Raw genomic sequence first — 72,089 nt, 5'->3', positions numbered from 1 at the left:
TAAATACGTCCGTCCCGTCCTGGTCGTAGACTCGTAGCTAGCTAGCCACCAAAAAATTCAGAGACGAAACGGAAGAGGACAAACGCTACACAGCTTTGCTTCGACAGGAAGGAGCTGGCTGGCTGGCGCCTCCACTTTTGAATTTTGAGTTTGAACCTGTCTTTCAGAGACCTCCAAATATCGGAGCTCATCGTGCATTTCCGCGTTTCCCTCCTCAGCGATTTGAATTCTTTTTTTTTTTTTTTTTTTTTTTTGAACATGGAAATATATTAACATTGCAAACCAGGTTACAGTATTACATGACGACTGAGCGCCAAGCAGAGAATACTAGTGCCTAGAAGCACAAAATAACATAAGGATGATCTAAACACAAGTAGATGACACTGAAGACTGCCTATGAAGCCAAACAGCGATCGTTTATCCGTCGACAACACAGACTCGATATTGCTGCATATGCAATCTCCGAAGGCCTCTTTTATGCTCCATACCAGTTGATGCCCCGCGGGTGGCTCTCCCGACGGTCTATCTGGCGTATGCATTCGAGGTTTAAGTGAACTGAGCTGTAGATTTTTAAGAACCATCACCGAGCTCAGTCTCGAGGGGCCCCTGCTGCTGAATCTGGGGATCAACGACAGAGGAGTTGTCGTGCACCTCTGGTGAAAGAACCCGAACAGAGGGGCCGTGCCTTCTACAGGGTGATCATCAGCCATGAAGAACTTTGTGCATCCAGAACTGAACATGTAATCTTGCTCATGCTTAGAGGCATTACCCATCTCCAGATTTGCTTTTGCACACCGATCAATATGAAGCAGCAGCCTTGTATGAGCAGCAGGATTGAACTTGTCACTCACCTCATATTTGTGATAGGTTTGAGCAATCGGGAGATCACCATATCTGACTTTCATAGGAGAAGGCTGAGTAATAATCTTGCAATTCATCTTCTTGAAATAAATCTTCAGTAAAATCAGATCCATGATGGTGCGCTGCTTCTCATTCCAAACTACCATGTACCAGGCTTGCAGCAACAAAAAAATGGGGCTACCAATTGCTGCAATCCTAAATCTGAACTGATTACTTGTGAAAGGAGAAACAACAGCATACCATGCAGTGTCGCAGATAGAAGTCCAATCCTTGGTGAGGAGATAGAGATTGCACGACCTGGAAGCGCTCATACAGTTGCAACCCACCAGAATCTGGAGAAAATTTTCACGTGTCTCATGGGAATCACTGGAGGCGTCGGTCTCGGGAGGAGGATTTGGTGCTATATGACAAGTCGACCACCACCAGTGCTTTTCATTTGGCATTGACCGAGGGGAGAGGATGCAACGCGGAAGAAGCCCCGCAGAATACCCACTGGCAGGAGAGCCAGCGGCCAGATGAGGAACTGCATCTTGGCTTATCCCAAACCATTGCTCAAGAATCCCAGCCCTGGCCACAACTTCGAGGACACCAGCTCCCTCTTGACCCGATCCGCCGCCGAGGAGCATCAGGGAAGCAGGGGTACCGTGGACCTCACCAGTCACACCCAAAACGGCAGATCTGCCGTCCTGGACATCTCCCAACTCTTCAATTCCGGCCACCATGGACGAAAACCAGAGGAGAAGAAGGCATCCAAACCGGAGATCTAGCTTATTAGAGAAGCTAAAACTACCAGAAAACCTACCTAGAGTACACCGGACCTCCCTCCCCCTCACCGCCGGCCACCGTGGCCGCCGGAGATGGGGAGGAGAGAGGCCGGATCTAGAGGAGAAGGGGACGCTCAAGGAAGGTACGACCACGAAGGGTCAGACGCCACAGGGGCAGCTCTCGAAAAGTCCAGCCACACGGATCACGGATCGATTTGAATTCGAATTAATATACTGTAGCTAGCTTCTCCCCAAGTTGTTTTTTTTGGAAACGCGATGGAGTTGTTGTAGTACCAGCGTGTGCGATCATTAATGCAAGGTCTTCATTTTTGACAAGATAGAAGCTGACTGATGATGATGATGTGGAGTTGGACAACCCAAAGAATACAGGGGCACGTAACGTACGTAGCGCGTTCCGCGTTCGTACTTTTCGCTTGCATCCATACGGCAATGATCTTGTCGTACTGAGAAGAATTACGCTCTAAATATTTGTTTTTCAATCTGAAGTTCTTTTTTTCGATAAAGGGAATATATTAATATCAAGAAGATATCAATTACACCCAGCCTCTGCAACAACGCACCACCCTAATGGCACTACGGATGCACACAGCCAAAAACAAGAAAAGAAAACTAAGAAATAAAAGTCCCGCTACGAGATCTCTACTAACAACAAGCAATACATCCACCGCCAAGACAACACCTGAATTACGGACTAGTCCCCGCTCTCAAAACAAATGCCTCCACCAAGGACATTGCCAGCACAACCAATTAAGGCTGCATCTGGTTTTCACCCTGAAAGGTAGGACTCTGCACTTCACCTGTGTTATCGCCCCCACTTTCATACCGCTGCTGTGAAGCCCGAAACACCAAGCAAGTCCCTCAACATCGCAAAGACTTGAACCTCCCTTAGCTAGTCCTCCCCTCTGGCCTTCATGAAATTCTCTTCTTCCGACTTTCATCATGGATCCATAGTCACTTGATGTCAATCAAAGAAAAAGAACTTCACGCCGCTCCCTCCAGAACCAATCGGTCGGAATAAAAACATGGGTGCGCACGACCGAATACCTCCGATCCAACAAACTCCAGGCAAAAGCACTGTTACATTCATCGGCGGAGCCTTCCGGAACTCAACACTCCGGCCAGATCACAAGTCCAGGCCTCCGACAGGTCCTCCTCTTCACGCAAGAGAGGCCCTAGGACCGCCGCCTTTATTCAGGTCGGACCCCCACGTCGGCGACCATCCCGGGCTGGCCACTCCAACCCACCACCGGCGACACCAACGCCGGCTTCCAAGCTCCTCCATCACGCCGCCAGAATGCGGTGATAGATCGATAGATCCACCACCACCCACCGCAGGCCGACCCTCTCCGACGAAGAAGATGGCCACCTCCACCGTCGTACCCAAGGCTGCTGCCCCGGGCGACCTCGTGACGCGAGAGAAACCCGAGATCGCCTCCACACACGGCCGAGAGGCGGGGGGAAAGTGGCGCAGATCATGGCCTGGCCGCTGCCCGCCACCAGCCCCTCCAGCGTGCTGCGGTGAAGATCCGGCGGAAGGCAAGGGGCTGCCGCTTTTGGCCGTCGCGCAGAGGTCTGGCCACCGCCGCGCCCATCACCAATTCCGACCGGCCGCAGCGAGCATCGAGGGATCCCGGTCGCCGTCCCAGCGCGGCAACAAGGAGAGGCCGCCGCCGCCGCCACGCCCCGCGGCCTTTGCCCGGTGGCGCTACCGGCGGCGGCGGATGTTCGCATGGAACTACTGCATGTGGGGGTTGGGGAGTAGGAGGGAGGCGTGGAGAGGAGGCCTTTAACTAGACGTATGTAACCGTGCTCTAGAAAGAACTTTCGACATATCTTTCAACTTCCTTGTTGGGTGTTAACTAAATCAAAATTTATGTTTAGTTTCAAGATTTTTTTAATGCATTTCAAAATTTATGTAGAATAGAGCATCTCCACGCTATGCCGGCTATGGGTCACGCTAGCGGTTGCTCCCTCCACTTAGGGAGGACTGCCCCACATTGGCGCCAAACCGGAACCCCCAATAGGTTTTTTTTAACCAAAAAAAAATATTAAATCTAGCAAATAGAGATAGAATTTCGAATAAAGTTTTGCAACTAGCAATTCAAATGTTGGCCAACATCTGGCCACCAACTCCCCTTCATCTCATAGTCCGTCTACCCAAAAAAAACAACTTGGGTCGTTTCATGACCAAATGGATCAAAGGTACAACGTGAGAGGCGGGGCAACCTCCATGACATCCGGCTCGGTGTCGATAACCGGCTCGGGCTGGTTCACCTGGCCGGCATGGCGAAGTGTCTTTCGGTCCACTGTCACAATGGCACACCGACGACTCTCCACAACCCACTCCTTATCCAGCATGAGCGCTGGCTTCTCCACGTAACCTCGTGTGGCTTCACGAGCCCCTTCGCAGTCACCTTATTCTTTGGAGGCATGCCGGAAACGGCGACGATGTAGCATGCGCTCGCTGGAGAAGAGGGCAGGAGCTGGAGTGGCGGGCGGGATCTAGATAGGAGGGCGGCGGGGGGGGGGGGGGGTGGGGTTGAGGAGTAGAAGTAGGATTTTCAGGCTACTGGCTGACAAGCGGGGCCGAGGGACAAAATCCTACGTGGAGCGAGGCGCCGGCGCGCCTGGCACATAGGGGGCCAGACCCCACACGCGGGGTCACATGCATTGAGACAGAGGGAGTACATAGCATAAATATGTGGATGTTTAGTTTCGAAATATGCAGAAAAGAGTGTACTTCTCTTTTTCAATGCACTTTAAAATAGGAATTTATTTTTCTCTCATCACACGGGAATCAAACCCAATAACATTCAACACATTGTCTCCTTATTTTTTACACGCACTTATCTTATTAAAGGTGGAGAAATTAAATAGGAGAGAGATGATGGATTACACCTTCTCAATACTACAATTCTCCCTTGTCTGGATTTATAGGTCCGAGGCATTTCCTAGATCATCACTTTCAACATAACAAGATATATATTATAAAAGATATATTAGTAGAAACTTGAGATTTCATATTTTCTAATGTTTAACTTTTATGTTATATATTTTATAGTAATATATTAGTAAAATTAACGATCTAGAAATACATGCAGGACCCATAAATCCAAAGGGAGAAAGTACATTCCATAACCTATTCTAAAATTGCTACATGTCTACTTATTTGTAGACGGATGGAGTAGTCAGTTGCTTCCCAAGCTACCTAGGTTAGTCTTACCTGGGCAAGCTGAAAGTAAAGTAGCAAAATCAGATTAGAACTATTTCTAAATGCAGTATAAACACATGGCTAGTTTACCTCATCACTGCAGACGGGATGAATCTACATCAGGGGTACTTACACACTGAAACACAGATCGACCAGCGGGTTAGTTTTTTAATTTTATTTAAATTATGTTATTCATTGTTAGACTTTGTGTGAGTAAAAGCACACGAGGGTTGTACAAAAACCAGATCTTTCGTTATCGTTCCACACTGTTAGTCTTGATCATATATTCAGTTAGCGCCAACACGAAATGACCACATGCTAATTAAACTTTATGTCAGCTAAGAAGCACAATCTCGACATGGCCACACACACAGAACCATTACGCATGGATGTCATTCAGATATGAATGAGACGACGAAGCCGGCAGCCTGCTTTCTTGCTGATGAAAGGCTTTTATTTTCTCGCTGATACGGGGAAGCTTGGTGGAAGCCAAGGGCTGTTCCGCTCGATAAGCAATGCCATTTTATTTTATTTTATTTTAGAATAGCAAAATGCCATTCTTGGCAACAGGTGCATCGGAACTCCACAGCAAAATGCCATTCTTGGCAACAAGTACGTCGAAACTCCACAGCAAAACAGGGATCGATAAGGCTGCCACATCGGGCCAGATCAGTAGTAACACGCATATCATACTAATAGTACATCCATACCGTGGATGAATTTTGACTGAAAAACTTGGGTAATAATGCTAATTTATACCAACAATTGTTATACATTTGGAGTAATTCCCGATCAAACAAAAACATGGAAAACGAGGATGCATTATTCATTGGAATGGAGGAAGTAGTATATGATACTAGATCTATATATAATGTGTGGTATTATGTACTACTAGTATCATAGTCTTCTTATATATATTGGTTTGTAAAAATCTCAATGCAAAATTATGTATAAGATTTATTAGATTTTTTTTAATTCTACATGCTATGATACAAATAATGACGCATCAACTTTTTGTATGCATGAAATGCATGATACTACCTATGGAACCTATTGTAAATAGTCTAAACAATGATTAATTTTTTCGATAAACTTTGTTACTTAAAATGTTTAAGCACTCGGCCTCTGCATAACTGAGATACACACAACCGTTTCAATCCATAATACAGAAAGTAAAAAAACATAAAGTTCAAGACAAGCCACTGCCGATTAAAGATAGTGACATCCATGTAGGGAAAAAGTACCCATCTCAGCATCCTTTAACCATATAGACACCTCCATAAATAGGTATCGATGCTTCACAAGTTGTGGAGACAACCATAAACAAAACGTAGTTGTACACGGTAGATGGCCTCATCAGTAACATACACTTCTCACCTAACAACATCCGACCAACCATGCAGAACCGTGCATGCAAATGGTGGGAAACCGGAGGGTCTGCAGATGGGTTTGATCTTTGATGTGAATGAAATTAATTGCAGCTGAAGTTGTAGGAAAACTATGTCATTTACGACTTCTTTTCGAAATAGAGGATAGCCTATTGGGCTTTGCATCGAAGAGATTCATACTCCCTTCTTTATTAATTATTCAACAAACGACTAGTAAACAACATATATTACAAAACCCAAAGCGAATCGAACTCTAGAGTGAATGATTGGACCCACTAGTTCCTTGCACACGACAATGGGTGAAGATCATCTCAACATGGCTTTATGTACTGAAAATAACGAAATCCCTCCACCAGCTTGGAACCGAGAACATAGACGTCTTATAGGGAGACTAGACCCCCTTAGCTAGAACTTGTTCCAAAACGATGACCCCAAGAGGGAGAATGACACCAAAAGTGTTGTGATCGTCCGATCCTCGAGACCAAGGGAATCCCTAGAACATATGTGCGGGAAGAAGAGTCGCAACAACGTCTCCTTAAAAAAGGTAACGATGTCCATAGGTGTCGCCATTATCCGCCCCGACCGAACAGAGCATGCATCCCAAATCCGCCGCGGGCATCAGAAAGACGCGTAGAAGGCACGCTGATACGTCTCCAACGTATCGATAATTTCTTATGTTCCATGCTACTTTATTGATGATATACACATATTTTATACATACTTTATATCATATTTATGCATTTTCCGGCACTAACCTATTAACAAGATGCCGAAGAGCCAGTTGTTGTTTTCTGCTGTTTTTGGTTTCAGAAATCCTAGTAAGGAAATATTCTCGGAATTGGACGAAATCAACGCCCAGGGTCTTATTTTTTCACGAAGCTTCCAGAAGTCCGAAAGGGAAACGAAGTGGGGCGACGAGGCGCCGACACAACAGGGCGGCGCGGCCCTGGAGTGTGGGGCCCTCGCGTCGCCCCCTGACCTACCCTTCCGCCTACATATAGCCTTCGTCGTGAATACCCCAGTACCGAGAGCCACGATACGGAAAACCTTCCAGAGACGCCGCCGCTGCCAATCCCATCTCGGGGGATTCAGGAGATCGCCTCCGGCACCCTGCCGGAGAGGGGAATCATCTCCCGGAGGACTCTTCATCGCCATGATCGCCTCTGGAGTGATGTGTGAGTAGTTCACCCCTGGACTATGGGTCCATAGCAGTAGCTAGATGGTTGTCTTCTCCTCATTGTGCTATCATTGTCGGATCTTGTGAGCTGCCTATCATGATCAAGATCATCTATTTGTGATGCTACATGTTGCGTTTGTTGGGATCCGATGAATATGGAATACTATGTTATGTTGATTATCAATCTATCATCTATGTGTTGTTTATGATCTTGCATGCTCTCCGTTATTAGTAGAGGCTCTGGCCAAGTCGTTACTTGTAACTCCAAGAGGGAGTATTTATGCTCGATAGTGGGTTCATGCCTCCATTAAATGCAGGACAAAGTGATGAAAGTTCTAAGGTTGTGGATGTGCTGTTGCCACTAGGGATAAAACATCAATGCTATGTCTAAGGATATTTGTGTTGATTACATTACGCACCATACTTAATGCAATTGTCTGTTGTTTGCAACTTAATACTAGAAGGGGTGCGGATGCTAACCCGAAGGTGGACTTTTTAGGCATAGATGCATGCTGGATAGCGGTCTATGTACTTTGTCGTAATGCCCAATTGAATTTCACACTACTCATCATAACATGTATGTGCATTGTCATGCCATCTTTATTTGTCAATTGCCCAACTGTATTTGTTCACCCAACATGCTATATCTTATTGGAGAGACACCACTAGTGAACTGTGGACCCCGCTCCATTCTTTACATCGAATACAATCTACTGCAATACTTGTTCTTACTGTTCTCTGCAAACATCATCATCCACACTATACATCTAATCCTTTGTTACAGCAAGCCGGTGTGATTGACAACCTCACTGTCACGTTGGGGCAAAGTATTTTGGTTGTGTTGTGCAGGTTCCACGTTGGCACCGGAATCCCTGGTGTTGCGCCGCACTACACTTCGCCGCCATCAACCTTCAACGTGCTTCTTGGCTCCTACTGGTTCGATAAACCTTGGTTTCTTACTGAGGGAAACTTGCCGTTGTACGCATCACACCTTCCTCTTGGGGTTCCCAACGGACGCGTGCTGTACGCGTATCAAGGCTAAATTTCTGGCGCCGTTGCCGGTGAGATCAAGACACGATGCAAGGGGAGTCTCCAGCTCCAATCTCTTTACTTTGGTTTTGTCTTGCTTTATTTTTATTTACTACTTTGTTTGCTGCACTATATCAAAAATACAAAAAAAAATTAGTTACTCGCTTTACTTTATTTACTATCTTGTTTGCGTTCTCCATATTAAAAACACAAAAAAATTAGTTACTTGCATTTACTTTACTTATTTCATCATGTTTCCTCCTAAGTTTACTCTAAAAGATATACATGTAGGAGAAGGGTCTATCATTGGAAGAGATAATATAGAAGCATTTTTCACCCATGTTAGCATGGATGAAGATTTTGAAGATATACCATTATTAAAAGCTGCTCCTACTTATGAAAGTGCTTCTGCCTGTTTAGTACACATGTTGAAAACTAGATTTATTAATCTCCATCCCATAATACAACATATGTTTCTTACACTTTCTGATATGGAGATGGGAGAAAAGAGAGATTCTGTTTTAAAAGTCCTTGTTAGAGAATTTGAAGATATAGCTAAAGAAGCTAGAAAAGTTTTTATTAAGCATAAGAGGCTTGGTTTGTTCACTGATTTTAAAAGAACACTTGAAAAGATGGATATGGATAGAATAAGGTACACTAATAATGTTAATGATGGTGGGGAGATTAAAGCACCAATACCTAGTAAGCTCCTAGGAATGCATGAAGCTCTAGAAAATAACTACGCTTGGCTTGTTCCTGAAAATTTGTTTGATGAGAATAGCAAGCCTAAGACTAATGAAAAGGGAGTCTCTGAAACTTACATATACAAGATACAATGCATAGTTGAGAAAACTCCAAACCCCGTTGTTGATGCATCATCTCTTGATAATACTTGATACACACTTTCTACGCCTAGCTGAAAGGCGTTAAAGAAAAGCGCTTATGGGAGACAACCCATGATTTTACTTCTGCACTTTTATTTTATATTTGAGTCTTGGAAGTTGTTACTACTGTAGCAACCTCTCCTTATCTTTATTTTATTGCATTGTTGTGCCAAGTAAAGTCTTTGATAGTAAGGTTCATACTAGATTTGGATTACCGCGCAGAAACAGATTTCTTGCTGTCACGAATTTGAGTAGTATTCTCTGTAGGTAACTCAGAAAAATCTGCCAATTTACGTGATTAATCCTCAGATATGTACGCAACTTTCATTCAATTTGAGAATTTTCATTTGAGCAAGTCTGGTGCACCTAAAAAATTCGTCTTTACGGACTGTTCTGTTTTGACAGATTCTGCCTTTTATTTCGCGTTGCTTGTTTTGCTATGTTTGATGGATTTCTTTATTCCATTAACTTTCAGTAGCTTTGTGCAATGTCCAGAAGTGTTAAGAATGATTATGTCACCTCTGAACATGTGAATTTTGATTATGCACTAACCCTCTAATGAGTTGTTTTGAGTTTGGTGTGGAGGAAGTTTTCAAGGATCAAGAGAGGAGGATGATACAATATGATCAAGGAGAGTGAAAGCTCTAAGCTTGGGGATGCCCCCGTGGTTCATCCCTGCATATTTCAAGAAGACTCAAGCATCTAAGCTTGGGGATGCCCAAGGCATCCCCTTCTTCATCGACAACATTATCAGGTTCCTCTAGTGAAACTATATTTTTATTCCGTCACATCTTATGTGCTTTACTTGGAGCGTCTGTATGTTTTTGTTTTGTTTTGTTTGAATAAAATTGGATCCTAGCATCATTGTGTGGGAGAGAGACACGCTCCGCTGTTGCATATGAACATATATGTTCTTAGCTTTATTCTTAATGTTCATGGCGAAGGTTGAAACTGCTTCGTTAATTGTTATATGGTTGGAAACAGAAAATGCTACATGTGCTAAATGGTATAATGTCTTGAATAACTTGATACTTGGCAATTTGTGTGCTCATATAGATCATGTTTAAGCTCTTGCATCATGTACTTTGCACCTATTAATGAAGAACTACATAGAGCATGTTAAAATTTGGTTTGCATGATTGGTCTCTCTAAGGTCTAGATATTTTCTGGTAAAAGTGTTTGAGCAACAAGGAAGACAGTGTAGAGTCTTATAATGCTTGCAATATGTTCTTATGTAAGTTTTGCTGTACCGGTTCATACTTGTGTTTGCTTCAAACAACCTTGCTAGCCTAAGCCTTGTATTGAGAGGGATTACTTCTCATGCATCCAAATCCTTGAGCCAAAAACTATGCCATTTGTGTCCACCATACCTACCTACTACATGGTATTTCTCTGCCATTCCAAGTAAATTGCTTGAGTGCCACCTTTAAAATTCCATCCTTTGTCTTTGCAATATATAGCTCATGGGAAAAATAGCCTAAAAACTATTGTGGTATTGAATATGTACTTATGTATCTTATTTCTTATTAAGTTGCTTGTTGAGCGATAACCATGTTCCTGGGGACGCCATCAACTATCTTTGTTGAATATCATGTGAGTTGCTATGCATGTTCGTCTTGTCTGAAGTAAGGGTGATTTATCATGAGTTGAATGGTTTGAGTATGCATATTGTTAGAGAAGAACATTGGGCCGCTAACTAAAGCCATGAACCATGGTGGAAGTTTCAGTTTTGGACAACAATACTCAATCTCTTACGAGAATATTATCTGTTGTTGAATGCTTATGCATTAAAGAGGAGTCCATTATCGGTTGTCTATATTGTCCCGGTATGGATGTCTAAGTTGAGAATAATCAAAAGCGAGAAATCCAATGCGAGCTTTCTCTTTAGACCTTTGTACATGCGGCATAGACGTACCCCTTTGTGATACTTGGTTAAAACATATGTTATGCGATGATAATCCATGTAAATCCGAGCTAATTAGGACAAGGTGCGGGCACTATTGGTAATCTATGCATGAGGCTTGCAACTTATAGGATATCTTATACATAACACATATGCTTTATTACTACCGTTGACATAATTGTTTCTATGTTTTCAAAATAAAAGCTCTAGCACAAATATAGCAATCCATGCTTCCCTCTGCGAAGGGCCATTCTTCTACTTTTATGTTGAGTCAGTTTACCTATTCCTTCTATCTCAGAAGCAAACACTTGTGTTAACTGTGCATTGATTCTTACATACTTGCATATTTGCATTCATCATATTACTTTGCATTGACAATTATCCATGAGATATACATGTTACAAGTTGAAAGCAACCGCTGAAACTTAAATCTTCCTTTGTGTTGCTTCAATGCCTTTACTATGAATTTATTGCTTTATGAGTTAACTCTTATGCAAGACTTATTGATGCTTGTCTTGAAAGTACTATTCATGAAAAGTCTTTGCTATATGATTCAGTTGTTTAACCATTGTCTTTACCATTGCTTCGAATCGCTACATTCATCTCATGTGCTTTACAATAGTATTGATCAAGATTATGATAGCATGTCACTTCAGAAATTATCTTTGTTATCGTTTACCTACTCGGGGACGAGTAGGAACTAAGCTTGGGGATGCTGATACGTCTCCAATGTATCGATAATTTCTTATGTTCCATGATACTTTATTGATGATATACACATGTTTATACATACTTTATGTCATATTTATGCATTTTCCGCACTAACCTATTAACAAGATGCCGAAGAGCCAGTTGTTGTTTTCTGCTGTTTTTGGTTTCAGAAATCCTAGTAAGGAAATATTCTCGGAATTGTACGAAATCAACGCCCAGGGTCTTATTTTTCTACGAAGCTTCCAGATATCCGAAAGGGAAACGAAGTGGGGCGACGAGGCGCCGACACAACAGGGCGGCGCGGCCCCAGGCCTGGCTGCGCGGCCCTGCGTGTGGGGCCCTCGCGTCGCCCCCTGACCTACCCTTCTGCCTACATATAGCCTTTGTCGCGAATACCCCAGTACCGAGAGCCACGATACGGAAAACCTTCCAGAGACGCCGCCGCCGCCAATCTCATCTCGGGGGATTCAGGAGATCGCCTCCGGCACCCTGCCGGAGAGGGGAATCATCTCCCGGAAAACTCTTCATCGCCATGATCGCCTCCGGAGTGATGTGTGAGTAGTTCACCCCTGGACTATGGGTCCATAGCAGTAGCTAGATGGTTGTCTTCTCCTCACCGTGCTATCATTGTCGGATCTTGTGAGCTGCCTATCATGATCAAGATCATCTATTTGTAATGCTACATGTTGCGTTTGTTGGGATCTGATGAATATGGAATACTATGTTATGTTGATTATCAATCTATCATCTATGTGTTGTTTATGATCTTGCATGCTCTCCGTTATTAGTAGAGGCTCTGGCCAAGTCGTTACTTGTAACTCCAAGAGGGAGTATTTATGCTCGATAGTGGGTTCATGCCTCCATTAAATGCAGGACGCGTGACAGAAAGTTCTAAGGTTGTGGATGTGCTGTTGCCACTAGGGATAAAACATCAATGCTATGTCTAAGGATATTTGTGTTGATTACATTACGCACCATACTTAATGCAATTGTCTGTTGTTTGCAACTTAATACTGGAAGGGGTGCGGATGCTAACCCGAAGGTGGACTTTTTAGGCATAGATGCATGCTGGATAGCGGTCTATGTACTTTGTCGTAATGCCCAATTGAATTTCACACTACTCATCATAACATGTATGTGAATTGTCATGCCATCTTTATTTGTCAATTGCCCAACTGTAATTTGTTCACCCAACATGCTATATCTTATTGGAGAGACACCACTAGTGAACTGTGGACCCCGCTCCATTCTTTACATCGAATACAATCTACTGCAATACTTGTTCTTACTGTTCTCTGCAAACATCATCATCCACACTATACATCTAATCCTTTGTTACAGCAAGCCGGTGTGATTGACAACCTCACTGTCACGTTGGGGCAAAGTATTTTGGTTGTGTTGCGCAGGTTCCACGTTGGCGCCGGAATCACTGGTGTTGCGCCGCACTACACTTCGCCGCCATCAACCTTCAACGTGCTTCTTGGCTCCTACTGGTTCGATAAACCTTGGTTTCTTACTGAGGGAAACTTGCCGTTGTACGCATCACACCTTCCTCTTGGGGTTCCCAACGGACGCGTGCTGTACGCGTATCAAGGCTAAATTTCTGGCGCCGTTGCCGGTGAGATCAAGACACGATGCAAGGGGAGTCTCCAGCTCCAATCTCTTTACTTTGGTTTTGTCTTGCTTTATTTTTATTTACTACTTTGTTTGCTGCACTATATCAAAAATACAAAAAAAAATAGTTACTCGCTTTACTTTATTTACTATCTTGTTTGCGTTCTCCATATTAAAAACACAAAAAAATTAGTTACTTGCATTTACTTTACTTATTTCATCATGTTTCCTCCTAAGTTTACTCTAAAAGATATACATGTAGGAGAAGGGTCTATCATTGGAAGAGATAATATAGAAGCATTTTTCACCCATGTTAGCATGGATGAAGATTTTGAAGATATACCATTATTAAAAGTTGCTTCTACTTATGAAAGTGCTTCTGCCTGTTTAGTACACATGTTGGAAACTAGATTTATTAATCTCCATCCCATAATACAACATATGTTTCTTACACTTTCTGATATGGAGATGGGAGAAAAGAGAGATTTTGTTTTAAAAGTCCTTGTTAGAGAATTTGAAGATATAGCTAAAGAAGCTAGAAAAGTTTTTATTAAGCATAAGAGGCTTGGTTTGTTCACTGATTTTTAAAAAAAAATTGAAAAGATGGATATGGATAGAATAAGGTACACTAATAATGTTAATGATGGTGGGGAGATTAAAGCACCAATACCTAGTAAGCTCCTAGAAATGCATGAAGCTCTAGAAAATAACTACGCTTGGTTTGTTCCTGAAAATTTGTTTGATGAGAATAGAAAGCCTAAGACTAATGAAAAGGGAGCCTCTGAAACTTACATATACAAGATACAATGCATAGTTGAGAAAACTCCAAACCCCGTTGTTGATGCATCATCTCTTGATAATACTTGATACACACTTTCTGCGCCTAGCTGAAAGACGTTAAAGAAAAGCGCTTATGGGAGACAACCCATGATTTTACTTCTGCACTTTTATTTTATATTTGAGTCTTGGAAGTTGTTACTACTGTAGCAACCTCTCCTTATCTTTATTTTATTGCATTGTTTTGCCAAGTAAAGTCTTTGATAGTAAGGTTCATACTAGATTTGGATTACCGCGCAGAAACAGATTTCTTGCTGTCACGAATTTGAGTAGTATTCTCTGTAGGTAACTCAGAAAAATCTGCCAATTTACGTGAGTAATCCTCAGATATGTACGCAACTTTCATTCAATTTGAGCATTTTCATTTGAGCAAGTCTGGTGCACCTAAAAAATTCGTCTTTACGGACTGTTCTGTTTTGACAGATTTTGCCTTTTATTTCGCATTGCCTGTTTTGCTATGTTTGATGGATTTCTTTATTCCATTAACTTTCAGTAGCTTTGTGCAATGTCCAGAAGTGTTAAGAATGATTATGTCACCTCTGAACATGTGAATTTTGATTATGCACTAACCCTCTAATGAGTTGTTTTGAGTTTGGTGTGGAGGAAGTTTTCAAGGATCAAGAGAGGAGGATGATACAATATGATCAAGGAGAGTGAAAGCTTGGGGATGCCCCCGTGGTTCATCCCTGCATATTTCAAGAAGACTCAAGCATCTAAGCTTGGGGATGCCCAAGGCATCCCCTTCTTCATCGACAACATTATCAGGTTCCTCTAGTGAAACTATATTTTTATTCCGTCACATCTTATGTGCTTTACTTGGAGCGTCTGTATGTTTTTGTTTTGTTTTGTTTCAATAAAATTGGATCCTAGCATCATTGTGTGGGAGAGAGACACGCTCCGCTGTTGCATATGAACATATATGTTCTTAGCTTTATTCTTAATGTTCATGGCGAAGGTTGAAACTGCTTCGTTAATTGTTATATGGTTGAAAACAGAAAATTTTACATGTGCTAAATGGTATAATGTCTTGAATAACTTGATACTTGGCAATTGTTGTGCTCATATAGATCATGTTTAAGCTCTTGCATCATGTACTTTGCACCTATTAATGAAGAACTACATAGAGCTTGTTAAAATTTGGTTTGCATGATTGGTCTCTCTAAGGTCTAGATATTTTCTGGTAAAAGTGTTTGAGCAACAAGGAAGACAGTGTAGAGTCTTATAATGCTTGCAATATGTTCTTATGTAAGTTTTGCTGTACCGGTTCATACTTGTGTTTGCTTCAAACAACCTTGCTAGCCTAAGCCTTGTATTGAGAGAGATTACTTCTCATGCATCCAAATCCTTGAGCCAAAAACTATGCCATTTGTGTCCACCATACCTACCTACTACATGGTATTTCTCTGCCATTCCAAGTAAATTGCTTGAGTGCCACCTTTAAAATTCCATTCTTTGTCTTTGCAATATATAGCTCATGGGAAAAATAGCCTAAAAACTATTGTGGTATTGAATATGTACTTATGTATCTTATTTCTTATTAAGTTGCTTGTTGAGCGATAACCATGTTCCTGGGGACGCCATCAACTATCTTTGTTGAATATCATGTGAGTTGCTATGCATGTTCGTCTTGTCTGAAGTAAGGGTGATTTATCATGAGTTGAATGGTTTGAGTATGCATATTGTTAGAGAAGAACATTGGGCCGCTAACTAAAGCCATGAACCATGGTGGAAGTTTCAGTTTTGGACAACAATCCTCAATCTCTTACGAGAATATTATCTGTTGTTGAATGCTTATGCATTAAAGAGGAGTCCATTATCGGTTGTCTATGTTGTCCCGGTAGGGATGTCTAAGTTGAGAATAATCAAAAGCGAGAAATCCAATGCGAGCTTTCTCTTTAGACCTTTGTACATGCGGCATAGAGGTACCCCTTTGTGATACTTGGTTAAAACATATGTTATGCGATGATAATCCATGTAAATCCGAACTAATTAGGACAAGGTGCGGGCACTATTGGTAATCTATGCATGAGGCTTGCAACTTATAGGATATCTTATACATAACACATATGCTTTATTACTACCGTTGACATAATTGTTTCTATGTTTTCAAAATAAAAGCTCTAGCACAAATATAGCAATCCATGCTTCCCTCTGCGAAGGGTCATTCTTCTACTTTTATGTTGAGTCAGTTTACCTATTCCTTCTATCTCAGAAGCAAACACTTGTGTTAACTGTGCATTGATTCTTACATACTTGCATATTTGCATTCATCATATTACTTTGCATTGACAATTATCCATGAGATATACATGTTACAAGTTGAAAGCAACCGCTGAAACTTAAATCTTCCTTTGTGTTGCTTCAATGCCTTTACTATGAATTTATTGCTTTATGAGTTAACTCTTATGCAAGACTTATTGATGCTTGTCTTGAAAGTACTATTCATGAAAAGTCTTTGCTATATGATTCAGTTGTTTAACCATTGTCTTTACCATTGCTTCGAATCGCTACATTCATCTCATGTGCTTTACAATAGTATTGATCAAGATTATGATAGCATGTCACTTCAGAAATTATCTTTGTTATCGTTTACCTACTCGGGGACGAGTAGGAACTATGCTTGGGGATGCTGATATGTCTCCAACGTATCGATAATTTCTTATGTTCCATGATACTTTATTGATGATATACACATGTTTTATACATACTTTATGTCATATTTATGCATTTTCTGGCACTAACCTATTAACAAGATGCCGAAGAGCCAGTTGTTGTTTTCTGCTGTTTTTGGTTTCAGAAATCCTAGTAAGGAAATATTCCCGGAATTGGACGAAATCAACGCCCAGGGTCTTATTTTTCCACGAAGCTTCCAGAAGTCCGAAAGGGAAACGAAGTGGGGCGACGAGGCGCCGACACAACAGGGCGGCGCGGCCCCAGGCCTGGCCGCGCGGCCCTGCGTGTGGGGCCCTCGCGTCGCCCCCTAACCTACCCTTCCGCCTACATATAGCCTTCGTCGCGAATACCCCAGTACCGAGAGCCACGATACGGAAAACCTTCCAGAGACGCCGCCGCCACCAATCCCATCTCGGGGGATTCAGGAGATCGCCTCCAGCACCCTGCCGGAGAGGGGAATCATCTCCCGGAGGACTCTTCATCGCCATGATCGCCTCCGGAGTGATGTGTGAGTAGTTCACCCCTGGACTATGGGTCCATATCAGTAGCTAGATGGTTGTCTTCTCCTCATTGTGCTATCATTGTCGGATCTTGTGAGTTGCCTATCATGATCAAGATCATCTATTTGTAATGCTACATGTTGCGTTTGTTGGGATCCGATGAATATGGAATACTATGTTATGTTGATTATCAATCTATCATCTATGTGTTGTTTATGATCTTGCATGCTCTCCGTTATTAGTAGAGGCTCTGGCCAAGTCGTTACTTGTAACTCCAAGAGGGAGTATTTATGCTCGATAGTGGGTTCATGCCTCCATTAAATCTGGGACAGTGACAGAAAGTTCTAAGGTTGTGGATGTGCTGTTGCCACTAGGGATAAAACATCAATGCTATGTCTAAGGATATTTGTGTTGATTACAATACGCACCATACTTAATGCAATTGTCTGTTGTTTGCAACTTAATACTGGAAGGGGTGCGGATGCTAACCCGAAGGTGGACTTTTTAGGCATAGATGCATGCTGGATAGCGGTCTATGTACTTTGTCGTAATGCCCAATTGAATTTCACACTACTCATCATAACATGTATGTGCATTGTCATGCCATCTTTATTTGTCAATTGCCCAACTGTAATTTGTTCACCCAACATGCTATATCTTATTGGAGAGACACCACTAGTGAACTGTGGACCCCGGTCCATTCTTTACATCGAATACAATCTACTGTAATACTTTGTTCTTACTGTTCTCTGCAAACATCATCATCCACACTATACATCTAATCCTTTGTTACAGCAAGCCGGTGAGATTGACAACCTCACTGTCACGTTGGGGCAAAGTATTTTGGTTGTGTTGTGCAGGTTCCACGTTGGCGCCGGAATCCCTGGTGTTGCGCCGCACTACACTCCGCCGCCATCAACCTTCAACGTGCTTCTTGGCTCCTACTGGTTCGATAAACCTTGGTTTCTTACTGAGGGATACTTGCCGCTGTACGCATCACACCTTCCTCTTGGGGTTCCCAACGGACGCGTGCTGTACGCGCATCACACGCCACCATAGACCAGGCCGTGTCACACGACGGGTAAATCTAAGCTATTCATCGAAATCCACCGATCGTAGACGAGAGGCCAAACCACCGCAAGGGAGGGAGTTGCATCCATTCCTTGACATAGCTCTGCCTTGAGGAGGTCGATCACATGAGTCCAGCCGCCACCACGAGCTTGAAGAGCCTCGATGGACGGCATCCCTGTGAAACTGAGTACATCTTGCGGACCGCGTTGTTCCCTCTTTTGGGTTGTGCCTCCTCGACGACAGCCCACTCCGCCCGCAGGACACCTACGGGGTCCACCCGCTCTCAACCTCTGTCTTCGCCAGCTGGGCATGTCAGCCATCCACGGCGCCGACAACGGCCCTAGGAGGAGATCCGCGGGTTTTTTGCTAGCTTAGGTGGGAGCCTCCGGAGATGGATGACAAAAATAAGTCTAAGGGCATCTCCAGCGGCGCGACGCAAACGGACGCTGAGCGACCGTTTGCGTCCGCGTGGACCGGAAATGCGTCTGGCACCGTCTCCAGCGGCGCGACGCAAAGTGACCGGGCCGTCCGCGGAGACGTAAATCTGCCGCAAATATGCGCCAGGTTTGCGTCTCTGCGGACGCTCGGCGGACGCGCAAAGTGTCCGCTCGCTTCCCCACCGGGCCCGCCTGGCAGCGAGTCTGCATCGAGGGCATCGCTTCGGCGGTCAGCGCTTCCGTGTCTGCGCCGCAGCCTTCGCCATCAATGGCGCGGCTGCCTGTTCTGCACGCGCACTGGCGGGCGGTGGCTGGGCTTCTGCGCCACCTTCAATGACATCGTATCCCGCGCGCGGCCGCGCTTAAAAGACCATAGGCCGCGTCCCTCCTTTCCCCACACCTCCACTCGCACCACCACCGCCGCAGCGCCATGGGGAAGAAGAACGACTTCGAGGCCTCCGGCAGCGGCGGCAAGAGGGTGCCGCTCCCCGTCACGTTGGGGAGGCTCATGCACGACAAATGGATACCGTGCGAGGGCTGGTCCAGCGTGCAACTGCCTGGCGGCTCAGCTGCCGCCGGGTGCCCATCCCTCCCGTCCCTGCGCGCGAGCCTGATCGGACCGCGGAGATCCGGCGAAGGAGGCGGTACCTGCCGCCAGACCTCCGCGCCGATGCGGCGTACGCCATCGAATCCGACAGCTAACGTACGTATCTGTCGACCGAGACGGATAAGAGAAGAAGGGCGGGCTTCATGGGCGACAAGGATTTTCCCTTCGGGTCTGCACCGCCGACTCATCCACGAAGACAGGAGGCGCCGAGGCGTCGTCAGCAGGCGCCAACGCGCGCACAGCACAACGACGACGACCGCGACGACCAGGACGACGACGACTACACCGCCTACGACGATGAGGACGACTACATCGAGGCGCTCGCGTACCATAACGAGGAGGTGAAGGACGACAGCGACGACTACGTCGCAGCCGTCTTCCACGAATGGCAGCAGGCCATGCGGAGGGCCGTGTTTTCGAGTTCCCGGAGAACATGACGGACGACGAGATGGCAAAGCTCGGTATCCCCGTCTCCGAGAACGACACGCCTGTGCAGCAGCCGCAGCCCCGGTACGCCACCGGCGTCATGCCGCCGGGCCTGTCGGAGGATGAAGCCCTTCGACTGGCACTACAAGACTCGGCGGCGCCACAACCGCAGCCCTGGGCACCGCCGCCACAGCCGCAGCTCTGGGAGCCTCCGCCGCCGCCACAGCCGCAGCCCTGGGAGCCTCCTCCACCGCCGCCACAACCATACCCCTGGCGCCTCCACCGCCGCCACAGCCGCAGCTCTGGGCGCCTCCACCGCCGCAGCCCTGGGCGCCTCCTCCACCTCCAGCACCGCAGGCGCGCCCGGTGTACGCTCCCCCGGATGGCAACTGGACGTGGGTGATACCGGAGCTCATCGTGCTCGACAGCGACGAGGAGCAGCAGTAGGCGTTAGGTTTGTTTTTCATGTTTTAACTATGTAAATTATGTTTCATGTATTAAAAAAATAATTCGGCCAAAAAAAACGTCATGCCGCTGGAGCCACCCCCGACGCAAACGGACGCGCGGTCGATTTCGACCATTTCGACCGACGCAAACGGACGCGCGCGGACGCTAAAATACGTCGCGCCGCTGGAGATGCCCTAAGTGTATCTATACAGCAATTGTAGTGCATCTCGGGGTGAGTATGTGACATTAATATTTCGATATTTATGAAATCCAACTCGGTAGAACTATTAAATATTTTCCTAAATAGCAAGATGAGTAAATAAATAAATAAATAAATAGATATAAACCAGCCTTTTTCCCCCTTTGCATATAATAAAAACCCAACCTGAGAGGCAGAAAGGAAAATGAGAAGGGGAAAAGAGAGGAGAGGCAGAATTAGCCAAGGCGCGTCCACGGCAACCCATCCACCTATCACCATCAAAGCCCTGCAGCGCGAGGCGCAGCCGGCGAGGGCGAAGATGGCTCTGGCCCCGGCGCCGGTGCCCAAGATCAAGGGGGCGCTGGCGGCCGAGGCCTTCACGGCGTGTGAGCTCGAGGTGGCGGAGCAGCTCATCCAACTCAGCGAGAGCAGCGCGTCCTCGGGCACCCCGGGCGGCGCCCAGCGGGCCCCCGTGGGCTCCGGCGGCTCCTACTCCTCGCGCTCTGTGGATGCCCCGCCGGCGCCGGCCCCGGCCCCGGCCGTAGCCCTGGGCGGTTGCGTCGACTGGGAGGAGGATGAAGAGCACGAGGTTGCCGGGAGGCAGCGCAGGGTGAGGCGCTACCGGCTGATCGTGGAGATCTATGCCGTGACGGAGGAAACTGGAGGGCGCACCGGCCGGAAGAACAAGAAGAAGTAGACGACGAGATATATAGAGGGAGGAACCTCCTTGTAATTATCGTAATTGCTGGGGGGTAGCTTGTAGTTCGAGCTCGCAGTCCTCCCTCCTTCCTCCTGGCCGTGGAGGACTAGAGGAGTCACCATCGATCTCGCTTGTAAAAGGTTCATCTTCTCAATAAGACTTGCTTTGGTTGGAGCTCTGTCCCTGTTCATCCATGGCGGGTTCTGAATTCTGAACTGATTTTAGTTCCAGTCTGGTACCGTGTATGTACCTGGACAGGCGCCTGTGCTGGATCTGACCCGAATTCTCGGTCGGTCGCCTCTGCATATCTACGATCTCCTCCGTGATCAAATCAGCTCCGGCCCTGGATTTGGTGGGGTAGCTCGCCTGCTCTGTGCGGCGCGCCGCGAGGCCAATTCTCGATTGCGCCGCGCGTGCATGCAGTCCTTGCAATTAACTATTTAGAGCCGCACGTGAGTGCGATTCGATCATTCAATCTAGTGAATTTTGGGCTGTGATTGTTTGATTTGGGATTTGGTCGGGCAGCGGCAAGACCCACAGACTGCTGTGGAGGTACAGTTCTCAGCGTGCAGCTGATCAGAATTGTTTACATTGGACTGCAGATCGGCAGAAACGGTGCCAGAGCCGGAGCTGCCGGCCGGCTCCGGCGATCATAGCTTGCTCCGATGCAAGCCGTGTTATTTTAAATCGATCTATCTAGGCGAGTTCAGTTCCAACTTCCAAGACGAGATGCGGAGCATCTGCAGTAGAGCCAGAGACAATGGTGGGGGCGAATGGAATGGTTAATTTCCCAACACAACCAGATCGTCATTTGATCAATGGGGTGGTGCGCATGTGAGCCACAGAGTGAGCGACGATGAGCTCTCGGTTTCATCATAGTCTAGTTAGATCATTCAGTAAGATCGATCATCTGGAAGTTCGTAGGGAGGCAAGCGGGCATTGCACATTAATTTGCACCTCAAAGCAGTTCATTGCGTCTGCAAGATCTAGCATGGACGATGCATGCATGATAATTCTCAGCGCTACCTAGACTGTGTGATCGATCGGTGTAGGGACGATGGCTCCTTGGAACCGGCTATATGGTAAGTGTGCTATGGTGGTGTGTTAGTTACAACATACAAATACCTTATAATTTGATAACTTGTGCTTCGAAAACGCAGGTTCTAGCTATAGCGGGGAGAAAAATAAATAAAGAAACGGAGTAGCTTTCTACCTATAACTATATATGTTCTTGGTGACATGGCCCAGATTGGCAGCTGACACACCATCATAGCACAATCTGGCGGTTAGTTTGCTAGAAAAACAATGTTGCCTATGGAGAACTAAGGAGTTCAATCAATTTTTACTGGATTGCTAGTATTTTGTTTTTCAAGTTTGATTAAGCAAATAGATATATTTTAGATTATGTTACATTGGCTAGAACGAAAATAATTCTATTACAAATATACATCTTCCTAAGGGCCAAATGTTATTCTCTAAGATGTACTATATATACATAGATGGAAGATTGGTAATGATAATGGTGGAAATTGTGGGAAGATGTCTGGCTTGGTGATTCATGCATTTTTTTAATTCATTATTGTGATTTTTTTAGGTTTCAGGAAACAACTTTGCTTCACTGCCAAATTGTTTATTTTTATTTTGGTGCTCTAAATTATTTTTTTGGATATAAGAAATATATCTCTATTATTAATTTCAGAAGAAAAAGTGGAGTACAACGTACGTGTTTTGGGCGGTTGTGGCGTGTGTATTCTACAATGACGACGCTTGCTTTCCCGGCACTCAACATTTACGATGTAGAGATTGTATTGGGAGATTAATGCAGATAAGATCCAAATGTTAGGTTGGTCGCTAACACAAAATTACACGTGGAATGGCAGATAGCGACCCAGAAAAATGTCATGGGGATGATGGACACCGCTCTAGCACGGTGTTCTCTCCTCCGTTGATTCATAGCAGAAAAGTGAAATCTTTTGTTTTCTACAGAACATGTAACGGATGGGATCAACAGAAAACTTTGTAACTTATGTTTTTGGGTTGAGAATTCTGCAAACATGGATGAAGCTCGATGGACAATCTAACAAATGTTTAGCTTTCCAACACTTTGCTTCTAAACTTCCAGAACGTATGCGCCAACACAACTTTCCAAATGTGTGTGAGCCTCTCATCCGAGCCGCTTACTCGCAGGGGTAAAGCATGTACACGAATACACACCATTTGGGTTGAGATTCATCAAACCTTCATAGGTTATTCTTTATGATTGATCATTAGTAAAATATTAGACCACGAAATATAGAGTTAACCTAATGGTCTTCTCATCTTGCTCCGCTTCTACTTGTCAGGTAGCCACCTCTAAGCTCCAAGCGCTTTAAGAGCCATGACGCAGGAATTATAGGGCCATGTTCAACTCTCCAGAATAATAGATTGGAACTATGGAAAATATACTTTTTTCTCTACAATTATGTTAGGAAAATTTTAAATAACAATATGGCACAAGCCTTCACATGAAATAGCCTAGCCCTCCTCTCATGCTTTAAAAAAATGATCATGTGGGTGATATTGCACCATCCCTTCTATTTGACAAGGGTCTTGTCATATACCCCACTCCAAACTTATGGATTTCAAATGAAACAACGATTAGTTTATTTTTCATCATCATTTGGATTGGAAGAGATAAATGTAAGTACATAAATGATTTGTGACAGTCATGTCATTCTTTGTTTGAAGGAATTGTATATAATTTTCGAAAAATTGTGTCCCTTAATTTTTATTACAAGACCTATTTTGTTTTGTAGGAATTATTTCCGTTGTCCATAGTGTATGCAATTTCAACGCATACTTTTGTTGAGCCGAATCTCCTATAAGTTTTTTTTGTTTCTATGACAACCATGACATATAGATGGTTTTTTAGAAAAGTGTCCACATTTTATTTTGCAGTGCAATTAGGTAAGTTATGTTACACATTCTTGCATTTTCAGTTTACAGTATGATTTATCATGCTACATGAAATTGGAATTCCTATGTTACTTTACTTCTTTGCCTGGAGTAGAATGTTTTGAACTACAGAAACAAAAAAGCTCACACTTGGTAAGAAGTGTTGCGCGAGGCCGAAAATACTAAACTGGTCTTAGGGCCCCTGGACTCAAAATTTGGGCCACCAGCCCAACATTCTTTGGATATGCAGCCAACAAGGCTTGTGTGCACACATTTTCTAAATACTATCAACAAACATATTTGTAAGTTTTGTAAAATGTTGGGGGGATAATAGGCACATTAATCTTGAGCTTAAACTTACGTTTTTTTCTAAAGCAATACGGTTAGTTGCTAAGTTTTTCGGAAATGAGAAAATATATTAGCTTCTCTATGAGTAAGTCAGGAAAGATGATTTCTACTGATCCTGAGATCTTACGGGAAAAAATATGAAACTCGAACATAGAAAGGTGCACAATCAAAACAAACAAAAAAAGTATGATGATCGTAACCATTTGAGTCTGAGGTACGCTTAACCGGAAACGTTCTTTGGATTAAAATCCTAGTAATTTAATAACAACATGTTTGAATCCAAATTTCCCTATTTGTGCATATGCAAGACCATAATCTCATACTGTTTCTTATTTTCGAGAGAGAGAAAAAAAGCAAGCTTAATTAAGCCATGCAGGTTGGCAAGTGAAATTAGCGATAACGACCAAGCCAGCGTTGCAACTTGCAGCTATCCCGGGATGCAAAAGCAACCTATAAAACATGCCCAAAAAGTCCAAAGTCGCCGTCCCCTATCTAGCTAGTCCCAGCGAATCATGCCGCCACCGCCATCCTACTGCTTCTCCTTGCCGCCGCGTCTCCACGCTCGACGGCGGCGCGACAAAGTACACGGTGGGCGCATCCGATGGGTGGACCATCGGCCCCAACTACGACGCATTGTCGCAGCAGTACAACTTCACCGCCGGCGACACGCTCGGTACGTTCGTACGCCGCTGCAACTCTCTGTGTCTAGCTAGAGTCGATCTCCATCCAGCACGAGATGACAACGTGTAACTCATCGACATATCTACTGGTCGTTGCAGCGTTCAACTACGTGCCGGTGCTGCACGACGTTTACCAGGTGACCCAGAACGCATTCCGGACGTGCCAGCCGGCGGCGGGGCAGACGGTGCGCATGTGGGCGTCGGGGAGCGACGTCGTCGACCTCGCAGCGCCGGGGGACTACCTACTTCCTGTGCAACGCCCCCGGACACTGCTTCGGCGGCATGAAGTTCTCCGTTTCCGTTGCCGTTTCCGTGGCCACGCCGCCCCCGCCTCCTCCGTCGCCGTCACCCCCGCCTCCCATGCCGACGTTGCAGCCGCCCACGCTGCCGCCGCCGCCGAGAGCCCTGTCGCCGTGGCCGCGCCGCTCCCGCCTTCGCCTCTTCCCCCGACAGCGTTGCCAACGCCCACGCCTCTACCGCCGAGCTCCGGCAGTCCGGCGCGTCGTTGCACGGACGGCTCGACGTGGCGGGTATTTCATGTCTCGCTGTGACCGGGCCCGGTTGTGGATTAGCTTTCCGTCCTGGAGTTGATGGAATAGGTCCGAGCGTTTACTTTGCATCGTATCTTATTCTGAGTTTGGTGTTGCGTTTTTGGTTGGTTAAGAAAAAACGGATTTCCTAATTTCCGGTCGCCTGAGAATAAATCTCAGTCGATGGTACAGCCATCTGATATGGGCGCTTGTGTTTTGAAGTTTGGTTTTCTCTTTTTTTTAGGTTGCTTGAAGTCACAGCCACAGGGCACGCGGCCCGTACGCAACGGCTTGTGACTGTTGTTCTCCATGGGCTTTTTCTTTGCTGCGTGGGTTGAGTTCCTGCAGGGCTTCTTACAGGATGGCCCTTTTCCCTCGTCCTGTTGTGTTATTTTGTCTTCTCGGTCTGCTAGGCAAACGAATGGGGAGAGGAGGCTAAAAGGAGTGACGATACTTTTTTTTTTTGAGAGTACGCGAACGCGTACCTTACTTTTATACATATATACAAGAGAGGCATGCTATGACAACCAAAGCAAACCAAACACCTCCCAAACACACGCACGTAACTACTCTCTAACCATTATCGAACACTCCCTCCCCTATCCTGTGAGCCTGCCTAATCAACCGAAATTCCTCCAAGATTCGAGCAACCAAGATAGGAGCCGTGTACTGTCTCTGGACGTTGTGAAAGCAGTACGCATTCCTGTTCTTCCAAACACCATGGGAGACGGTACAAACCAACCCATCGAACCATTTCCTGTCCTTGTTACTGAACCTCGCCCTCTCCCCAGACCACCAGCTCTGAATCGTGCTTTCCGGCGTAGGAGTCTCGAAATTTAGCCGGAGTGCCTGGCGGCAGAGATACCAGACCTCCCTAGTGAACACACACTGCACTAGGATGTGCTCGGCGGTGTCTTCCTCTTGGAGGCACAGAAAGCATGGGGACGATTGTGCTTGCAAGCCATGCCTCAGCCTCCGGTCCGAGGTCCAGATCCTATGCTGAGCCGCCAACCAAACAAAAAGCTTGCTCTTGGGCGTACCCTTGCTTTGCCAAATGATTTTCCCCAACTCCCACGTGATGCTCCCCTCCATCATCATGTTATAGGCCGAGCTCGCTGAGTATTCTCCACCAATCGTCCATTGCCATCTGAATCGATCAGGACTATCCACCTCCCTCTCCACCGAAGAAACAGCTAGCCATAGGTTCGCTTGCACCCAGGGACGCAACATTGCCCTGTATGTCCAGCACCCAACGATTGTTCTGCAGTGCTTGCTGGACAGTCCTCGCATTTTTAGCTCTCGTGGAGATGTGCTGCGTAATCCCCGGCGCGTACTCGCTGGCTGACCGACCGTATCCAACGATCTCTCCAAAACAGCACCTCGCTACCACTACCAACCTGAATATGCACAAGACTGTCAAACGCCTCTCTCGCCTGCGCGTCTTTGATCATCGGTAAACCCTGTCAGGGCCTAGCAGGGTCGGTCCTCCTCAGCCATTCCCATCTGATGCGCATTGCCAGGCCTTGCATTCTCAGGTTCCTGATCCCAAGACCTCCAAAATCCTTTGGTTTGCAGATGCGGTCCCAGGCAACTAGACATTGTCCACCATTAGCTCTGTCCTTGGCAGCCCAGAGAAAACCCCTGAAACTCTTGTCCAGCTCCTCAAGCACCCAAACTGGCGCATCCGTTATGAGCAGATGATGAATTGGTCTCGCTATCATCACAGCCTGAACAAGAACCAGCCTCCCTTGCTTGGACATCAGCCCACGCTGCCAAGCCGGTGTGATCTTGATGGCTGCATCGATCATAGGTTGCCACTGCGCTTTGGTGAGTGGCTTGAGAGCTAGCTGAAGTCCTAAGTATTTGATCGGGAATTTTGTCATCTGACAGCGCAGCATAGCAGCAACCAGGTCCTGTTCATGCCCATCTCCTCTGATGACAGTTGCCGTTGTCTTCCTGTAATTGACCCGGAGTCCTGTCGCCTCTCCAAAAACCTCAAGCAGCTCTCTGGTTGTTACTAGGTCCGTGATCGTCGGCTTGACAAAAAGGACCACGTCGTCAGCAAAGATTGAAAGCCTCTGTATTTGTGAGCAGTTCCCGACTGACGCAAGTAGCCCCTGATCAGTGGCCCGACAGAACAACATCGTGGCAACCTCCATAGATAGGACAAACAATTGCGGCGAGAGAGGGTCTCCTTGCCGTACCCCTCGCGCATGCATGATTTTTCTTCCAGGCGATCCGTTTACCACAATTCTTGTACTAGCAGTCCTCAAAGAAATGAGTATCCAACGTATCCAAGCTGCCGGGAACCCCAATCTCTGTAAAACCTCCAGCAAAAAGGACCACGATAATGAATCAAAAGCTCGTGATGTATCCAATTTGAGGAGCACGCCAACTTCCCTCCTCCTGTTGATTTTTCTCGCAAGCTGTCGCACCAGGATAAAGTTGTCATGCAGGTTCCTTCCTTTTATGAACGCAGACTGGTTAGGACTCACCAGTTCCTCCATCTTTGGTCTCAGGCGATTAGCCAAGATTTCCGAGAATAGTTTTGCGAAACTGTGGATTAAGATTATCGGCCTATAGTCGCCCACCTCATGCGCATCCGTTTTCTTTGGGATCAAGGTGATCAGAGCACGATTGAGCTGCCCAAAGCCCCTTCCATCGCCAACATATAATTTCAGGATCGCCGCCATAATTTCCGTCTTGATAATAGCCCACGCTTTGTGGTAGAACGCACCCACAAAGCCGTCTTGTCTTGGTGCTCTATCGACAGGTATTTCCTGATAACTTTCCAAACTCCCTCCTCCGAAAAGATATCGCCCAAATCCTCCAGAATATCTCCCCTGCTCGGCAATCCAAGAGCCTGAAGATCTAGGCTGAACTCCTTATTATTGATCTGCCCAAGCAGCCCACTGTAAGCATCAAAGAAGATCTCCTCCTTTCTACTCTGATCAGTGATCACCTCTCCATTATGCTTGATAGAAGGAATGAAGTTTCTTCTCCTTCTGCCATTAGCCACATCGTGGAACAGCTTTGAATTGGCGTCTCCATCCTTGATCCATCTCATCCTCGACCTCTGTCTAGCCATAGTCCTTTCCAAGGAAGATAAACCCAACACCAAATGCTTGAGCGATCTCCTCAACCACCACTCCTGAGCAGTGAGAATTCTCCTATCTTGCGCCGCATCCAGTCTATGAATCACCAGATTTGCCATTGCAATCTGGAGCTTGATGTTTCCCACTTTAGCAGCACTCCAAGCCTGCAGGTGTGTTGCCAGGTTCTTGTAGCATTCATCCAATCTGCTAAATGGGTCTGTGAACCTTGCATCACATCGCCAGCCCTCCTGAACTGCCTCCTGGAACCCCTCAAGATTGAGCCAAAAAAGTTCAAACCTGAACCTCTTCTTGGATTGATGACCAGCATTCATCGATAGGTGTAGAGGAGCATGGTCAGAAACTGCTGAGGAGATGGCTTGCAGCAGTGAGTTTGGGTAGTTGAGGTCCCAATCAACATATACTAGGGCTCTGTCAATCTTGGACAGCGTTGGCACCCTGCGCTCGTTGCTCCATGTGAAGGTTCTACCATGCATATAAACCTCCTTCAGTTCCTCCGTATTGACAAAGTTCCTGAACGCAGCCATGGTCCTTCGATCCAGATTCTCATTGTTCTTCTCACAAGCATGCAAAATCATGTTGAAGTCTCCTATGATCATCCATGGCCCTGGACACAGAGATCTCCTAACCGATAGCTCATCAAGGAACGCTCGCTTATCATGGGTATCCCGCGGCCCATAGACCACCGTTAAACACCATCTCCCATCCTCCCTAGTGTGTACTTCCCCAGTAATGGAGTAGGAATCATGCGAGATATGCGTAACTTGCAGCACCTCCGAGTTCCAGGCTACCAGGATACCACCACGGGTTTCCTCCGCCGGCAGGTAATCGAACCCATCAAATGACGGGCCTAGGCATTGATTAACAATAAATCGGTCAATTACAGCCATCTTAGTCTCCTGTAGACACACCAAGCTAACTCTAAGCGAATCTACCACCTCCCTCACTGAATCCCTCTTGGCAGAGTCATTTAAGCCACGAGGATTCCAACATAACACTTCAGGGTTTACTTCCATGGAAACAGAAGGAAACGCTCTCTCCCAGATGCACGCCTATGCGCACAACCTGATCTCCACAGCGCCTTGGCGCTCCATCTCCTGGAGAGTCAGCATTGTCTTGCCAAATACTGAAGCCAGGACCTTGATGTGTTGTTCTCTCACAGGTGAATCAAAGAAGTGCTTGAATTCCTGGAGCGTAGCTTCATCCACAGTTAGGTCCACCGGCGTGATGCCAAGTGCCTTGAGAAGCACAGTCTCCGCCGCCGTGGCTTTACGAGGTGGCTTGCCAATTGGTGTCGCAGGGGTGTATGGCTCGTTCTTCCACTCCGGCGCGGTGTGTATGGTTCTGCCTCTGGGCGTAGCACTGAAGCGGCCTGAACCTCACGCAGTAATGGCAGCGCGAGGGTCTTCAGAATCTTAGCGCAGAACGCTTTCATACGCCCCAGTGCTACCACTTCCGCCTCCTTCATTGTTGCAGCAGCAGGCGCCTCTTCCACAAGAATCATCTGCATGTCGCTACCATGCTCCAATGGGGAAGGCCCACGTAGCTCTCCAAGCTCATCTTCCCGCACAAACTGTGAAGCGAGGCCTCCATCCTTACTGGGCTGTGTTTGCACCATCGGCCCAGCCCCAGTCTCAAGGTCCAAAAATTGATTTCCCGCGCTATCTCCACTTGAAACAGCGCAGACTCCATCCTCCTTGTCGCAACTCGCACCCTCTTCCCCTGGGTCCGCTCCCATGGGGGCGAATATGCCATCGGGATCCTCGGATCCTTGGACCGCTGTCCCCTTCTCTTGCAGCTTTTCTGCCAGCTCGTTGTCGCAAGGTGCAACAACGTTCTCCTGCTCCACTTGCTGCCCATGGTGGTCTTGCTCCACCTCGGGATCCTCAGCTCCAGCAAGAGGAGCCTTTGTCAAAAGCTGGATTGTCGGCTCTGCAGCCACTGCCTCCATCTGCACGTTACTAGCTGGACTCCTTTGAATGACATCCACCACTCTGCGATCGCCACGCGCCTCCATTGGCGGAAGCCTCCAACTCGCCGATGGGGCCGCCGCCACTTGGCAGTACGTTCTTTGTTGACCGGCCCCACCACTTGTTGACCGACTTCCACCTCTCTGATCCTGGACTCCCGACCGCCATGGCAGCTGCCTCACCGTCCGGCCAGCCGCTCCGCCGCCGTATCCACCAGGGGGACTAGGCATACCCTGATCACTGATTGGCGACGCCGGCCACATGTGCATCTCTGGTCCGGATCCTCCTCCACCGTGTCGATATGGATGAGCACCTTGTACTTGAGCATCAATCTCTTCCCCTCGTCGGAGAAAGCACCCTCTGGTTTCGGCACCGCCAACATCCGAGCTGGCGGTATTCTGTCGAGATCGTTCGTCCATGCCGATGCCTTGAACACCGACAAGTTGGCCCGCGATGCCGTCTCCGGCGCCACCTCGACAATGGCACGAGACGTGCCCAGCAGATTCTGCACGACCTCCTTCTCCCACGCATGCGGCGGCACCCCTTCAATGGCCAGCTGGACCTTAGTCCTCCAGAACGTCGATGAAGCCTGCGCCTGACGCGTCCATTGCCTGAGCAGTAGCCTGAAACCACGGTGAAGCACCTCCGTCCTCGATGAGGCTCTATTCCTGAACTCCGCAGATACAAACACCACAAGGAAATCCTCCGGTTGGAAGGCATGGACCGAGAATCCCCCCACCGGAATACCCAGCTGCTCCACCAACGCCTCCGTAACCATTGCCGGCGAAACCGGCGGTCTGTCTCCGCCCACACACGCAACCATGGCAAACTGAAGCCTTCGCTCAAGATCCTGCATCCCTGCGGTGCGGCGCACCACACAGAGAGCGGGTTCTTCCTCCCTCGCCAACGGACCCCGAGAGCCAGATCCCTGGGGCGCGGCGCACCACACCGCCGTCAACGGATCCAACAGATTCCTCTCCGGCTCCCGACGGGCCAGCTTAGCCAAAGCTTGCCTCCAGAGCGCACCTTCTTCTTCCCCCGGGCTGCACGGCCTCTTACAGTCCGCCGCATGATGTCCTTCCTCCGAGCAGCGCAAGCAGAGCTGCTGAAATGTGCAGTCTTTCTTCTTGTGTCCCGGTCTTCCACAGTTGAAGCAGCGCCCCCACCCCGGCGAGGACTCCGGTGAGACCGACCGTCTACCAGCCGCGGCAGCCGCCCGCTGTTCAGCCTTGCGACGTCTCCACTTCGTCTTCCTCGAAGGCCCTTGTACCTGCCATTCAAGCCTGTCCTGGACTGGGCAGCGAGCGGTGGTGACCACTCCCGCCGCAACCAGATCCCGCGCCGGGTGCTCCAGTGTGACCGAGCGCGACGACTCCGTCGAGAGCCCCAGCCCTGAAACGATCGGACGCTCACCACTGCTGGCCGATGAGGCCGATCCAGGACTCACCGGCTGCCAGCGACGACCTCTGCCGTCGCTAGCATGCCCGGTACCTGAACCAGCGGAAGAGGAGCCAGCCATGGATCTTAGTAAAGGCAGGAGATTTAAAGTACTTGGTGGTGGTTGCATCAGGCAGTGACGATACTTATAACTGCTATCTCTATTTTCTATGAACCTCTGTCTCTACATGCAAGATACTTAAGAAGGTACTTAGAAAAGTAGGCCTCTGTAGCACTAGTCCTTCTAAGCATTTCTCTAACTTTCTTGAAATAGAGGAATCTATCCGGCATTTGCATCAATTGATGCATATTGCTTTGATTTCATTATTAAACAGAGTAGTTATTATATCTTAAGGATCAAAAAGTGTCTCAGCATGAATATGACACTAAATGATCGGGAGGATAGGAATTAAGACAAAACCAAATCAACAAGCTAACAAGCTAATCTACTAAGATGTCGCATCCAAATCGGTTGCATAGATCTCGTGTTGCCGTTTCTAAATGGCTGCACCCGAAGTCATGTCCTTCCTTTGCTTCTCCTGTTTGAATAAGACCACATACGGACCCAAATGTGTGGCAAACGGAAAATCTCATGCCACTGTTTTCAAATGACTGCACCCAAAAGTCATTTCCTGCCCTTGCTCCCCGGGCTAGAGATAAGACCACATACGGATCTAGCACGTGGCCAACGAGATAACAGATAGCTCCAAATTTCGATGCATTTTACTATAGATTTTCCATCACCTATCTATTGGTTTCATTGATTTTTCATTGGATTTTGTGTTAACTAACGCTAATATCGCGATCGAAGCGAAACCTTGTTTTTGATCATGAATCTCAGGAAACCATCATATCTGGAGGATCTAAGGACATTGTTGGGCTAATTGCAACGAAATAAAGACATTTCCTTTTGATGCCAAACTCATCCTGGCGATGCAGCAGCTTTAATGGGCGTCGGTACGAGAAGGGCTTGCCCGAACTGACCGGCGCCGCCTCCGCCTTATAAAACCGATCCCTTTCTCTGAAGGGCGAGGGACGGAAAACACAACACAGCAGCCACCATTCGCACCAGAACAGAGGAGATCAGATCTGAAGAAGGAGAAGACCAACCTCGACTCCATCGATGATCAATCTCATCAAGATCATCACCCCATCCACCACATCCCACTTGTACAGAGAGAGAGAGATTCATACTTGTAAGATTAGGGATTGAAACCTCTATTTCATCCTAGTTGTATTTGATTTGATCTTCAACTATTGTGGTTTGTTATGGTAATATCAAGATGAACTCCATTTACTTTGCTATGATATTGTTATGTTATTGTCCTCTAATGTGTGAGTAGATCCCACTGGTGTGGGAGATGTAGGGGATCAGTGAGATGTGATGTGCAAATTTTATTCCATCTATTTGTGAACTTATGTTTGAGATTATTACATATATGAGTATGAATGTTTATGTTCACCTAATGTTGTTATCTAATTTAAGGGCCCAGATAACATGATCTTAAGAACTCGTAAACAGGAACTTGTTCGCTAGTAAATCGGAGACTCCCGAGTGACACGACCGATATCAAAGAGGATCTAGCAATACTCGAGGAATCACAAGGAACCATCGAGCTTATAGCTTTAATCCGGTCTAACTACCTCTGACCATGGCTTTGGTAATAGGCAGAAGGATTATTGGAGTAAGATGAAATCTAGCAAGAGGAGTCTTTCTCTCTAATGGTTTGCTTGCCTTATCAGATATAAATATGAAGAATCACATTCACTTATCACATTTATTCCACCTGGCACATTCACTATCACCATGAACCGAATCACCCCACGCCTACTTTTCCACTGCAGAAACTCATTTATTTCTTATTAGCTGTTTAATTTTATGCACTTTACTTTATTGCATTATCAATACTCCAAACTCTTATTATTCACACTCACCACTTTCCATTTCAACTCTTGCAGTCAATGCACCTAAGACTTGTGATACCTTGGGTGCGATAGAAACACCACAGATAAACATCCTCCTACGCTCCTTGTTGGGATACGATATAAAAACCGGAAATAATACTTCCACGAAAATATGGACGAATGACCATGTGTTCTTGCAGGCCATCAAGCTATTTTTTGGCACCATCGTTGGGAAGCTAAGCGTACGGTGTTTGTTTCTTGACACTTGTAAGTTTTGATGGTCTCTGTTGAGGACAGAGGTTCCACATGCTCAGGTAGTGTTTATGTACCAAAATTCATTGATCGAGTACCAGACTCTAGACGTCTAGAAGTTATTCAAAATCTAGCCAATTCGTGTGATGTAGACGTAAACATTTTAAGTACCATGATGAAAAACTTATCCATCACAGCTAAGACAGCAGATCCTAGCAAAGCTTTAAGGTAATATGGGACTCCTTCAACATTAGCTGCAAAAAATCCTATTATTTATCATGATGTTAAGGGCATTGAATATGAAATAGATCCAGAGTTACTAATTATGATGCAAGAAAATGCTTTTTCAGGAGAAGAACATGAAGATCTAGGTATTCGCTTAACTAGAGTGAATGACATATGTGAGGTAATTGGACCTAAGAATTTGCCAAAAGATTTCTTACTTCTTAAATTATTTTGGTGGCCCCTGAAGGACAAGGCATTCAAATGGTTACAAGCCTTACCAAGAAACACTATTGCTAGCTGGAAAGATTGCATAAAAGAATTCATGAATAGATTTAATCCTTTCTATAAGACTATGTAGGTTAAAAGGGAGATTACTAATTTCTTACAGCATATTGGAGAAAGCTTTGCTCAAGCTTTGTAACATCCCAAATTTTAAAACAAAGAGAAAATGAATTTCCCTATTTCCAAAATTTGGAACCAACAAAAACTTTAATTAAGTTAGAGGTTGTGCATAGTACTCATGCTTATATGTTGTGAGTTTTGCCATGATGCTTATGTGAAGTACTTTGAAATGCTCCTAAACCCCAAACCTTACTCTTCTTTTCACCATCCAAGATAAAACAAAATAAAAAGAAATTAAATTAAAAAGAAAAGCCTATGTGAGCAAATAGCCACATTTACAAATAATAAACTATGCCATGTTATACCTTGTTTAGATGGTTTGAAAAACCTCAACAAACCCAACCTATCACTTACCAACTAAATCAAAGGTGAAACAAAAAATAAAATAAAAATATACATAGAGGCATATGTGGCATATAGCCATAATGGCAAATCTTGACCTAAGCCCTCATACCTTACCCAAATGGTTTTAAACCATTACCAAACCCAATCTAACCCTAAATGGACCCTAAACCATGCCCAAGTGAATCAAGTGAAACAAAATAGAAGAAAAAGAAAATAAGAATATCATCTCATATGTGCTTATGGCCATTTTTGTAAATCTTTAACCTAGGCCATTTTGAATTGTGTCAATGGTTTGGAAGTCATACTAAACTAATAAGAATCACTTTTGAATCAAGAAAACCCAAATCAAATCAAAGGAAAAAATCAAAATCAAGTGACATGTGATAATGGTCACTTGTGCCATTTTTAATATCTTACCTACTTTGAGCCTTTGTATTAAGAGATTTTTAAACCAAACACTCCCAACTCTTTGCACATCATCCAAGACCTCATCAAGGTGAACAACTTTGGTAAAGTACACCTCTACAAATTCTTTCTAGATTTCAAAATACCATCAAGCAAAGTAGCAACTTTCAAATAGATTCAAGATTATGCCACATTTGAATTTTTGCAAACCAACTTCATTTTGCACACCACCACCACCATTGTGTGCCAAACTTTATTTAAATGAACTACACCAAAAATCTTTGTAAAATTCAAAAAGAAGTTTCTTGCAGCCATTTGATCGAGCAGCTGGTGTGCACTAATCTGCCAACCCTAGACATGCAATTACCCAGCGGATTTTTGCCTAAACCATCGTGATTAGGTCATCACAAACAATCTCCTTGAACCTCTGGACCAAAGCCAAGCCTCAGAGAATAAGTGCATGCATGAGATCATCGGGTACATGACCATGCCGTGGCATGTCATGCCCTCACCATGCCACTCTCCTCTCTAGTCAACTCCAGCATGCATCAGCATGTCCTGGACATCCCTCTCTCCCCCCTGAACCTGCTAGACATCATGGTCGACGAAGGAGAGCACGCCACTGGCCAGCACACACGCGCCCAGTGATGCACAGACTCGCCAGCGCGCGCATGCGCACGTCACCGGAGCGCGCCAGAGCACGGCACGCCCTCGTCACGCTCGTCCTCCCCTCGCCCTCTCCGCGCACCAGCAGCAACGCCACGAGACCAGGAGAATCCCAGACACGCTCACCTGCCCGCGCGAACGTTGTAGACGACGCCATCGTCACCGACGTCTGCCGCGGTACTGCAAGCTTCCGTCAAGCTCACGAGCGCGTCACTGCGTGGTTTTCCCCACCGTCAAGCCCAACGTGACCGCACTGACGTCGCCAACACGCGTGCGTCATCGCCCAACTCCCTGCGCCCCTGTAGCCGCATCGCCATGGACGACCTCATCCACTGCGCCCAGACCCTCTCGCCGCTATAAAAGGATGCCCTCCCCTCTCAAATTCTTCATAGCACTCACCTCTCCTCTCCTCTCTGACCCTCCTCGACCACACCCTGCTCGACATTGTCCACCGTAGCTAGCCAATTTGACGCCGGAGCCCCGTGGAGCCGCCGCAGAAGAGGAGGAAGATTGGCGCCACCCCGACGATGTCGCTTGTACCTGGAGCCTCGCCGTCATCCACAACGCCACCGCAGCACCTCGCCGACGATCGCCGCACCGCCGGTGAGCCGCCAACCTGATGGAGATATGCCCTAGAGGCAATAATAAAGTGGTTATTATTTATATCTTTATGTTTATGATAAATGTTTATATATCATGCTATAATTGTATTAACCGAAACATTAGTACATGTGTGATATGTAGACAACAAGAAGTCCCTAGTATGCCTCTTAAACTAGCTTGTTGATTAATGGATGATTAGTTTCATAATCATGAACATTGGATGTTATTAATAACAAGGTTATATCATTATATGAATGATGTAATGGACACACCCAATTAAGCGTAGCATAAGATCTCGTCATTAAGTTATTTGCTATAAGCTTTCGATACATAGTTACCTAGTCCTTATGACCATGAGATCATGTAAATCACTTATACCGGAAAGGTACTTTGATTACACCAAACGCCACTGCGTAAATGGGTGGTTATAAAGGTGGGATTAAGTATCCGGAAAGTATGAGTTGAGGCATATGGATCAACAGTGGGATTTGTCCATCCCGATGACGGATAGATATACTCTGGGCCCTCTCGGTGGAATGTCGTCTAATGTATTGCAAGCATATGAATGAGTTCATAAGAGACCACATACCACGGTACGAGTAAAGAGTACTTGTCAGGAGACGAGGTTGAACAAGGTATAGAGTGATACCGAAGATCAAACCTCGGACAAGTAAAATATCGCGTGACAAAGGGAATTGGTATCGTATGTGAATGGTTCATTCGATCACTAAAGTCATCGTTGAATATGTGGGAGCCATTATGGATCTCCAGATCCCGCTATTGGTTATTGGTCGGAGTGAGTACTCAACCATGTCCGCATAGTTCACGAACCGTAGGGTGACACACTTAAAGTTGGATGTTGAAATGGTAGAACTTGAATATGGAATGGAGTTCGAATATTTGTTCGGAGTCCCGGATGAGATCCCGGACATCACGAGGAGTTCCGGAATGGTCCGGAGAATAAGATTCATATATAGGATGTCATTTTATGTGAATTAAAATGATGCGGAAGGTTCTATGGAAGGTTCTAGAAGGTTCTAGAAAAGTCCGGAAGAAACCACCAAGGAAGGTGGAGTCCACGTGGGACTCCACCTCCATGGCCGGCCAACCCTAGTGGGGGTGGAGTCCCAAGTGGACTCCCCCTTAGGGGGCCGGCCACCCCCCCATATGGGAGGTGGAACTCCCACCTCTAGTGGGAGTCCTAGCTTGGGTAGGTTTCCCCACCATATGGAAGGTTTTGGTTTCGGGTCTTATTCGAAGACTTGGACACCAACACTTGGGGTTCCACCTATATAATGAGGGGCCAAGGGGAGGGGGCCGGCCACCCAAGAACCACAAGGTGGCCGCACCCCTATAGTGGCCGGCGCCCCTCTCCCCAAACCCTAGCGGCCTCTCTCCTCCACCACGTCCCGCACGCTTAGCGAAGCTCCGCCGGACTTCTCCACCACCACCGACACCACGCCGTCGTGCTGTCGGATTCAAGAGGAGCTACTACTTCCGCTGCCCGCTGGAACGGGGAGGTGGACGTCGTCTTCATCAACAACCGAACGTGTGACCGAGTACGGAGGTGCTGCCCGTTTGTGGCGCCGGAAGCGATCGTGATCAAGATCTTCTACGCGCTTTTGCAAGCGGCAAGTGAACGTCTACCGCAGCAACAAGAGCCTCATCTTGTAGGCTTTGGAATCTCTTCAAGGGTGAGACTCGATACCCCCTCGTTGCTACCGTCTTCTAGATTGCATCTTGGCTTGGATTGCGTGTTCGCGGTAGGAAATTTTTGTTTTCTATGCAATGTTATCCTACAGTGGTATCAGAGCCAGGTCTATGCATAGATGGTTGCACGAGTAGAACACAATGGTTTTGTGGGCGTTGATGCTCTTGTTATCTTTAGTTTGAGTACTTTGCATCTTCGTGGCATAGTGGGATGAAGCGGCTCGGACTAACTTTACATAACCGCGTTCATGAGACTTGTTCCTCGTTCGACATGCAACTTGTATTGCATAAGAGGCTTTGCGGGTGTCTGTCTCTCCTACTATAGTGAAGATTCAATTTACTCTTCTATTGAAAACATTAGTATCAACGTTGTGGTTCATGTTCGTAGGTAGATTAGATCTCTCTCGAAAACCCTAAACCACGTAAAATATGCAAACCAAATTAGAGACGTCTAACTTGTTTTTGCAGGGTTTGGTGATGTGATATGGCCATAATGTGATGATGAATATGTATGAGATGATCATTATTGTATTGTGGCAACCGGCAGGAGCCTTATTGTTGTCTTTAAATTTCATGTTGAGTAGTATTTCAAAGTAGTTGTAATAGTTGCTACATGGAGGACAATCATGAAGACGGCGCCATTGACCTTGACGCTACGCCGACGATGATGGAGATCATACCCGAAGATGATGGAGATCATGTCCGTGCTTTGGAGATGAAGATCAAAGGCGCAAAGACAAAAGGGCCATATCATATCACATATGAACTGCATGTGATGTTAATCCTTTTATGCATCTTATTTTGCTTAGATCGCGACGGTAGCATTATAAGATGATCCCTCACTAAAATCTCAAGATAATGAAGTGTTCATCCTTAGTAGCACCGTTGCCAAGACTTGTCGTTTTGAAGCATCTCGTGATGATCGGGTGTGATAGAATCAACAAGTGCATACAACGGGTGCAAGACAGTTTTTGCACATGCGGATACTAAGGTGGCCTTGACGAGCCTAGCATGTACAGACATGGTCTCGGAACACGTGATACCGAAAGGTAGAGCATGAATCATATGGTTGATATGATGAACACTTTGAGTGTTCGCCATTGAAATCACACCTTGTCTCGTGATGATCGGACATAGGTGCGGTGGATTTGGTTCGTGTGATCACTAAGACAATGCGAGGGATATTGTTTTGAGTGGGAGTTCACCTAGATTTTTAATTATGTTGAATTAAAATTTGAACTCAATTTGTCATAAACTTAGTCTAAACTTTTGCAAATATATGTTGTAGAGATGGCGTCCCCAATCAATTTTAACCAGTTCCTAGAGAAAGAAAAACTTAAGAGCAACGGTAGCAACTTCACCGACTGGTTCCGTCATGTGAGGATCTTCCTCTCTCGGCGGAAATCTGCAATATGTGCTTGATGCACCGCTAGGTGACCCTCCTGCAGAAACCGAAACCGATGAAGTAAAAGCTGTTTACGAGACTCGGAAAACTCGGTACTCTCAAGTTCGGTGTGCCATCCCGTGCGATCTGGAATCCGATCTTCAAAAACGTTTTGAGCACCACGATCCTCATGAGTTGATGAATGAGCTGAAAGCTATATTCGAGACTCATGCGGCCGTGGAATGCTATGAAGCATCGAAACAATTTTTCACCGTATGATGGAAGAAGGCAGCTCCGTTAGTGAGCACATGCTCGCCATGACCGGGCATGCGAAGAAACTCAGTGACTTGGGAATAGTGATTCCTAACAGACTGGGGATTAATCGTGTCCTTCAATCACTGTCACCAAGTTACAAGAACTTTGTGATGAACTACAATATGCAGAACATGAACAAGGAGTTACCTGAACTCTTTGGCATGCTAAAAGCTGCTGAGATTGAGATCAAGAAAGAGCACCAAGTGTTGATGGTCAACAAGACCACCAGTTTCAAGAAACAGGGCAAGTCTAAGGAAAAATTCAAGAAGGGTGGCAAGAAAGCTGCCACGCCTCCTATGAAACCTAAGAACGGCCCTAAGCCCGATGTTGAGTGCTATTATCGCAAGGAGAAGGGACACCGGAAGCATAATTGCTCCAAGTATCTGGCTGATCTGTAGAGCGGCCTTGTCAAGAAGAAGAAAGAAGGTATATCTGATATACATGTTATAGATGTTTATCTCACTGGTTCTCGTTCTAGTACCTGGGTATTTGATACTGGTTCGGTTGCTCATATTTGTAACTCGAAACAGGAACTAAAGAATAAACGAAGACTACTGAAAGATGAAGTGACGATGCGCGTTGGAAATGGATCCAAAGTCGATATGATCGCTGTCGGCACACTTCCTCTACATCTACCTTCGGGATTAGTTTTAAGCCTAAATAATTGTTATTTTGTACCCGCGTTGAGCATGAACATTATATCTGGATCTTGTTTAATGCAAGACGGTTATTCATTCAAGTCTGAGAATAATGGTTGTTCTATTTTTATGAATAATATCTTTTATGGTCGAGCACCACAAAAGAATGGCTTATTTCTGTTAGATCTCGATAGTAGTGATACGCATATACATAACATTGATGCTAAGCGAATTAAATTAAATGATAATTTTACTTATATGTGGCACTGTCGTCTTGGTCATATTGGAGTGAAACGCATGAAGAAACTCCATACTGATGGATTACTTGAATCACTTGACTTTGAGTCACTTGATAGATGCGAAGCATGTCTAATGGGAAAAATGACTAAGACTCCATTTTCTGGTATGATGGAGCGAGCTACTGACTTATTGGAAATCATACATACCGATGTGTGCGGACCAATGAGCGTAGCATCGCGCGGTGGTTATCGTTATGTTCTAACCTTCACAGATGATCTGAGTAGATATGGGTATATATATTTCATGAAACATAAATCCGAAACTTTCGAGAAGTTTAAGGAATTCCAAAGTGAAGTAGAAAATCAACGTAACAAGAAGATCAAATTTCTACGATCTGATCGTGGAGGTGAATATCTGAGTTATGAGTTTGGCATGCATTTAAAGAAATGCGGAATACTTTCACAATTGACACCGCCGGGAACACCTCAACGTAACGGTGTGTCCGAACGTCGTAATCGAACTCTCTTAGATATGGTTCGTTCTATGATGTCTCTTACTGATTTGCCGTTATCATGTTGGAGTTATGCATTAGAGACAGCCGCATTCACTTTAAATAGAGCACCATCAAAATCCGTAGAAACGACATCGTATGAATTATGGTTTAATAAGAAACCTAAGCTGTCGTTCCTGAAAGTTTGGGGCTGCGAAGCCTATGTAAAGAAGTTACAACCGGACAAGCTAGAACCCAAAGCGGAGAAATGCATCTTCATAGGATACCCTAAGGAAACTATAGGGTATACTTTCTATCACAAATCCGAAGGCAAAATCTTTGTTGCTAAGAACGGAACCTTTCTTGAGAAAGAATTTCTCACTAAAGAAGTGACTGGAAGAAAAGTAGAACTCGATGAGATTGATGAATCTATACTCGTTGATCGAGTAGCGCGATGCGGAAGTTGTACCTGTACCGCCTACACCGGCAACAGAGGAAGCTAATGATAATGATCATGAAACTTCGAACGAGGAAACTACTGAACCTCGCAGATCGACAAGGGAACGTACCACTCCTGATTGGTATGATACTTGTCTAAATGTCATGATTGTGGATAACAATGATGAGGACCCTGCGATGTATGAAGAAGCGATGATGAGCCCAGATTCCAACAAATGGCAAGAAGCCATGAAATCCAAAATGGGATCCATGTATGATAACAAAGTATGGACTTTGGTAGACTTACCTGATAGCCGAAAGGCTGTCGAGAATAAATGGATCTTCAAGAGAAAAACAGATGCTGATGGTAATATTACTGTCTATAAAGCTCGACTTGTCGCAAAGGGTTTCCGACAAATTCAAGGAGTTGACTACGATGAGACTTTCTCACCTGTAGCGAAGCTAAAATCTGTGAGGATTTTGTTAGTAATAGCTGCATTTTTCGATTATGAGATTTGGCAGATGGATGTCAAAACGGCGTTCCTTAATGGAGACATTGAGGAAGAGTTGTATATGGTACAACCCAAAGGTTTTGTCGATCCTAAAAATGCTGACAAAGTATGCAAACTTCAGCGTTCAATCTATGGACTGAAGCAAGCATCGAGAAGTTGGAACCGACGCTTTGATAAGGTGATCAAAGACTTTGGGTTTATACAGTGTCATGGAGAGGCCTGTATTTACAAGAAAGTGAGTGGGAGCTCTGTAGCATTCCTGATATTATATGTAGATGACATATTATTGATCGGGAATGATATAGAACTATTAAGCAGTGTTAAAGGTTATTTGAATAATAGTTTTTCAATGAAAGACCTTGGTGAAGCATCGTATATATTAGGCATCAAGATTTATAGAGATAGATCAAGACGCCTAATAGGGCTATCACAGAGTACATATCTGGACAAGATTCTAAAGAAGTTTAAAATGGACGAAAGTAAGAAAGGGTTCTTACCTATGTTACCAGGCAAGGTCTTGAGTAAGACTCAAGGACCGGCTATGGCAGAAGAAAGAGAAAGGATGAGTAATATCCCCTATGCCTCGGCGGTAGGATCTATCATGTATGCCATGCTATGTACTAGACTGGATATAGCACATGCTGTTAGTTTGACTAGCAGATATCAAAGTGATCCAGGAATGGAACACTGGACAGCGGTCAAGAATATCCTGAAGTACTTGAAAAGAACTAAGGATATGTTTCTTTGTTATGGAGGTGACCAAGAGCTCGTTGTAAGTGGTTACACCGATGCAAGTTGGAACACCGATCCCGATGACTCAAAGTCACGGTTTGGGTACGTGTTTATATTGAATGGTGCTGCGATGGCTGGGCAAGCTCGAAGCGGTGCACGGTGGCGAAGTCTTCAACAGAATCGTAGTACATAGCGGCTTCGAGGCTTCATCGAAGCGGTATGGATGAAGAGGTTCATTGTAGAGCTCGGTGTGGTTCCTAGTGCATTGGACCCATTAATCATTTACTGTGATAACATGGGTGCCATCGCCAATGCACAAGAGCCAAGGTCACACAAGAGGCTGAAGCATATCAAGCTGCGTTACCACTCGATTCGTGAGTACATCGAAGATGGAGAAGTAAAGATTTGCAAAGTACACACTGATCTGAATGTAGCAGATCCGTTGACTAAAGCTCTCCCTAGGGCAAAGCATGACCAACACCAGAATGCCATGGGTGTTAGGTATATTACAATGTAATCTAGATTATTGACTCTAGTGCAAGTGGGAGACTGAAGGAGATATGCCCTAGAGGCAATAATAAAGTGGTTATTATTTATATCTTTATGTTTATGATAAATGTTTATATATCATGCTATAATTGTATTAACCGAAACATTAGTACATGTGTGATATGTAGACAACAAGAAGTCCCTAGTATGCCTCTTAAACTAGCTTGTTGATTAATGGATGATTAGTTTCATAATCATGAACATTGGATGTTATTAATTACAAGGTTATATCATTATATGAATGATGTAATGGACACACCCAATTAAGCGTAGCATAAGATCTCGTCATTAAGTTATTTGCTATAAGCTTTCGATACATAGTTACCTAGTCCTTATGACCATGAGATCATGTAAATCACTTATACCGGAAATGTACTTTGATTACACCAAACGCCACTACGTAAATGGGTGGTTATAAAGGTGGGATTAAGTATCCGGAAAGTATGAGTTGAGGCATATGGATCAACAGTGGGATTTGTCCATCCCGATGACGGATAGATATACTCTGGGCCCTCTCGGTGGAATGTCGTCTAATGTATTGCAAGCATATGAATGAGTTCATAAGAGACCACATACCACGGTACGAGTAAAGAGTACTTGTCAGGAGACGAGGTTGAACAAGGTATAGAGTGATACCGAAGATCAAACCTCGGACAAGTAAAACATCGCGTGACAAAGGGAATTGGTATCGTATGTGAATGGTTCATTCGATCACTAAAGTCATCGTTGAATATGTGGGAGCCATTATGGATCTCCAGATCCCGCTATTGGTTATTGGTCGGAGTGAGTACTCAACCATGTCCGCATAGTTCACGAACCGTAGGGTGACACACTTAAAGTTGGATGTTGAAATGGTAGAACTTGAATATGGAATGGAGTTCGAATATTTGTTCGGAGTCCCGGATGAGATCCCGGACATCACGAGGAGTTCCGGAATGGTCCGGAGGATAAGATTCATATATAGGATGTCATTTTATGTGAATTAAAATGATGCGGAAGGTTCTATGGAAGGTTCTAGAAGGTTCTAGAAAAGTCCGGAAGAAACCACCAAGGAAGGTGGAGTCCACGTGGGACTCCACCTCCATGGCCGGCCAACCCTAGTGGGGGTGGAGTCCCAAGTGGACTCCCCCTTAGGGGGCCGGCCACCCCCCCATATGGGAGGTGGAACTCCCACCTCTAGTGGGAGTCCTAGCTTGGGTAGGTTTCCCCACCATATGGAAGGTTTTTGGTTCGGGTCTTATTCGAAGACTTGGAGACCAACACTTGGGGTTCCACCTATATAATGAGGGGCCAAGGGGAGGGGGCCGGCCACCCAAGAACCACAAGGTGGCCGCACCCCTATAGTGGCCGGCGCCCCCTCTCCCCAAACCCTAGCGGCCTCTCTCCTCCACCACGTCCCGCACGCTTAGCGAAGCTCCGCCGGACTTCTCCACCACCACCGACACCACGCCGTCGTGCTGTCGGATTCAAGAGGAGCTACTACTTCCGCTGCCCGCTGGAACGGGGAGGTGGACGTCGTCTTCATCAACAACCGAACGTGTGACCGAGTACGGAGGTGCTGCCCGTTCGTGGCGCCGGAAGCGATCGTGATCAAGATCTTCTACGCGCTTTTGCAAGCGGCAAGTGAACGTCTACCGCAGCAACAAGAGCCTCATCTTGTAGGCTTTGGAATCTCTTCAAGGGTGAGACTCGATACCCCCTCGTTGCTACCGTCTTCTAGATTGCATCTTGGCTTGGATTGCGTGTTCGCGGTAGGAATTTTTTTGTTTTCTATGCAACGTTATCCTACAGTGGTATCAGAGCCAGGTCTATGCATAGATGGTTGCACGAGTAGAACACAATGGTTTTGTGGGCGTTGATGCTCTTGTTATCTTTAGTTTGAGTACTTTGCATCTTCGTGGCATAGTGGGATGAAGCGGCTCGGACTAACTTTACATAACCGCGTTCATGAGACTTGTTCCTCGTTCGACATGCAACTTGTATTGCATAAGTGGCTTTGCGGGTGTCTGTCTCTCCTACTATAGTGAAGATTCAATTTACTCTTCTATTGAAAACATTAGTATCAACGTTGTGGTTCATGTTCGTAGGTAGATTAGATCTCTCTCGAAAACCCTAAACCACGTAAAATATGCAAACCAAATTAGAGACGTCTAACTTGTTTTTGCAGGGTTTGGTGATGTGATATGGCCATAATGTGATGATGAATATGTATGAGATGATCATTATTGTATTGTGGCAACCGGCAGGAGCCTTATTGTTGTCTTTAAATTTCATGTTGAGTAGTATTTCAAAGTAGTTGTAATAGTTGCTACATGGAGGACAATCATGAAGACGGCGCCATTGACCTTGACGCTACGCCAACGATGATGGAGATCATACCCGAAGATGATGGAGATCATGTCCGTGCTTTGGAGATGAAGATCAAAGGCGCAAAGACAAAAGGGCCATATCATATCACATATGAACTGCATGTGATGTTAATCCTTTTATGCATCTTATTTTGCTTAGATCGCGACGGTAGCATTATAAGATGATCCCTCACTAAAATCTCAAGATAATGAAGTGTTCATCCTTAGTAGCACCGTTGCCAAGACTTGTCATTTCGAAGCATCTCGTGATGATCGGGTGTGATAGAATCAACAAGTGCATACAACGGGTGCAAGACAGTTTTGCACATGCGGATACTAAGGTGGCCTTGACGAGCCTAGCATGTACAGACATGGTCTCGGAACACGTGATACCGAAAGGTAGAGCATGAATCATATGGTTGATATGATGAACACTTTGAGTGTTCGCCATTGAAATCACACCTTGTCTCGTGATGATCGGACATAGGTGCGGTGGATTTGGTTCGTGTGATCACTAAGACAATGCGAGGGATATTGTTTTGAGTGGGAGTTCACCTAGATTTTTAATTATGTTGAATTAAAATTTGAACTCAATTTGTCATAAACTTAGTCTAAACTTTTGCAAATATATGTTGTAGAGATGGCGTCCCCAATCAATTTTAACCAGTTCCTAGAGAAAGAAAAACTTAAGAGCAACGGTAGCAACTTCACCGACTGGTTCCGTCATGTGAGGATCTTCCTCTGGCGGAAATCTGCAATATGTGCTTGATGCACCGCTAGGTGACCCTCCTGCAGAAACTGAAACCGATGAAGTAAAAGCTGTTTACGAGACTCGGAAAACTCGGTACTCTCAAGTTCAGTGTGCCATCCTGTGCAGTCTGGAATCCGATCTTCAAAAACGTTTTGAGCACCACGATCCTCATGAGTTGATGAATGAGCTGAAAGCTATATTCGAGACTCATGCGGCCGTGGAATGCTATGAAGCATCGAAACAATTTTTCAGCTGTATGATGGAAGAAGGCAGCTCCGTTAGTGAGCACATGCTCGCCATGACCGGGCATGCGAAGAAACTCAGTGACTTGGGAATAGTGATTCCTAACAGACTGGGGATTAATCGTGTCCTTCAATCACTGTCACCAAGTTACAAGAACTTTGTGATGAACTACAATATGCAGAACATGAACAAGGAGTTACCTGAACTCTTTGGCATGCTAAAAGCTGCTGAGATTGAGATCAAGAAAGAGCACCAAGTGTTGATGGTCAACAAGACCACCAGTTTCAAGAAACAGGGCAAGTCTAAGGAAAAATTCAAGAAGGGTGGCAAGAAAGCTGCCACGCCTCCTATGAAACCTAAGAACGGCCCTAAGCCTGATGCTGAGTGCTATTACTGCAAGGAGAAGGGACACTGGAAGCATAATTGCTCCAAGTATCTGGCTGATCTGAAGAGCGGCCTTGTCAAGAAGAAGAAAGAAGGTATATCTGATATACATGTTATAGATGTTTATCTCACTGGTTCTCGTTCTAGTACCTGGGTATTTGATACTGGTTCGGTTGCTCATATTTGTAACTCGAAACAGGAACTAAAGAATAAACGAAGACTACTGAAAGATGAAGTGACGATGCGCGTTGGAAATGGATCCAAAGTCGATATGATCGCTGTCGGCACACTTCCTCTACATCTACCTTCGGGATTAGTTTTAAGCCTAAATAATTGTTATTTTGTACCCGCGTTGAGCATGAACATTATATCTGGATCTTGTTTAATGCAAGACGGTTATTCATTCAAGTCTGAGAATAATGGTTGTTCTATTTTTATGAATAATATCTTTTATGGTCGAGCACCACAAAAGAATGGCTTATTTCTGTTAGATCTCGATAGTAGTGATACGCATATACATAACATTGATGCTAAGCGAATTAAATTAAATGATAATTTTACTTATATGTGGCACTGTCGTCTTGGTCATATTGGAGTGAAACGCATGAAGAAACTCCATACTGATGGATTACTTGAATCACTTGACTTTGAGTCACTTGATAGATGCGAAGCATGTCTAATGGGAAAAATGACTAAGACTCCATTTTCTGGTATGATGGAGCGAGCTACTGACTTATTGGAAATCATACATACCGATGTGTGCGGACCAATGAGCGTAGCATCGCGCGGTGGTTATCGTTATGTTCTAACCTTCACAGATGATCTGAGTAGATATGGGTATATATATTTCATGAAACATAAATCCGAAACTTTCGAGAAGTTTAAGGAATTCCAAAGTGAAGTAGAAAATCAACGTAACAAGAAGATCAAATTTCTACGATCTGATCGTGGAGGTGAATATCTGAGTTATGAGTTTGGCATGCATTTAAAGAAATGCGGAATACTTTCACAATTGACACCGCCGGGAACACCTCAACGTAACGGTGTGTCCGAACGTCGTAATCGAACTCTCTTAGATATGGTTCGTTCTATGATGTCTCTTACTGATTTGCCGTTATCATGTTGGAGTTATGCATTAGAGACAGCCGCATTCACTTTAAATAGAGCACCATCAAAATCCGTAGAAACGACATCGTATGAATTATGGTTTAATAAGAAACCTAAGTCAGTCGTTCCTGAAAGTTTGGGGCTGCGAAGCCTATGTAAAGAAGTTACAACCGGACAAGCTAGAACCCAAAGCGGAGAAATGCATCTTCATAGGATACCCTAAGGAAACTATAGGGTATACTTTCTATCACAAATCCGAAGGCAAAATCTTTGTTGCTAAGAACGGAACCTTTCTTGAGAAAGAATTTCTCACTAAAGAAGTGACTGGAAGAAAAGTAGAACTCGATGAGATTGATGAATCTATACTCGTTGATCGAGTAGCGCGATCGAAGTTGTACACATGCCGCCTACACCGGCAACAGAGGAAGCTAATGATAATGATCATGAAACTTCGAACGAGGAAACTACTGAACCTCGCAGATCGACAAGGGAACGTACCACTCCTGATTGGTATAATACTTGTCTAAATGTCATGATTGTGGATAACAATGATGAGGACCCTGCGATGTATGAAGAAGCGATGATGAGCCCAGATTCCAACAAATGGCAAGAAGCCATGAAATCCGAAATGGGATCCATGTATGATAACAAAGTATGGACTTTGGTAGACTTACCTGATAGCCGAAATGCTGTCGAGAATAAATGGATCTTCAAGAGAAAAACAGATGCTGATGGTAATATTACTGTCTATAAAGCTCGACTTGTCGCAAAGGGTTTCCGACAAATTCAAGGAGTTGACTACGATGAGACTTTCTCACCTGTAGCGAAGCTAAAATCTGTGAGGATTTTGTTAGCAATAGCTGCATTTTTCGATTATGAGATTTGGCAGATGGATGTCAAAACGGCGTTCCTTAATGGAGACATTGAGGAAGAGTTGTATATGGTACAACCCAAAGGTTTTGTCGATCCTAAAAATGCTGACAAAGTATGCAAACTTCAGCGTTCAATCTATGGACTGAAGCAAGCATCGAGAAGTTGGAACCGACGCTTTGATAAGGTGATCAAAGACTTCGGGTTTATACAGTGTCATGGAGAGGCCTGTATTTACAAGAAAGTGAGTGGGAGCTCTGTAGCATTCCTGATATTATATGTAGATGACATATTATTGATCGGGAATGATATAGAACTATTAAGCAGTGTTAAAGGTTATTTGAATAATAGTTTTTCAATGAAAGACCTTGGTGAAGCATCGTATATATTAGGCATCAAGATTTATAGAGATAGATCAAGACGCCTAATAGGGCTATCACAGAGTACATATCTGGACAAGATTCTAAAGAAGTTTAAAATGGACGAAAGTAAGAAAGGGTTCTTACCTATGTTACCAGGCAAGGTCTTGAGTAAGACTCAAGGACCGGCTACGGCAGAAGAAAGAGAAAGGATGAGTAATATCCCCTATGCCTCGGCGGTAGGATCTATCATGTATGCCATGCTATGTACTAGACCGGATATAGCACATGCTGTTAGTTTGACTAGCAGATATCAAAGTGATCCAGGAATGGAACACTGGACAGCGGTCAAGAATATCCTGAAGTACTTGAAAAGAACTAAGGATATGTTTCTTTGTTATGGAGGTGACCAAGAGCTCGTTGTAAGTGGTTACACCGATGCAAGTTGGAACACTGATCCTGATGACTCAAAGTCACAGTTTGGGTACGTGTTTATATTGAATGGTGCTGCAGTAAGCTGGGCAAGCTCGAAGCAGTGCACGGTGGCGAAGTCTTCAACGGTAATCGCAGTACATAGCGGCTTCCGAGGCTTCATCGAAGCGGTATGGATGAAGAGGTTCATTGTAGAGCTCGGTGTGGTTCCTAGTGCATTGGACCCATTAATCATTTACTGTGATAACATGGGTGCCATCGCCAATGCACAAGAGCCAAGGTCACACAAGAGGCTGAAGCATATCAAGCTGCGTTACCACTCGATTCGTGAGTACATCGAAGATGGAGAAGTAAAGATTTGCAAAGTACACACTGATCTGAATGTAGCAAATCCGTTGACTAAAGCTCTCCCTAGGGCAAAGCATGACCAACACCAGAATGCCATGGGTGTTAGGTATATTACAATGTAATCTAGATTATTGACTCTAGTGCAAGTGGGAGACTGAAGGAGATATGCCCTAGAGGCAATAATAAAGTGGTTATTATTTATATCTTTATGTTTATGATAAATGTTTATATATCATGCTATAATTGTATTAACCGAAACATTAGTACATGTGTGATATGTAGACAACAAGAAGTCCCTAGTATGCCTCTTAAACTAGCTTGTTGATTAATGGATGATTAGTTTCATAATCATGAACATTGGATGTTATTAATAACAAGGTTATATCATTATATGAATGATGTAATGGACACACCCAATTAAGCGTAGCATAAGATCTCGTCATTAAGTTATTTGCTATAAGCTTTCGATACATAGTTACCTAGTCCTTATGACCATGAGATCATGTAAATCACTTATACCGGAAATGTACTTTGATTACACCAAACGCCACTACGTAAATGGGTGGTTATAAAGGTGGGATTAAGTATCCGGAAAGTATGAGTTGAGGCATATGGATCAACAGTGGGATTTGTCCATCCCGATGACGGATAGATATACTCTGGGCCCTCTCGGTGGAATGTCGTCTAATGTATTGCAAGCATATGAATGAGTTCATAAGAGACCACATACCACGGTACGAGTAAAGAGTACTTGTCAGGAGACGAGGTTGAACAAGGTATAGAGTGATACCGAAGATCAAACCTCGGACAAGTAAAATATCGCGTGACAAAGGGAATTGGTATCGTATGTGAATGGTTCATTCGATCACTAAAGTCATCGTTGAATATGTGGGAGCCATTATGGATCTCCAGATCCCGCTATTGGTTATTGGTCGGAGTGAGTACTCAACCATGTCCGCATAGTTCACGAACCGTAGGGTGACACACTTAAAGTTGGATGTTGAAATGGTAGAACTTGAATATGGAATGGAGTTCGAATATTTGTTCGGAGTCCCGGATGAGATCCCGGACATCACGAGGAGTTCCGGAATGGTCCGGAGGATAAGATTCATATATAGGATGTCATTTTATGTGAATTAAAATGATGCGGAAGGTTCTATGGAAGGTTCTAGAAGGTTCTAGAAAAGTCTGGAAGAAACCACCAAGGAAGGTGGAGTCCACGTGGGACTCCACCTCCATGGCCGGCCAACCCTAGTGGGGGTGGAGTCCCAAGTGGACTCCCCCTTAGGGGGCCGGCCACCCCCCCATATGGGAGGTGGAACTCCCACCTCTAGTGGGAGTCCTAGCTTGGGTAGGTTTCCCCACCATATGGAAGGTTTTTGGTTCGGGTCTTATTCGAAGACTTGGAGACCAACACTTGGGGTTCCACCTATATAATGAGGGGCCAAGGGGAGGGGGCCGGCCACCCAAGAACCACAAGGTGGCCGCACCCCTATAGTGGCCGGCGCCCCCTCTCCCCAAACCCTAGCGGCCTCTCTCCTCCACCACGTCCTGCACGCTTAGCGAAGCTCCACCGGACTTCTCCACCACCACCGACACCACGCCGTCGTGCTGTCGGATTCAAGAGGAGCTACTACTTCCGCTGCCCGCTGGAACAGGGAGGTGGACGTCGTCTTCATCAACAACCGAACGTGTGACCGAGTACGGAGGTGCTGCCCGTTCGTGGCGCCGGAAGCGATCGTGATCAAGATCTTCTACGCGCTTTTGCAAGCGGCAAGTGAACGTCTACCGCAGCAACAAGAGCCTCATCTTGTAGGCTTTGGAATCTCTTCAAGGGTGAGACTCGATACCCCCCTCGTTGCTACCGTCTTCTAGATTGCATCTTGGCTTGGATTGCGTGTTCGCGGTAGGAAATTTTTTGTTTTCTATGCAACGTTATCCTACACAACCCTCTACCCTCGCCGCGCCAGTAGCATCCTCTCGCCGGAGACGACGACGGCTGTACGCCGTTGGATCGTGTTCTAATCCTACACACCAGATGGATCCATACCGTTTCACGTTTTAATAGTCGCTGACAGGTGGAGCCCACCTTGTCAGGCAGCCCACGCGTGCGAGCCGCGCTGCTGGGCTGGTTTTCTCTGTTTATTTCTCTTTGGCCCGTTAAGGCGTTCCCGCCAGGCCCATAAATTCAAACTGTTATTTTTAGTTTAATTCAAATCCTTTTCAGATGTCAACTTCAAATTTAAATTTAGGAAGATTCACTTAGCCAAATTTGATGAATTTTATATATTTGGAAAGCTTAGAAAATTATCTAAACAGCTACACTGGTCTCAATCCTAGATTCCTTGTAGAATTAATGTAGCAAAAATAACAAGGCAGAGCCTTTTCCAAATTCAAACATTTTTTAAAATTCAACCATAAGTGATTTTGAGTTGATTCCAACTCTCATAAATCACATTTCACATACTCTACATGTTTATGTAAAAAGATCACATAGTTGTTTGTATGATCATGGGCTAGAGCAAAATAATGGCTATGTGGCTATTTCTAGTCCATTTAAAATTATCCCAAAATTATTTCTTAAATAGTATGAGAGGTTCCCTCTCATTAAATCATGGTCCTAAGCAATTCAATATGAAGTGTTGACTTTGGTCTACAGCATCTCATAGTGGATTCCTTAGGATATTAAATTGTTGCAATAGTAGTATTTAAAATGCATGAGGTTTAGTACCTCATTTAAATCTTTTTTCTCAAATGATAAGGGTGAAGTGTTGACCTTGGTCAACATGTGTTCATACCTTATTATTTGAGGAGATTAAATCTTAACAAGGTTCAATGAGAGGAAATTATTTTTCCTTAACAAGAACACAAAGTCAACCAACATGTTAATAATGTTGTGATACTAGAATGGCTTGTGTGAACCATTTGTGTGGTTAGTCTAGCCCTTAAGATTTGTTTGGTAATTGTATACTTCATATCCGTTTATAGACGCTAGTACCGAGGAATACCAGGAGGAGGAGGAGGAGGTCTACTACCAGGAAGAAGAAAGCTTTGATCACTGTACTAACCAAGGCAAGCTATACTCTTGCAAGTTATCCTAGTGCAAGCTCAACTTGAGCAAGTCACTAACACCATTTTACTTTACAAGTCCCAGTTTTATCTCTCAAAGCTTCGACTTTGATTTTTCCAAGCCTTACTTTTATAGTTAACTTGAGTCTAGATAAGGTGGTGCAAGAATATCAAAGTTAGCCTAAAGAGCTACAAGCTAGATAGCACCCCTCATGACTAGTTGCTAGTGCTAAATTAAAAATGACAACTCTAGCTGGGAACATGTGAATCTTTGAAATTTGAAAACCTTGGAATGATGAGTCATTCCATTGAAATATTTTGAAGGTGAAAGTGACTTGAATGAAATGGTGATTTTGATAAAAACTGATGATTGGGTTGGATGCGATACCATTCCAATTCTTGAGTACCCCCACAATATCTGATTATGGGTAAGGCTTTAGCTGGAAATTTATGTGTCTTAGTATGGGTTCCCTCTGAACAAGCGTCATAGAGGTTATGCCAAGGCTGCCTCCGTTGAAAGTGAAATGACGTGAAAAGAGTTGAATGTCCTACCCATGCCCTGTGCAGTTCCCAGGTTGGCGGTTTGCTATCACTGGGAGGCCAAGCTCATAGGGAGAGTTGCCTATACTAGGATGTGTAAGAAAAATGTTAATGGTTGATGATCCGCATACTGAGTTATGATTATTCAGGCCTATCCCTGACGGATGTAATCAAATATTGTGGCACAAGTGTGCAACCTCTGCAGAGTGTAAAATTATTCGAATATCCGCGTCCGCGGTCATGGACAGTTGGAAAGGCCATACTGTTCCGTCATCAGAACTTTTCCAAAATGTGACATGTGAATGGTGACTTGTGACTTGAGTTTGAAATTTGACTTTGACTTGAATCACAATAGAGTTGTGGGAATGACAATATTGTTCCCACTTGAGTTAAGTTAGGCAAATGAAGAGTCTTTGATTATAAATGCTTACGAAATAAAACTGGCTTTATACAAATGAACCTAGAGCTTAGAATTCCATTGATATAGTTGATAGTGCTTACACTAGCATTAGTTTGCGAGTACTTTAAAGTACTCATGGCTGTGTCCCTGGCTATTCAAATGGCCAGACTATGAAGAGGAGCCCCAGTACCAAGATGAAGGACAATAGGACGTCTACGATAACTAGGACTACTCCTGACGTCAAAAGTTGCCTCTGGAGCAGATGGACCTCTACTACGTTTTCCCGCTATTGTGTTATGTATTTGATCCTGAGATCAAGTGTTGTAATGAGACTGGATCATGTGATCCTTTTTATGTAAGACTATTATGGTGTTGTAATGAATGATGTGCTGTGATATGAACTTATTATGTCTCGCAAAAACAATCTTCCTGGGATTGCGATGTATGGCATAATAGGCATCTTGACTTAAAAATCCGGGTGTTGACAAGCTTGGGGCAGATTCTCCAGATTAGTTATGAGGATTCCCAACCACGGTTTCATGGACATTGTTATCTTACAATATTTTTATGGTGGTCTTAATGATGAATCTAAACAGATGGTTGATGCATGTGCATGAGGAACTCTAAATTCATTAACCTATAAGGAGGCGATAAAACTTTTCACCGACAGAGCCTATAGCAATGAGTAATATAATCCTCTAGATGAGATTTAGTCAAAGAAAGGTATGCTCTTTGATACGTCTCCAACGTATCTATAATTTCTTATGTTCCATGCTACTTTTATGATGATACACACATGTTTTATACACACTTTATGTCATATTTATGCATTTTCCGGAACTAACCTATTGACGAGATGCCGAAGTGCCAGTTCCTATTTTTTGCTGTTTTTGATTTCAGAAATCCTAGTAAGGAAATATTCTCGGAATTGGACGAAATCAACTCCCAGAACCTTATTTTTCCCGGAAGCTTCCAGAGAGCCAGAGTGGGGCCAGAGGAGAGGCCCAGGGCCACCACATGTGGTGGCGGTGCGGCCAAGGGGGGAGGCGCGCCCCCCTGGTGTGTGGCTGCCCCGTAGCCCTTCCGACTCCGACTCTTCGCCTATAGAAGCATCCCTGACCTAAATCTTCGAGACGAATAAGCCACGGTACGAGAAACCTTCCAGAGCTGCCGCCATCGCGAAGCCAAGATCTGGGGGACAGGAGTCTCTGTTCCGGCACCCTGCCGGGACGGGGAAGTGCCCCCGGAAGGCATCTCCATCGACACCACCGCCATCTTCATCACCGCTGCTGTCTCCCATGAGGAGGGAGTAGTTCTCCATCGAGGCTAAAGGGCTGTACCGGTAGCTATGTGGTTAATCTCTCTCTCATGTACTTCAATACAATGATCTCATGAGCTGCCTTACATGATTGAGATTCATATGATGATCTTGTAATCTAGATGTCGTTATGCTATTCAACTGGATTTTACTTATGTGATCTCCGGAGACTCCTTGTCCCACGTGTGTAAAGGTGACAGTGTGTGCACCGTGTGGGTCTCTTAGGCTATATTTCACAGAATACTTATTCACTGAGTTATGATTTGAGTTGGATGTCTCTATGAAATTGTGGTGTGTTAGTACCTCCTATGAATGCTCACAGTGACAACGTGGGGTGTTTATTAGTACGTGGGAATACATCTTTAAGGTTTGCCTACATGATGAATTAGAGTTCGTTATCTTGCCAGAGAGTAGATAGCATAGTGAAGTTCTTATTTATATTCCTTTATGATTGCAATGTTGAGAGTGTCCACTAGTGAAAGTATGATCCCTAGGCCTTGTTTCTAAGCATTGAAACACCGTTTCCAACAAGTTCCACTACATGTTTACTTGCTGCCATATTTTATTCAGATTGCTATTACCACTCATATACATCCATATTACTTGTATTTCACTATTTCTTCGCCGAACTAGTGCACCTATACATCTGACAAGTGTATTAGGTGTGTTGGGGACACAAGAGACTTCTTGTATCCTGATTGCAGGGTTGCTTGAGAGGGATATCTTTGACCTCTTCCTCCCTGAGTTCGATAAACCTTGGGTGATTCACTTAAGGGAAACTTGCTGCTGTTCTACAAACCTCTGCTCTTGGAGGCCCAACACTGTCTACAGGAAAAGAAGTGTGAGTAGACATCAAGCTATTTTCTGGCGCCGTTGCCGGGGAGGAAAGGTAAAAGGCACTCACACTCCGGTCCCAGGCAACTAAGCTATTTTCTGGCGCCGTTGTAAGTGCTCGACGCTATTTCCTTTAGATCCTGCAATTACATCTTTTTGGTTCTTGTTTTTCACTAGTTAGGCATAATGGAAAGCAACTATGAGCTTTTTAATCTATTTCCTGAGTTAAAACATGGATTGTTTGATGCGAAAATTAAAAAACCTATGGAATCTTATTTGCATGCTAGTACCAATGATATTAGTATGAACGCTTTAACACCATTGTTGCTAATACTATGAAAAATTCTAATCTTGGGGAAGCTGGTTTTGATGAGCATGATATTTTTAGTCCCCCAAGCATTGAGGAGAAAATTTTCTTTGATGATACTTTGCCTCCTATTTATGATGATTATAATGATAGTGGTCTTTTGGTGCCACCTACTATGGAGAGTAAATTTTATTATGATTATACTATGCCTCCTACACTTGATGAGAATAATAATGATAGCTAATTTGTTGAATTTGCTCCCACTACAATTAATAAGATTGATTATGCTTATGTGGAGAGTAATGATACTTTTATGCATGAGACTCATGATAAGAATGCTTTATGTGATAGTTATATTGTTGAGTTTGTTCATGATGCTACTGAAAATCTTTATGAGAGAGGAAAATATGGCTGTAGAAATTTTCATGTTACTAAAACACCTCTCTATATGCTGAAATTTTTGAAGTTACATTTGTTTTATCTTCCTATGCTTGTCACTTTGCTCTTCATAAACTTGTTTATTTACAAGATTCCTTTTCATAGGAAGTGGGTTAGGCTTAAATTTGTTTTGAATTTGCTTTTTGATGCTCTCTTTTGCTTCAATTCTTATTTCTTGCGAGTGCATCATTAAAATTGCTGAGCCCATCTTAATGGCTATAAAGAAAGCACTTCTTGGGAGATAACCCATGTTTTTATTTTGCTACAGCAATTTTGTTTTATATTTGTGTCTTGGAAGTTGTTACTACTGTAGCAACCTCTCCTTATCTTTATTTTATTGCATTGTTGTGCCAAGTAAAGTCTTTGATAGTAAGGTTCATACTAGATTTGGATTACTGCGCAGAAACAGATTTCTTGCTGTCACGAATTTGGGCAGTGTTCTCTGTAGGTAACTCAGAAAAATCTGCCAATTTACGTGAGTGATCCTCAGATATGTACGCAACTTTCATTCAATTTGAGCATTTTCATCTGAGCAAGTCTGGTGCCTTTAAAAAATTCGTCTTTACAGACTGTTCTGTTTTGACAGATTCTGCCTTTTATTTCGCATTGCCTGTTTTGCTATGTTTGATGGATTTCTTTATTCCATTAACTTTCAGTAGCTTTGTGCAATGTCCAGAAGTGTTAAGAATGATTATGCCACCTCTGAACATGTGAATTTTTGATGATGCACTAACCCTCTAATGAGTTTGTTTTGAGTTTGGTGTGGAGGAAGTTTTCAAGGATCAAGAGAGGAGGATGATACAATATGATCAAGGAGAGTGAAAGCTCTAAGCTTGGAGATGCCCCCGTGGTTCACCCCTGCATATTTCAAGAAGACTCAAGCATCTAAGCTTGGGGATGCCCAAGGCATCCCCTTCTTCATCGACAAATTATCAGGTTCCTCTAGTGAAACTATATTTTTATTCCGTCACATCTTATGTGCTTTACTTGGAGCGTCTGTATGTTTTTGTTTTTGTTTTTTTTTGAATAAATTGGATCCTAGCATTCATTGTGTGGGAGAGAGACACGCTCCGCTGTTGCATATGAACACATATGTTCTTAGCTTTATTCTTAATGTTCATGGCGAAGGTTGAAACTGCTTCGTTAATTGTTATATGGTTGGAAACAGAAAATGCTACATGTGGTAATTGGTATAATGTCTTGAATAATTTGATACTTGGCAATTGTTATGCTCATGTTTAAGCTCTTGCATCATATACTTTGCACCTATTAGTGAAGAAATACTGTAGAGCTTGTTGACATTTGGTTTGCATGATTGGTCTCTCTAAAGTCTAGATATTTTCTGGTAAGGGTTTGAGCAACAAGGAGGACAGTGTAGAGTCTTATAATGCTTGCAATATGTTCTTACGTGAGTTTTGTTGTACCGGTTCATACTTGTGTCTGCTTCAAACAACCTTACTAGCCTAAGCCTTGTATTGAGAGGGAATACTTCTCATGCATCCAAATCCTTGAGCCAAATACTATGCCATTTGTGTCCACCATACCTACCTACTACATGGTATTTTCTGCCATTCCAAAGTAAATTGCTTGAGTGCTATCTTTAAACAATTCAAAAGTTATTACCTCTTATTTGTGTCAATGTTTTATAGCTCATGAGGAAGTATGTGGTGTTTATCTTTCAATCTTGTTGGGCAACTTTCACCAATGGACTAGTGGCTTCATCCGTTTATCCAATAATTTTGCAAAAAGAGCTGGCAATGGGGTTCCCAGCCCCAATTAATTAACCTTCATAATTTTACAAAAAAGACACTCCTCCATGGTATGTGATTGTTGGAAGGCACCCGAGGATTCGGTTAGCCATGGCTTGAGAAATCAAAGGTGGGGAGGAGTGTCATCTAAATAAAACTAAAATAAATAGACACTCCTTCATGGTATGAGATTGTTGGCAGGCACCCGAGGATTCGGTTAGCCATGGTTTGTGAAAGCAAAGGTTGGAAGGAGTGTCACCCAAAAATAAAAAAATTTCATGGGAGCTGCTCTTGAAAGTCTGTCTGGCAAGGGGGTTAGAGTGCCCACTACCATTCGTTGACAACAACAAACACCTCTCAAAACTTTACTTTTACGCTCTCTCTATGTTTTCAAAATAGAAGCTCTAGCACAAATATAGCAATCCATGCTTCCCTCTGCGAAGGGCCTTTCTTTTACTTTTATGTTGAGTTAGTTTACCTATTTCCTTCCATCCCAGAAGCAAACACTTGTGTTAACTGTGCATTGATTCTTACATACTTGCATATTTGCATTCATCATATTACTTTATGTTGACAATTATCCATGAGATATACATGTTACAAGTTGAAAGCAACCGCTGAAACTTAAATCTTCCTTTGTGTTGCTTCAATGCCTTTACTAAGAATTTATTGCTTTATGAGTTAACTCTTACACAAGACTTATTGATGCTTGTCTTGAAAGTACTATTCATGAAAAGTCTTTGCTATATGGTTCAGTTGTTTAACCATTGTCTTTACCATTGCTTTGGATCGCTGCATTCATTACATATGCTTACAATAGTATTGATCAAGATTATGATAGCATGTCACTTAAGAAATTATCTTTTTATCGTTTACCTACTCGAGGACGAGTAGGAACTAAGCTTGGGGATGCTGATACGTCTCCAACGTATCTATAATTTCTTATGTTCCATGCTACTTTTATGATGATACACACATGTTTTATACACACTTTATGTCATATTTATGCATTTTCCGGAACTAACCTATTGACGAGATGCCGAAGTGCCAGTTCCTGTTTTCTGCTGTTTTTGGTTTCAGAAATCCTAGTAAGGAAATATTCTCGGAATTGGACGAAATCAACGCCCAAAACCTTATTTTTCCCGGAAGCTTCCAGAGAGCCAGAGTGGGGCCAGAGGAGACCCCCAGGGCCACCACACGTGGTGGCGGCACGGCCAAGGGGGGAGGCACGCCCCCCTGGTGTGTGGCTGCCCCGTAGCCCTTCCGACTCCGACTCTTCGCCTATAAAAGCCTCCCTGACCTAAATCTTCGAGACGAATAAGCCACGGTACGAGAAACCTTCCAGAGCCGCCGCCATCGCGAAGCCAAGATCTGGGGGACATGAGTCTCTGTTCCGGCACCCTGCCGGGACGGGGAAGTGCCCCCGGAAGGCATCTCCATCGACACCACCGCCATCTTCATCACCGCTGCTGTCTCCCATGAGGAGGGAGTAGTTCTCCATCGAGGCTAAAGGGCTATACCGGTAGCTATGTGGTTAATCTCTCTCTCATGTACTTCAATACAATGATCTCATGAGCTGCCTTACATGATTGAGATTCATATGATGATCTTGTAATCTAGATGTCGTTATGCTATTCAAGTGGATTTTACTTATGTGATCTCTGGAGACTCCTTGTCCCACGTGTGTAAAGGTGGCAGTGTGTGCACCGTGTGGGTCTCTTAGGCTATATTTCACAGAATACTTATTCACTGAGTTATGATTTGAGTTGGATGTCTCTATGAAATTGTGGTGTGTTAGTACCTCCTATGAATGCTCACAGTGACAGCGTGGGGTGTTTATTAGTACTTGGGAATACATCTTTAAGGTTTGCCTACATGATGAATTAGAGTTCGTTATCTTGCCAGAGAGTAATTCAGGATAGCATAGTGAAGTGCTTATTTATATTCCTTTATGATTGCAATGTTGAGAGTGTCCACTAGTGAAAGTATGATCCCTAGGCCTTGTTTCTAAGCATTGAAACACCGTTTCCAACAAGTTCCACTACATGTTTACTTGCTGCCATATTTTATTCAGATTGCTATTACCACTCATATACATCCATATTACTTGTATTTCACTATCTCTTCGCCGAACTAGTGCACCTATACATCTGACAAGTGTATTAGGTGTGTTGGGGACACAAGAGACTTCTTGTATCGTGATTGCAGGGTTGCTTGAGAGGGATATCTTTGACCTCTTCCTCCCTGAGTTCGATAAACCTTGGGTGATTCACTTAAGGGAAACTTGCTGCTGTTCTACAAACCTCTGCTCTTGGAGGCCCAACACTGTCTACAGGAAAAGAAGTGTGAGTAGACATCACTCTTTATAACCCCTGAACTTATGCCTGCAGTTAAAAAGTCTATGGAAGAGAGAGGTATACCAACTAAGTTAGCTATTGAAAGTGAGATTAATGAGCTACATGCTATGGTAGTAGATAATGATTTCGAGTTAGAAATGAAAACTTGTTGGTATCAACAAACTGAGTTTAAAAATCTAATGATTAGACAATTAACGCTCCACAAGAGCGATATTAATGCTTTAGCAGTATCACTAGACAATTTGAGTCACGCAACTAAGCACTTAAGTAAACATCTTGGCATGGTTCAAGTGCAATGTGACCAAATAGCTAAAGCTCAAGCTTTGATTTTAAGTTAAAAACATTTTAGTAAAGCTATTTGTACTAATGTGTCACACGACGAGGTACAAAAACGCATGAACCTGTAGGTCTAGCTTGGTACCAAGAAGAACATGCTCGCAAGGCTAAAGAACTAGGAAAAATGAGCCAAGAAGAGAACGACCTCGTTGATCCGCAAGATGATATACTTGTTGGTATTCAAAATCTAGCCAATTTTTTCTAACAAATTCATTATACTTGTTGGAGGTATTAACTTTAAAGTTCATATAGAAAATACACCAAACTATTGTGGAAAAAGGAATTTTTACGAATAAATGTTGCATTGTTTCATCTTGATTATAATCTTGTAGTACGGGAGTAGCAAGAAAGTGCATGATTCTCTAGTCATAAGATTTATTTTCCCCTAAAAAAATTGCTTGATGCAACTAATCTTAACAGAAAATGTGCTATGAATTCAAATCCTAGAAAGTCCATAAAAACATATGGAAATCCAAAAAAAAGGTGTGACTAATTCTCAGTTGAAGGAGAACTAACTTAGTTATTAGTTGGATGTCATCAAATCTCAGTTGAAACCTATGTTGCAACTCGCGACTAGCAAAAATCACAAAGGAAATCTAACATTTTTTAGTTCCAACCCCACCTGCATCTGAAAATTTTCATTTGCAATTCAACTTGCAACTAATAGATGCACAAATCACAATGCAGTCATATATAGGAGTTGACTAAGCACTAACTTAATTCTTAGCTAGGTAAAAAGTAGCGAATCACGAATCAGGATGCAGTCGGTGTAGGAGCTGACTGAGCACTAACTTAGTTAGCAAACCCGATCGGTTTTGCTAGAGTCAAGTTCTACACCATCTGATTGCATCATGATTCGTGTATGTATGAGTTACAACTTGAATTGCAACTGATAATTCTTTTTAGTTACAAGTAGGGATGCAACTAAGAAAAATGTTTTGGACTGTTAGATTTGCTTCGTGATTTATGTTAGTTGCAACTAAGATTTGATGACATCATCTAACTGAGAACTAAGTTAATTCTCAGTCGACTAAAAATTAACCACACTCTTTGCTAGGTCAAGTCCTACACCGTCCGGTTAGATCGTGATTGGTACATATGAGTTACAAGTTGGATTGTAGTTGAGTTTTTATTTATTTTGTAAGTGGGGTTGAAACTGAGATTTTTTTCTCTTCAGTTTGCAACTGGAGATGCAACTAAAATAAATTTAAGTAGACTGCTAAAAAATGCGAGCTATAATTTTGGTGACTTTCACACTACCCACTTAAGTCAAGCCTTCATAAAGTGAACAATGAAAAATAGGGATGCTAACACGTGTTACCATATTTTTTTTGAAATTTTCACCGGAGGAGAGAGCCCCCACCTAAATTTCATTGACGGTAAAGCCTCTTTTTAGGTTTCAGAATTACAAGCTGAGAAATGGTTCCGCCATAGCATGACATCCTCTTTGTGTGCAGGGTTTTTAAACCTGTGCAACTAGAGTGATAAGTGTGAAATTACATTAGTAATAGAGGTTCGAGGGGTTATGATCAAGTTGGTCCCTGAAAACAAGCGTGTTCCTGGCGTCCCAAATATTCCACAAGCCGCCGAGAGGACCAGATAGAGGAAGCCAGTCTCAGAAACAAAGCGGCTATTCATACGACTCCTAGAGGATGGTGAATTATGAAACATAGGTGGACAATGGCACATACCAAAAGATGATCTAGATTTGCTTCGTGATTCGTGCTCGTAATGGGTTGTAACTTAAGATGCAAGTGTCGTCTAAAGTAATCTTGGTCAAACAAAAAGCTCGTAAGACAATGACGTTTATTACTTGAAACGGAGGCAGTACTTCTAAGCCGACGAAGAGGAGACTGATGATTAGTTGGAGTGGCCGGAGACCAGGCAATCGGCAGCTGCGCCGAGCTGAGGCCGGTGTGCGCGGTCAGCATCCCGTCGGATCTGCTCGCGTCTGCTGGCCGGAGGCGACAGAAGCCAGCCCAAGGCGACCATGAAGAATTGAAGATGTCCGTCGCATCCAGCTCAGCGCACCCTCCACGCCATCGCCACGCGTCCTCCATCGGTTGGCCGCCAGGCTCCAGCACACACGCAACGCCCCAACGTTCACGTGTCCACGCGAGCGACCAAGTCCGTCTGTCCATCACCACCACCTGGACCCCACGAGACAGTATCACGAGCATGGAAAAAAATAGCGCGCTATTTCGGCGCTAATAGCACGCTATAGCGTTTTTAGACAGCCCACGCTACATCATTTCGGCGCTATAGCGTGCTATAGCGCGCTATTAACACGCTATAGCACGCTAATAGCATATTTTTCGGCCGACGCTATTTTGTTATAGCGCCCTATTTTTTTTCTTGATCACGAGACAGCATCGTGGGCTCGGGGCCCGACGGCACCAACGTCTCGCACGGGCCCGACACCGACCGAGGCGGCTCCCCGCTATGAAGTCGCCGCGCGTGCCCCCCCACGTCTCCCTACCGTTTTCATTCCCGGCCGCATCCATCCACCGAGAACCCAAAAAAATCTGCGATCGGCCCGGCCACTGCTCAGCCATGTCCTCGCTCGCCGTCGGCCGAGGGCTGGAGGACCTGGAGCTTTGGCTCGGGGGCCTCTTCACGGCGGCCGAGATCGCGGCCGCGGACCTGCTCCTGCAGCTGAGCGTCGCCGGAGCCCGACGGGACGACGAGGCGGCGGCGGCGGAGTCGTCATCGGCCACCACGTGCTCGTCGCGGAGGTCGGCGAACCCGTGCCTGGAGGACCTCGACGCGGAGGCGGAGAAGCGGGTCGTCGTCAAGGAGCCGCCCGTGTCGACGGAGCTGGACATGAGGGCCAGGAAGAGGTACCGCCTTCTGTCCGACCTCTACTCCGCCACGAGCCCGCTGACATCCGCCTTCGCTTCCGCCTCCGCCTCCAGCTCCGGGGCGAAGAAGAAGAAGAAGCGGAAGAGGCACCACCACCACGGCGACGACCACACGTTCGGGTCCTCCTCGTCGGAGGGGGCGACGAGGTACGGCGGAGACCACTACTAGAGACACAAAGTTTAGTGTAGAATGGCTTTTGTGTAAATACGCCTGTCCGTCGTGGTCGTAGCTAGCTAGCTAGCCACCAATATTTTCAGAGACGAAACGGAAGAGGACAAACGCTACACAGCTTTGCTTCGACAGGAAGCAGCTGGCTGGCTGGCGCCTCCACTTCTGAATTTCGAGTTTGAATCTAGTCTTCAGGGACCTCCAAATATCGGAGCTCGTCACTCTACAAATGCATTTCCGCTCGCGTTTCCCTCTTCTGCGATTTGAATTCGAATTCAAATATCCAGCTTCTCCCCCTGTTTCTTTTCGGAAAGCGCGCACGCACGCACGCGATGGAGTTGCGGTCCCGGCCGGCGTGTGCGATCACTAATGCGAGGTCTTCATGTTTGACAAGATACAAGCTGACTGGTGATCCTGATGATGTGGAGTTGGACAAGACAGTACCATTGTTGCTCTGAATATTTGTTTTTAATCTGGAGTTCTAGACGTATGCAACCGTGTCCTGAAAAGAACTTTCAACATATCTTGGACATTCTTATTGGGTTTTAATTGATACGGATTAATTTCGTGCTCAGTTAAGTCCTACACCATTTGATCTGCATTGTGATTCGTGCTAATCATAAATTGCAACTGAGATTTGATGACATCATCTCACAGAAAACGAAGTTATTTCTCAGTCGGCTGAGAAATAGTCACACCCTAAATGATACTCTCTCTCTCCCTCGCGCACTCGCTTTTCAAGGTTTAAGGTTGCCAATTGATATAACATCAAAATATGGACTGCATGTTCTACACTGAATTCATACTTCGACAAAATTTTTCAATGATATAATTTTTAGTAGACCAAGTGACACATGTTGTATTGATCAAATTAATGGTTAAAGTTTAAACACACACACGGGGTCCAATGCATTGAGACAAATATGTAGGTGTTTAGTTTCAAAATATGGAGAAAAGAGTGTAATTCTCTTTTTCAATGCACTTTAAAATAGGAAAAAATGTTTTTGTCCCATCACACGGGAATCAAACCAAATACTAACATTCAACACGTTGTCTTCTTATTTTTATATGCACTTATCGTATTGGAGGTGGAGAAATTAAATAGAAGAAGTTGTAAAAAAAAGGAATTAAATAGAAGAGAGATTATGGCTGGCACATTCCCAATACAATTTATGCTACTCACCCATCTAGGTTTAAAGGTCGAGGCATATCTCTAGATCATCAATTTAATCAACATAATACATGATATATATTATAAAACATATATCACTAAAAACCAAGATTTTATATTTTCTAATGGTATAAATTTTATGTTATTTATTTTATATTATATTTGAAAAATTAATTATCTAGAAATACATGCAAGACATGTAAACCCAAATGGAGAAAGTACATTCCATAATCTTGTCTAGGAAAGTTGAACGCAAAGTAGCAAAATCAGACTAGAACAATTTCTAAATACAGTATGAATGCATGGCCATTTTAGCTGATCACTGCAGACGGGATTAATCTACATCAGGGGTGCGTACACATTGAAACACATACCAGCGCGTCAGTTTCTTAATTTTATTTAATTTCTGTTATTGTAAGATTTTGTGAGAGTAAAAGCACATGAGGGTGGCAAAATCAGATTAGAACTATCTTTACTATTAAATGGGAGATGGTCGTTTGACACTCAACGCATTTTGGTGGTCGTCATTAAAATAATCCGGACCATCCAATCTAATCTCACTGTCTGGGCTTAACATCCACCAACGTGCACCATCCCTCAAATTACTTACCAAAATCTCCCTAATTGTCATTAATCTACTTACCAAAATCTCCCTAATGATCATTATTAATCTTTCCTAAATCTATCTCTTTGAGACTAAACACGATATCATATCAAATCTCCCATGAGGACTCGCCGCACCACCAGATATTCTCCTCGTGCCACGCCACCACGCAGGATCCGGATTGCCCATCTCCGCTTGCGCCGGTTCACTGCCTCCATATATTCCGTGCGCCGGCGACCTGACAAGGCATCCGAGGTGTGCCGCCTCCCCTCCAATTCCAAACCCATGCCACATCTCCCTCTTCCCTACCCTCGTGTCGTATCGCCATTGCGGCGGAGATACAAGCTCGCCCGAGTAGAGAGATGGTTCGTCTGGGTTCCGGATTGATGAGCCATTAAGGATGCCAAGAGGACACACACTATGCATCTGTGTATGTGTGCACGGCCAGGTAGAAGGCGAGCATCGGTGCAGGCGGCTGTGACGTTTGTGGCGTCGGCACTAGGCCAACTGGTGGTTGTGCATTCTGGAGTTTGAGTCTGGGAGCAGGCTGTCCTCCAAGGTGAGACCATCCATCTCTATATTTGAGCATTTTATAAGTATTGAGTTTGCTCTTCCGAATTCTGATGCAAAAATGAGGGTGTGGCTTTTTTTTCTATTGGGAATTGGGAGCCCATCATTTAGTGGCCCGGATATGGGCTGCTTCTACATAGCGAGCCATATACGGGATAGATGTGCATCCGTGTGAATTTTGTATTAGCTCGCTTCACCTGATCAAGATTTGGATTAAAATATCCGTGTTCTGTTTTGATTTGTTGTAAGTTTACAGGGTCATCAAATTTGGGCTCCTCCTCGGGGTTTGCCAAAAGAAATCACATACTACATATATTCTCTTGAAGAAGCTATGAAATGGGATGAGAAAGTTGATCTAGGAACATTTTTCTTATGATTTTTCAGAAATTATTCGTCAGAATGATTGACATAACTATTGATCCAATTCCCCATTTAGATTATGGTAAGTGTTTGTTTCCTTATTTGCATTGCCATTACCAAAAAGTTGGTGGTGATGCACTTCTTTCTGTTGGTATTGCATATCCAGAAGCTTACACTGATGAAATAGTTGTCTATAATTTTTTGCATGGGAACAAGAACAAGAGCTAGATTGTAGGAAATGGTGATGCTCTATGTATCTATGAACATGTGTTTCAATCTAGACTTATGCTACTAGATGACCCGTTGCGCTATCGCGCAAATGGCATAATCAAGTCAGAATTTAAACCATAAGTTTTAGCTTATTATATAGTATTAAGAATTAACATGTAATTTAATTGCTTTCAAAAGCTCTGACCCTCCGGCCACAAGCCTGGTGGTAAAGGGAGGGTAGCCGGGTTGGCTGGCCATCCAGGCTGAGCTCCAACAGCATCAGACGACATGCATTGGAGAAAATGTCTTCGACGGCTCCTCCGCTATCCTTTGGCTACTGCCCTGGCCCCCCATTCGACGGCTCCTTCGGCCTCTCCTACATCTTCCTTTTCCTCTTCCGACCCCTGTTGGCGTCCGAAACCCACCGGCGAGCAACGACGGGCAACACGTAGAGCCGGGAGGCTCCCAGAGCTGCGGCTGGCCCTGGTCCCTCGAGCGACGGCCCGCAAAGCTCCGGCACGCACGTCCGATGCTGGTGCAAGGGCGTGCCACCTGACCTATACCTGGTCAGGAAGGTGATGGATTGCTTCGCTTAGTTTCCTGCATGGCATACACGTAAACATTAAATACGAGCCTCGATCGGCTCTCAGGTTGTCCTGTGAATCGGCTCAAGGAGCCGATCCACCCATGGTTCGTATGAGGTCTACGATAACATGGTGGTCCTGCTTGATCGATATAAAGCTAAAACGACCTACGACGATTTAGGGTTTTCACCACATAATCGGAACATCCTACACGTGATTGAGCCTGGCAGCTACTCAAGATGATAATAAGCCAGCCCTAGATAAGGCCTAAAAACCAACATGGAGTTGATTCCCGGAACATCTTATCTAGGCCTAGCAAACTACACCCTACGTGCTACTGGATCCTTTAACCCGTTTGCAAGGCCTAACTATGTAGATATTAAACTAATCCTTGAAGAACAAGGAGCAATCATAACGGATCGGATCTACTAAACAATGATCAAGCAAGGTGCCGCCCTTACACCTAAGATAGGTGTAAAGGCGGCTAGACGTCTAAGGGTTGCATGAACAAAAGCATATAACACGGTAAAACAATGCTAACCCTAACACATCTATGATAACTACGTTACTCGCCATCAACAAGGCTTCAGCACGAGCAACGCATGAACCACGAATAAACGTATACTGCCTAGATCGCAAGATGCGATCTAGGCAGCATGATGCTTACCCGGAAGAAACCCTCGAAACAAGGGGTTGGCGATGCGCCTAGATTGGTTTGTTGTGAACGTGATTGTTGTTTTTCTCAATAACCCTAGATACATATTTATAGTCCGTAGACTTTCTAACGTGGGAATAATCCCAACCGTGTACGAGCCAAATTCTATCTAACCGACACGTATCCTACTATATTTACAGATACACGGGCAAACTAGCCCAAACTTCGTGCACAAGGCCGATTCATGTATATCTTCCGTGTATATTCTTCAAGCCCATCTTTAATCACGGCCCACCTCTGATCCGGTCAAATTCTGGTGATAACACATGCCCCCCTGGTTTTGGAAATGATAATTCCAAAACCACTCTGCTTTTTCTTCGTCGGGTCATGTCGTGGCAGAGCAGAACCGTCGCAGTATCCTTCATCATGATGCCTTGCCTTCTCAACTTCTCCGCGTGACCTGGCAGTTTTTTTTTTCTTTTGGGCACCACTTCCTCGGAAACTGCTGTGGCATTGAATCTCCACTATATCTCCCTTTTATTTAACCGCTTCGAACAGTTCGCCACTTTATCCCCTTGCTCTGTTCTGGCCATCGGCACCAAGAAACCCCAATCTCAGTAGCAATGTCTTCCTCCTCTTCCTCCTCCGCCTCGTCGGATCTCTCCTCCCAGTCCTTCTCCTCCTCCTCCTCCTCCTCCCGCGAACCCACGCTGGAGTGGGATCCGATGGCAGCGCACAACAAGCGCGCCCCAGAGGAGTGGGACCAGGAGGACCACGCCTCCTCCGTCTGGTCCGAGGACGACAAGTCCTTGACCAGCGGAGACGAAGACCTCCAGTTCCTCGCCGATGGGGAACTGGAATCGGAGAGCGAGGATGACTCGTTCTCCTGGGACGACTATACCTCCTCCGAGGAAGAGGAGGAGGAAGACGACGAAGACTCCCTCGAGGACTACCCGCTGGCAAAACGCTTCCGCGCGGGGTCAGACGACGACGACGACGATGATGATGAAGAGGAGGAAGCCCCCAATGAGGGCCGCTGGAGCAGCGACGAGGAGCCCGCCGGCAGCAGCGCCGACGAGAGCTCCGACGGCGACGACGAGGGCAGCAACGGCCCGTAGAGTAGGATCTACTAGTATAGGTCTAGTAGTAGTAGTAGCAGATTGGTCAATAGACCTTTCTTTTGTTCTTCCTCCCTTGAGCAATCGGCTCTTTCTTTGTAAGAAATCCCCTTTATTAATGAAGAAAATATTCCTCTATTAATTTTGTTTTCTCGCCCAATTTGCCGATTGCCAAACGAAGTCAACGCTCAAAGAGCCGATGGCAAGACATCGGCTTTCACTTAAAAACGCGACTTAAGGCCACAACAGGTCCAATCTGTGTTCACGCCATCCTCCAAGCGCACAGATTCAACTTCTCAGCAAATCCAATGGGAGAATCATCTCAAATGCCAAGGACTTTGGCCTGAAACCAATCTGTTAACCTGCTCCATTGATTTTATTCATCTAGAGTCGATGGCTATGCGTCGGCTTTTATTCTTCTGAAGTCGATGTCCGAGCATCGGCTGTGCTGGTATCCATATTTCTCAAGTCGATGTCTGCGCATCGGCTGTGATTTGCATATAATTTTTTTTTACTGGCCGATTTTATACATCGCCCCCCATGTTTCACTGTCCATCGTCCCACATGCTTGGGAAATATTTCTTGAGGTGTTGACCATTGACGGCTGCTGGGAACTTAACACCGTCCAGCTGTTCCAGCATGTATGCATTACCCTTCAAAACCTGGACGACTTTGTACGGACCGTGCCAATTAGGAGACCATTTGCCATATGCTTTATCCTTGGTTCCTAATGGTAACACGGCTTCCCATACTAGATCACCAACCTGAAACTCCTTTGGTCTCACCTTCTTATTGTATGCGCGAGCTACCCTGGCTTTGTTTTCTTTAATCTTCTCCAAGGACCAAAGTCTAAGTTCCGTTGCATCCTCAATAGTATCACTCATCAGGGCTGCATATTCTTCAGCTATTAGATCATTATGAAACGTGACACGTCTCGATCCAGCTATAATTTCCCAAGGTAGTACGGCTTCCTGCCCATAGACGAGCTGGTATGGCGAAGTTTTTATAGCTCCATGGCATGACATGCGATAGGCCCACAAAGCTTCTAACAATGTTTCATGCCAAACCCTAGGGTTCTCGTCAATTTTCCTCTTAATCAGCTTGATCAGGCTCTGATTGGACGCTTCAGCTTGCCCATTGGCTTGAGCATAATATGGAGATGATCGGATCAGCTTAATTCCCATGTCATCGCAGAACTTTCTGAATTCCTTAGAGATGAAGACCGAACCTCCATCGGTCGTGATGGTTTGGGGAATCCCGAACCTATGAATGACATGTTCTTTCACAAATTTGATAACATCTTCTGATTTTACCT

General features: G+C 44.7%; 4 protein-coding genes and 1 pseudogene across 4 annotated transcripts in view; 4 read left to right on the top strand and 1 right to left on the bottom strand.

Moving 5' to 3' along the window:
• Positions 1-197, top strand: part of LOC139831131 (uncharacterized) — a 755-nt gene extending 558 nt beyond the window's left edge. Inside the window, exon 1 of the mRNA XM_071820457.1 lies at positions 1-197. This exon is cut by the window's left edge and continues 558 nt beyond it. The gene's annotated coding sequence lies outside the window, so the exon portion shown is untranslated.
• A 20,782-nt stretch (positions 198-20,979) lies between these two features.
• Positions 20,980-21,638, top strand: LOC127302732 (uncharacterized). The gene has a single exon (XM_051333271.2). The coding sequence runs from the start codon at positions 21,080-21,082 to the stop codon at positions 21,455-21,457; it is 378 nt and encodes a 125-aa protein (XP_051189231.1). The 5' UTR covers positions 20,980-21,079; the 3' UTR covers positions 21,458-21,638.
• Positions 21,639-25,112: 3,474 nt separating this feature from the next.
• LOC127304337 (uclacyanin 1-like) lies at positions 25,113-26,249 on the top strand (annotated as a pseudogene).
• Positions 26,250-28,629: 2,380 nt separating this feature from the next.
• LOC139831817 (uncharacterized) lies at positions 28,630-29,955 on the bottom strand. Its single transcript, XM_071821154.1, has one exon. It carries the CDS (start codon positions 29,953-29,955, stop codon positions 28,630-28,632), a length of 1,326 nt encoding a protein of 441 aa, XP_071677255.1.
• A 35,005-nt stretch (positions 29,956-64,960) lies between these two features.
• LOC127302730 (uncharacterized) lies at positions 64,961-66,032 on the top strand. Its single transcript, XM_051333270.2, has 2 exons — positions 64,961-65,312; positions 65,388-66,032. Exons 1-2 carry the CDS (start codon positions 65,026-65,028, stop codon positions 65,500-65,502), a joined length of 402 nt encoding a protein of 133 aa, XP_051189230.1. The 5' UTR covers positions 64,961-65,025; the 3' UTR covers positions 65,503-66,032.
• Positions 66,033-72,089: the final 6,057 nt, after the last annotated feature.

Source organism: Lolium perenne, chromosome 5 (assembly GCF_019359855.2).
Source record: "Lolium perenne isolate Kyuss_39 chromosome 5, Kyuss_2.0, whole genome shotgun sequence".
In the NCBI taxonomy this organism is placed as follows: Eukaryota; Viridiplantae; Streptophyta; class Magnoliopsida; order Poales; family Poaceae; genus Lolium; species Lolium perenne.
The sequence above is the reverse complement of the archived record's forward strand: the minus strand, read 5'-3'. Positions and strand labels throughout refer to the sequence as shown.

Excerpts from the sequence above, each read along its gene's own strand:
- LOC139831817 (XM_071821154.1), bottom strand. The coding sequence starts at position 29,955 with ATGGCTGTAATTGACCGATTTATTGTTAATCAATGCCTAGGCCCGTCA.
- LOC127302732 (XM_051333271.2), top strand. The coding sequence starts at position 21,080 with ATGGCTCTGGCCCCGGCGCCGGTGCCCAAGATCAAGGGGGCGCTGGCG.
- LOC127302730 (XM_051333270.2), top strand. The coding sequence starts at position 65,026 with ATGTCCTCGCTCGCCGTCGGCCGAGGGCTGGAGGACCTGGAGCTTTGG. Across the intron at positions 65,313-65,387 it reads GACATGAGGGCCAGGAAGAG|CTCCGGGGCGAAGAAGAAGA; the intron begins GTACCGCCTTCT and ends CTCCGCCTCCAG.